Below are 62,583 nucleotides of genomic sequence, written 5' to 3'. Positions count from 1 at the left end.
GACATATAAATATGAAAACAGATTGCGGAGCAAGAGACGGACACTGCCAGCATGACACCGACCATGGGATTGCCTTTGCCGAAATGCCTGGGCAGACAAACCCCCAGTCACAGAGGGAGGCATGGAGGGCTCCTGGGAGCTGGCTCCCATGGGAAATGGGCAGCAGGCACTCAGAGGACGAGGGTGAGGAGCAAACCCTGCCTCCCCCTGTTCTGCTTCTAGTGCAGGTTCCCTGGTCTGAAAAATGGGGAGAACCTCCCCAAACACGCATGTCAGTGAATCCAGGAGGCTGCTGCCTGCCAGAAGAAGGGGAAGATGAACACAGACAGATGGGGATGGAGGCAGAGGCACTCACTGGTGGGACGGATGGATGGATGGACGGATGGGTGCACATGCCAGTGCAGTGATCCATGAACCAGAGACAATGGGAATGAAAGGGAGAGAGATTCAGACACAACCCGAAAGAAGAGCATCTCATCTCACAGAGAGCACCCCAGCACTGAGAAAGGAGCCCTATAAAATGCCGGCAGCTGGTTTGATCCATCAATTTTTCACTTTCCAAATTTGCTTACTCTGCCTCAGCTCAGAGATGGAGTGTCAGAAATCAGATGATCAAATGCAACCTAAAGGACAGACAAAACCCTTCCCATGTGACACAGGAGTTCACCCAGCAGAAGTCTTTCCATCTAGCACAAAGAGATACCCTCTCTCCCACAACCTTGAAAACCCAGAAAGAAAGGAATCCCAGAGACCCCAAAGTACAACAGAGTGCAGCTCTACACATCTGATCACTGCTTCAAGAGCTGCCGAGAGGAACCATCCCTGTGCCCAAGCAATACTGAAAACTCCTCCCGAGCGACCCTTCAAAGGTGATGCCCTCAGTCACGGCATGGCTCCGCAAGTCCTGAGTTTGCTCTGGTCCCCAGTGTGCTGCAGGGTGCTGCAGGCACCCTGTAACACCATACCAAGGCTTTGCAGCCAGGACACTGCTCATCACAGCCCAAAGCAGGACCTGCTGTCAGACCCTGCTCTTAATACTTCCACTGATGGAGATTCCACAGCCTTGCCATGTGATCTAGTCTAATCCTTGTATTAATTTATTTATTTTTAAACAGACATTTCTAAGATATAGCACTCGCTGAGTAACTATTTCTATCTGCAAGCAATCTAAATTTTTACCTTCATTGAAACACCGTATCTTTGCAAGGAACCTTGTTCCTGCCTACCCCCTTGATGACTTTCTCTTCATTCCACAACTTCTCCATCATTATAAATGGTCTATTACAGGGAAAAAAAAAGGAGCTGCAATGAGAGGACGGAAACCCTATCACTGCTTATGATGCTGTCTCTCGCATGAAAATGCTCAGCCTGGCTTGCAACTTGGAGATACCAAGGTCTCCCTCCCTGAATCCCTGCTGAAATACTGCATCAAAAAACAGGCACGAGCACATGGACTCAAAACCAACACAGTTTGCACAGGGCTGCATCCTGGCCCGCCAACCCTCTGCTCTCGCTGCACCCCTGGCACAACCTGCTCATCACCTCCTTCTGGCCACCAAGCCCAGATACGGGGTGCTCACTACAAAAACCCTGGCGGTTTGGCCTTTGGCCTGTGGGTTGGTGCAGGACTGAATTCTTTGGTTTGTACTGAAGTTATGTAAATGAAGGTGTAGTCATACTAAAAAGCTCCCCCAAATGATGCCAGGGAAGAATTCATTAAAAACACCCATATCCAGATGCACTTCCCCCCTGAACCCTAAATGCAGGGCAGAACCCCTCACTCATCCTTGCAGGCAGAGATGATCCCTTGCTCCAGGCACTGCTGCTGGGGAAAGGGGAGTTTGCAAGGAAAAAGTCTTGGGGAGGGTCTCAGCTGGCCCTGAACCAGAGGGGCGTAGAGGCACTTTACCCTACGGACTCCCCAGGGGTCCCAGGACATGTAAACATGTGTTGCTCCATGATTTTCCCTACAAAAGTGTGTTCTTTAAATCCCTTTGCCACCCCAACCATGGCAATGCTCTTGCTCTCACACACACACAAAAAGATTTATAAACCTGTCTTTTTTTTTTAAATTTTTTTTCTTTTTTTAAAAAGGACTCATCCAAAGATCTGGATAATAAATTATTTGCGTTTCCTAAGAAACTTTTTTTTCCTTTTTTTCTTTCTTGTTTGCCTGTTAAGCTGTCTGAAGCTTTTGCCAGAAGCAAGCCATTCGACTAGATTGTACTCATCTCTTCAATGCAGAAATGCTATTAAAGGAGGAGCAGGGGAACCCAAAGAAAGAAGGAGAAGGAAAACCCCCATCCCAATTCGAGAAGCCCTAATTCCTCCCCATGCCATGAGGAGAAGGAGGAAGAGGAGGAAGAGGAATGCTGCGTAACACTTGAATTCCTTGTAAACGCTAGGAATGGGTCTCTAAGGCTGACAGTGATGCGGGGAGGGAAGGAGAAGCGACAGCCTCAGCCCTTCCTCGCTCAGCTGCTGCCTGGGGATGGATGTGCCTCCCCCCGCTGTCAGGGAAGGGTCCCCCCCTCACCCCCTGTTTCATCCTCCCGGCCTGTCAGCCATGGGGAGCATCATCAGCAGTCTCCCTCTGTTGCCATGACCACCAGCATCTCACTCTTGCCCATCTCTTCTAAGGCACTGGCCAGGGTGTTGAGATCACCGTCATCTTGGTGCTTGGCTTCCCATAAGTCCAGGAGCACCCCCGTGGGGCTGGCTTTGGTGGCAAAGTAGTTCAGATACCTGCAAAGGAGAAACAAGAGAGAAAGTTCAGGTTGGTGCAGTGCCCTTCAGGGATGAAAGGAAGGAACACGCTGGAGCAGCAAACCTGTTTGCAAGATGAACCCTGATGGAAATGGCATAACGCAAATGCCAAAGCCCTCGAGAAACTATCTTCAATTTTTACACAGAGCTGGAATTCATGCAAAAGCAATGCAACCTTTGTTTTGCTGAAATTACCCTCCCTTCCTTTGGTGCTCAGAGTTGAACCCAGACAGGAACAGCACAAGCATGGTCCCAGATAAATTACACAAGAAACCCATGACAGTGGCACAGATTGATGCACGGATATAGATGGGTATAACTATGTACATTATATCTCTATTTATGGGCAGACCTATATAGCTGGACATAACCTAGCTGGATGCCTTCAGCAGGGAGGGAGGGCAGAGTGAAGTGCCTCTGCCTAGGGCACAGGAGGGAAAAGCAAAGCATGCAGAGACCCACCGGTCCATGGAGAGCTTTTGAGCTAGAAGTCTCCAGTCATTTCCCCTGGAGTTGGGAGCATCCAGGCTGTTGCAGATCTTCTGCCGGATGGAGAGGGGGATTTTGAAGGCATAGGGTCCCAGCTGGGTGGTGGTGGCGTTGGTACCACTGTGGTGGGAACGGAGGGTGTCAAAGGAGCTGGCATGCTGCAAGGCGAGGAACAGGGTGAGATGTTGCAGCACAGAGCGGCTCCTGAGCATGACCCTGTGCTGTCCCCCCACCTCCCCACCACTCACCTCTCCCAGCATGATGTGGAGCTGAAAGATCTGCCCTTCCCCTTCCACCTGCCGGACGCAGACCTTGCAAGTGAGCTCAGTGGAGGCCTGGCTGTACCTCTCCAGGGTGAAGGTGCAGTGCAGGGCTCGCTGGCTGCCGCTCCAGATGTGATAGAAAGGGATTTCCTGAGGACCACCAAAGCACAGGCTCAGTGAAGGCTCCAGGAGATCCCTTGGGAGATCCCACTCCCTCCAGCCACCCCACGGGGATAAGATGGGACAGAGGGACCCTACAAACAGCATCCCACCAGAAAAGACCTGAAAACCAGTCCCACTTCCTCCATCTCTGTGGGAGACAACTTTGGAGACAAGACCAGGGCACTCACAACACCACGGAGCCTGGCTGAGGATGGTGTCCCCAGTCTGGGACCCCAGCTGGCCTTGCCTCTGCCCCTTACCTGGTACTTGGCCAGCAGCTTGCTCCTCCATAGTGCATGGGGGATGTCATGGATGGAGAGACGCAAGTTGTGGTAGCTGTCCTTGAAGGGCAGGGACTTGGGCTCCTCCAGCAGGTACCCACCCAGTGTGCGCTCCAGCTCCAGCACCTCCTGCAGGCGATACGACAGGCAGAGTGAGACCATAGGAAAAGCAGGGGCTGCTCCTCTCTTCCCTCCATACCCAAAGCTAAGTATGCTCCTGACAAGAGGAGTCAGCAGCAGCAACAAGCCCAGACAGGAAAGCAGCCTTTGCCACCCTGACAGCTGCTCTCCAAGAACTTGCCAACTCATCTCACGTGCCAGCGCCACCTACAACTTGAAGTTTATAATGTGAGAATCAGTATATGCCTCTGTACTCCTCAGACAATGCAAAGGTCCAACACAAAGGTCAGGCACTCTTTGCAAGAGTGCCATCCTATTTGTTTTTAACACCATCCCACTATTATAGCAGCAGCTCTTAGCAAAAAAATGCAATCCAGGAGCCGAAGTGCTGCCTGCATCTCCACCTAGAGGCACTAAAGCAATCCTGACACCACAGAACAAGTCACAGGGAATTAAACAGCCACTGCACCAGTGGTCCATATAACTTAAGGATCAAAACGCAAGCTTCCCATTTTGCACTCGATGTTACCTATGTCACAAATACCTCCCAACTAGGTAAGAGACATGTCTCCATGCAGGAATAACAGGATCTATAGAAAAATGATGCAAATCACAGCAACATTTTCTGTGTGTGGGAGACAAAGCTCACCCAGCAGCAGCAAAACCTCTCGTGTAATCTCTGCAGAAAGGGAGCCCAGCATAGGAGCTAAGCAACACCCTCATTTTTTCCTTCGGAGAGGGTGAGGAAGGACAGGGAAAACAGTAAACATGCTTATTACTTCACTGTGGTCACTTTGCAGGCAGTTGCATCAGGTTGTCTGCTCCCTGGGGCCAGGCCATCCTGGGGCACCAGGCAGCATCTTGCCACCAGCACTAACAGCTTTGGGAAGGAGGGGCAGCCCGCACCAGCATCACAAGGTAAGGTTACCTTCAGAGCGTCTGGCGTGTCCTCTAAGCAGTAGACCTTGAGGCTGTACTCCAGGGAGGTGCAAACGGTGGGGGCAAAAATCGCCAGCTGAAGCCTTTTGATGGCTGACCTGGAGTAGGACTCTCCAACGAAGACATAGGTGCCAAGCTGGTCTAGCAAAACGTGGCAAGACTTGGCTTCCAGCTGGCAGTAGCAGGGAGTATTGAGGGTCTCTTCATCCAAGGTCACAACTTCCTGCAGGGAAAGATGGGAATTCAAAGATGGGGGTCAGCACATCATCCAGGGAGTTGTGTCCTGCAATGCTCATGGTCATTACTGACTACAGGGGCTGGCTTCCCACCTTACCTCCCAGTTTCCCTGGTGGGACTGCGTTTTCAGCTGGTAAATCCAATCTGAGGAGCCAACATCGGCACAGTGGGGAATGGTCAGGACAACAGGGCGACACAGGAGCAAGCCAGTGGGTCCACAGGTCACCGCTGGGCTCAGTACTGTCTGAGTGCCTTCAGAGGGCAGGCTGGGGAGGGGAAAGGGGATACTGATTGGAAAGAAAGCCTCACAGCAACCAACAAAAAGCAGAAGCATGGGTGGCAAGTTGTGACTTACAGGGCACTCTCTGCCTTGTTGAGGACCAGGTACATCTCATAGAACTTCCCCTGGGGGATGGCCCCATGGGGCACCAGCAGGCTCACCCCTAGCATGGAACACACAGGCATCAGTCACAAAACAAGGGAGAAACAACCAGGCAGAAACCACCCCTCTACCCCAGCTGGTGAGCACAAAGACAGAAATGAGATAGGGCAGCCCAGAGCGCCCCAGGAGAAACATCTCTAGATGTTCCTCAGCTGCACTGCTTATGCAGAGGAGCCAGGCCACTGTAGCAAGAAGGAAAACCACAGGTTGCGTCTTTTTGCAAGGAACGAGCCCTGGGTCAATGGCAAGGCCAGCCAGCAAAGTCCCAGGAGACTTTGACCTCCAGCCTGAGAAGCCTGGCTTGGGAATGGCTTGCTGCCTTCCTCCTCTGAGCCAGCTTTGGGATAGCAAAGGGTTGCTCGTGGCAGGTGAGTCTGCTGGGACAAGAACAACTCCTTGATCATTCAGCAGCCAAACATGCCCTACTCCCCAGCCTGGGGCTTACCAGTGCCCGGAATGGTGAGCCTTCCCCCCAAATAGCCAAACGTGCCACTGGCGCTGTTGCCATGCTCCCGAGGCAAGCTGAGGAGATGCTGGGAGCCCAGGGCTTTGCTCCGCATGTTCACAAAGTGGCTGTCCCTGGTGCTGTCCCCTGGGTAGGTGCCAGTGGTGGGGAGCCCTCCAAGCAGGTCTGTCCCCTCAAGGAGCCCTGGCGAGGAGGCGGCAGTGGAGGAGTTGTACACCTTGATCTTAAGGTTGGGGAGAGGGTCAAGCAGGGGGGAGTTGGTCATGGGGATCTTGTCTGAGGAGTCCTGCAGAGCATACATGGGGCCACGATACACCCCGGCGCTGGCAGTCAGGTCTGGCTGCATTGAGGGGTGCAGCAGCTGAGGGTTGTCTGTGGGAGGAGGAAACACAGATGGGATGAAGATAGCAGTGGAAACAAGAGGACATAAAAGCATTGCTTGACTGGAAGAGATGCCTCCATGCCCAGCAAGGGATAGAGTGCGCACAGGAGGTACAGTGGGTGAACTCCTGGCTACATCTGTCTGCTTTCCGAAGGGAACTGCTGAGCATCACGACTAAGTGAGAAACACTGTGTATCCTACGGTAAATATCTACCATATTTGCTTTGCAGATGCTTTTCCCTGGCTCCCACTATCAACACCTGACCACCTCCATGGAGTCCTCGGCCTTCAAATACCAGCATATTCCCTTAGAAACTTCGGGCTGGAGTCTGTTGAGGACCTGCCCCCTACTGTGATTTGCAGCATGACTTTCTTTCTACCTGGGCTTGAGCTGGTGAGCAGCACCTGCATGGAATGTAGCTCTTACCATGCCTGGAGGTCTTGAAGTTGACAGGGTGGAAGCCCCCAGTCAGAGCAGCTGACGAGTCTGTGATGTCTGTGTCAAAATCCCGGCATCTCCTTCGGTACACCACCACCCCCACAGCCATGAGGATCACAATGAAGACAAAAATGGCCACCACCAGCCCGGCATACAGGGCCACATCGCCTGTGGCCTCCAGCACTGGAAGAGATTAAAAAAATGGAGGTGAAAAAAGGAGCACCAGAAATGCACATCAAGACCCACCAGTGCTCCTCAACCCTGCCACTAACTCAAGATACAGGCACAAAGGGGAAGATGTGTACTGGGCCTGCCTGGAAAAGCTGTGGCAGGAGGATGGAGGGTGTTTCCTAAGAGCAGTCCAGAATTCAAGAGTGATGCCAGAGAATGAGATGGAGGTGAACCCCTCAGACCTTTGGAGGACACTTTGCCACAGCTCATGCAAACTTTACCGGAGCACCAAGAATCACAGAAACATTAGGTTTGTGCAGCTCATATTTGTGAAGCTATCAACTCTCATATCCCACACAGAGACAACCCTGAGGAGTAAATGCAATGCCTATCCAATGCATCTCATATATATGTACTTGAGCTATGCATCCAACTGGAATGATTGAGTGTCACTGTGTCTATAGAGACACCTCTCAGCTTTCCCACCTTCCCTTCCCCTGCCACAAGGCTCTTGATCTTTAAATGCCTGGCATAGCTTGAATACATTTGCTCAGAAAGAAGAGGGATGAAGAAGGAAGGCAGAGCATTGTAAAGCCTCCAGCACCAGGAGCTGAGCATGCGCAACCCACCCTTCTCTCCTTCTTCCCTCCATGTTTGCTCACTTCTCTTGGTTTCTATAAGTTTTGTGCTGGAGTGAAGCCCTGTCCTAAGCTTGATGATCTCAGACATGTTAGGACTATGCCACTTCTGGGAGGTGTCACCTTGTCCCTGAGTTCATCCATCTGGATGCAAGAAACAGGAACCCTGATGCACCCTGGGAGTCCCCCAACTCAAGGAAGGGAGTCCTCATAGTGGGGTGACAAAGCCCGGCATATCTCTGGTGGCAGGACACTGTCTGCATTGTAGTGCACCCAAGAACTGCAGGCAGCAAAAGGGCGATGGGAGCAGGAATGCAAAACGGGTCATATTTATAGCTTCAAGCAGAGCACATGATTCAATATACACAGAAGTTCTGGGGTGGCCTGGGTTGCTCCCTCTTCCCACCCTGTGCTTCCATAGCTGCTGAGGAGCCCTACAATGGATGCAACAGAATAAAGCCAAAGCAATGCCGCACAAAGAAACAAAATGGCCATGAAATGAGCACTTACGGTGGCTTTTGGGTTCGCTTAGAACTCTCTTATCTGTTAGGAAAAAAAAGTTAGAAAACAAAAGGTGAAGGTGGTGATGGTGTGATGGGGATGAGATGAAACAGAAGGCTGGGAGGGTAGAAGCCAGCCCAGGGGGCATGAGGAGCCTCAGCATAGTGGGGAAGAAGTAGAGAGCAGCATCATTCCATGGGGCATGGAGAAAGCCAAGCAGAAGTGTGGTGATGAGGATATCCTCAAGCCCAGCCAGCCCCTGGGATGCACGATCCCACTAACACGACTTTGGGCATTTCTGGCCACAGCAACATTAAAGGGGACAGTGGTGTCACACAGCAGCAGGTGGCAGCATCAGCTGCTCAGCTTTCAGTGTGCCCATTCAGCGCAGCAGCACCATTATCATCATTACTAAGTTTTTTCATAGCTGCTGCTGCAGAGCTCCTACCAAGCAACGACTCAGGTCAGATGTTTTAATGGTGGGGCTGAGAAACCCTCTTAGCTTGCCCCCACTGACCACAACCAGCCTTATTTCAGCAGAGACTCCAAACATAGAGCCATTTCAGAAGGCTTGGTGGGACATTTAGATCCCACAAAACTCCCCAAACCTTTCTTGCCACCAGGTGAGAACTAACTTTTGAAGGGGTGAGTGTGGTTAAAAACTTTGTTAAAGGCACAATTTAAAAACCAGGTGTCAGCAACGCTGCTGCCTGCTCCATCAACTTCAGGGCACAACCAACAACAACATGGCCAAGTGCCAGGGCAACACAGCCCCCAGTATCATCTACAGCACGGGTCCCTGCCCTCCTGCCCACATACTCACTCTGCAGGCAGAGCCCATCGGTGCAGTTTTTGGAGTCAAGCAGCACGCCGCTGCAGTCCTTGCCACCATTGCGGGGAGCCGGGGCAGCACACTCGCGGCTGCGCCAGTGGGTGCATTCAGTGCTGCACGCTGACCATTTGCTCCACTCCGTCCATGCACCGTCCACTGCAGGCCACAAAACACAGGCACGTCAATAAACCCCTTGGCATGGCTTCAGGGCTCATTCCCCAGAGCCAGAATGTCTCTGTTAGCAGAGAGGTGCCCATGCCCATCTCAGGGCTTCCAGAGACCTTCAGGGAGTATTATCCCAGCAAACCAAGCCCCACTGCTATCTTAGGAGATTAAGCTGTACCTCTATAGATATCTCCAGCTCTTTCAAGTCTCAGCAGACTGAAAGATGCTTTGGACTGGTCTCCTGAGCCCCTGTCTCCTTGAGGTGTGCTGGGAGCACAAGTGAACCGTGCAACTGGGCGGATGAGCAGTGTGGGCAAGCCAGTCTCTGAACCCGCCTTACCTGGGCAGAGGGTGGTGCAGGTGATTTTCTGGAAAGGCTGCCCATCACAGAAGGAGCCGCCATTCAGTGGCGCGGGGTTGGTGCACGTCCGGGTGCGCTTCTGCCAGCCCCGGCCACAGCGGTTGTTGCAAGGAGACCACTCGGACCAGGTGGACCAGCCACCATTCACTGCAAGAGGAGATGGACAGCATTAACACATCAACAGAGCCCTAGCCCATTTCAGCAGGGACTGGAGGTAAGCCTAGGGTTCACCAGGTCCTCTGTTCTTACGTCTTCCATCACACCTTGGAACACCTCACCCTCATGAAAAGTAAATCATGAGACTCTTTCTCATGTCACACACCCCATGTACAAGGTGCTCAAGCCTCTTTGGTCCCTTTTTCACTTTACATTTGGCCACAGCAGATCTTTGGTTCTGTAGCAAAGTTTAGCCAAATGCAGCTTTCCAGCTGGGTCTAACCCCTACCCACCTTCATACACAAACGAGAAGGCTTGGAAATACCTACATCTAATAAGCTCTCCTAATGGCCTGAGCAAGCTAGTAGAGGTTCCTGTTTTGCAGATATTGGATATTACCTAATTCAATGAAATGCCCTGGTGGGGTTCACTCCTTCCACTCCCAGAGAGTGCCTGTATTTCCCCTTGGCTTGGGGACATAGCTAGCAACAAAGGTCCCCTCCCCAAGAGCAAGGGCCAGTTACCGTAGACGATGACGGCAGCTGTGGTGCTACGGCGTTTGGCTACAATATTCTTGGCCATGCAGGTGTAATTAGCAGTGTCCAAGAGCCGAGCCTGTTTGATGATGAGGTTGTGATCAATGGTGATCAGGAAGTTGGTGTCCTGGGTGGGATCGATGACATCTTCATTCCTCAGCCACTCCACCTAGCAGTGCAAAGGAATGAATGGTTAACGATGGTGATTAAGCTGATGAAGAACTGAACACTCAGCCAGTAAAAGCTCATAATGAATTTTAGTGGAAATGCCCATCCCATGTGCTCACCACCACCAGGGTCTCCAAGAAACCTATGACATGACTGCTTAACTAGGCTGTTTGCGAAGGGCATGAGTCAATATCACTGAGCATGGGTGAAGGCATGAGCAAGGAGAAACATCAGGTAGGAGTGGCTGAATTCACGAGCCTTGATAGAGAGCAAAACCCCTCAGACCAGCCTATGACCTGCCCCAAAGCCCTCCCCATTCTCATTACCAAGACCACCAATATCCTCAGCACCACAGCCACTGATTGGCCAACCTTGCCTCTGACTGTATTGATTTCTCCCCAGAAGCTGGGCCAAACCCGGCCTAAGACACACTACTGCTGTTTTGGCCAAGGATGGAACATTGTGGCTACCACGAATGCACAGCAGCTGGGGGCTGATAGAGCTGTGGGAAGAAAAGCACCATCGCCATGCTAGGGAAAACCATCTGTACTGACTTTCCCAGCCCTTGGCTCTCGATTTTAACTGCTCCCCTTTAGACAAGTCATGGGGTGCCTCCTTGTTAGGTCTTCCCTCGAACGGGTTAACACCACATCAGGAAGCATGGGAGAGGTAGGTTGAGCAGGTGCTGAGGTTACATATATTATTAATGTCAGAATAACAGAGCCACTACCCAAAATAAACAATTTGCTGAATAATGAAAGCTGACGGACTCGGCACGAGGCCATCCATCATGGCAGCAAGCCATCTGCAAGGACATGCCCCTCTCTCCTTAGTATGGGAGAGGACACCCCCACTGGGCATTCCCTTGGGTTGCTGAGCTGCTCACCTCTGCCTGCGGCACCCCCTCGGGCGGGCGGCACTGCAGCAGGACCTCGTGCTCCAGTGGGACCTCCTTGCCCAGCGGCTCCTGGTCAAAGTTCTTCCGTAGGTCTGGGAGGGAAAGGAAAACCCAGGTATTACCAGCCCACCTCAGAAACCAGGCAACCTGCAAAACCTTTGTGGGGAAACAGCACTGCCTTGGCTCCAGGGGTCCACAAATAGGGGAATCCCTCTGGCATAGCACAGCTACAGCAAAACATGCCATCTAAGAAAGAATCTGAAGAAGTAACTTCTCCAGGACGAATTCAGGACAGCACATGGTGCTCAAGGACAATGCCTTTCCTCCTTCATGTGTTTGCAGGTTCATACCTCCCCTCCTGTCTTTTCTTTTTGGGCTAAATCTCAGCTTAACCACTGTTAATGAGCAACCCTCTCATTTCTTCAGTAGCAGGAGCATCACTAGATGGTGCTGCAATCCTCTACTACAGCACCCAGCCCTCTATGGCTGCAGCTCCTGCTTGTGCAGAGCAGTGAAACCTTGGTTCACCTCATCTGCTTGCCTCCCAGAAACACCAAACCCTTTCCTGGGGCTGAACAAACCAGCTTCCTCCATAGCCATCCCTGTACCTCCTTGATTTCCCTGTTAAATCCTTCAGCAGCATAGCTGATACACCAGCCACCGCCGTTTTGAACAACATATTGGATTATTAGCCCTCTAATAGCAAAATCTGTTTACGACTGGGAAAGCCTGACTGTTCTACTATAGCTTTGCCATCTCATTTGCTAAGAGAGCAAACTCAGCTGGGTAACAGCCTGATTAACTCGCCCTTAATCAGGCTGACACCCACAAACAGCAGCTTAAAGAAGTGACATATGACAGCAGGGACTCCAGAGACACAGAATCGCTGATTCAGGGAAAGTGTGCAAGGTGCTAACTGTTGGTTTATTAACAATAATAAAGCACTGGGAAGAGCTGAGCATGCTGACAGGAAATGCGCCATTAACCCAGGTAATGCCACAGCCTCTTACCTAGGCAGATAGGGACAATGCCTGCTCAGAAGCAAAGCTCAAGCTGGGATGGGGAGCTAAGACCAGGGCCATCCAGAATGGATGGGTCATCTCCAACTGATCAAAAAGCACTGCTTTCAACACAGAGCCAACATTTGGAGATGGCCAACCCCACCTAACTGCACCCACTGTGTCTTAGGGAAGCCAGGAATGAACGACCTGGCTGCTATTTCAGCTGCCAGAAGCAGCGCACACCTGGCTTGACACTATTGCTTTTTCAGCCTGGGATCCAGGGTCACACCTCAGGTTTTGCAAACAATTTCTAAATTCGTTGATTGTGCCCTCTGGAAACCTTTTGGATGCCCCAAAGTGGAAAAGAAGGTGGAAGAGGGACTCATTTAAACTAAATCAGTAGACTGTGAGCCGAAGCAGTGCAGGTAGGTAAATGCAGCTCTTGCAGAGGGATGGGGAGCACTGCTGGGAGCATTGTGTCTGAGCAAGCACTGTACGTACTGGGTACTTACATGCTATGCGGACATATGCCCTGCGGCTCTTCGTCGTGCCCGCGGAGCTCCAGGCCACACACTGGCACCAGTAATCTTCTAAGCCAAAGAGCTCCTCTACCTGCTGCCGGGAGACCTCGATCTGTACCTCCCGCACCAGCATCCCTAGAAGAGGACAGAGGGATGGCATCAACTTGGCAAGAGCACCCAGGAGGAGGTAAACTGAGACAGCATACAAGAGGGCTCAGAGGCTTACAGATGCAGAGAGCTGGAGGCATCTCAGAGGCATCTTGGTTTGGCACCTCTGTAAATCAGGGAGGATGCTCCCTCCCTTTGACTTCAAGCTGAAGCCAGGGCAATGGCTGATGTGGAGGAGTCTTCTTTTCTTTTTTTCCCCAGTATGGCTGGGCAGGACCAGAACCTTTTGACCATTTCAAGAGGCATCACCCTCCTCCGTCAGCCCTCTCCCCCAGCAATGACATCTCCATCCCTGCCTAGACCCTTTCCCACCCACTGGGGTTTGAAGGATGCCTCCTCTGAGGCTTTGCTGCAGGGAACCATCTTTTGTCAGCTGCCATTTAAACACAAATAGAAGAAGACAAATAAAAGATCTTAAGAAATAATCCAGTTATGATGGCATTTCATACCTACTGGCTCCAAACAGAGTTACACACCTCCATCAACCCCCAAACACCTCTGTGAAGTCTGCCAGGACACCCTGGCCATGGCAAAGATGCAATGTCAAAGGTGGCACCACCGTGTCCAGAACACAGTCCCCTGGACTGCAGGATGCTGAGGCTTGTCCAAAGCATCACCAAGGGCGGGAGGGACTCAGGGCTTGCTTTTCCTTATTTTAAGCAATACCTGCCCTTTTTTTTTTGCAGCTTCTATTTATAAAAATGCCTCAATTTCACAGCGATAGAGAGCCGCTTGCTCCCCAGCTGTTATGTTGTTAGCTTGTTCCCAGTGCTGTGAGGAGCAATTACTACCTCTCTGCCACCTTCCCACAGAAGAGTTGACAAATGTGCACCAAGGAAATACAATTTGCCTTGCCACTAATAAGGGGAGGGGAAGCGGAAGCGGAGGCATTTTGGGCCAAGCAGTTTTGGAAAACTTAGGGCTTTTAGAAGGACCCAGGACAGAGATGGTGCAAAACCATCTTGTCTCTCTGGAAAGCACGGGTGAGGTGGGTTGAGCAGCAGGTGGGGAGCATCCCGCAAATGCGCTGCTATCTCTGTAACCCCCAAAAGCAAAGATTACCAAATACTGTAGACCAAGCTTATGGCTCACAGAGTTGACTATTTAAGGGGCTTACAGGCATCCAAACACACCCGCTCTTACTGACTGTCCCTTCTCACCCAGCTGAATTATGTGACTTGGCCTATTTTTGCTTTCCTCCACATGAAACGCTTTGGATCAGACGCAGTCAGAGCATTACTAAGCCCAGCTCATTCAAGACACGTCATCTTAAAAGTTGCTTTTTTTTTCTTCTTTGCTTTTTTTTTCTTAAGGTGCCTTTTTCCAAGCTTTTAACCAAGGACACTTAAAAAGCCACGAACGCCTAACCATGCTAACCCGTCAGTTTGTGGCCAGCTCTCCCCCATGCCCTTTGTGGCAGCTCTCCCTATAAACAGCAGGCATTGCAAACAGAGATTTTTTTAGCACAGTAAGCCATTGTGGTTCCGGCTCCTTTTTTCTGAGGGTAGCTGCTGGGCAGATATGCCCACGCTGGCAGAGTTTACATGCACAGCATCACCGCCGTGCTGTCAGTTTGTTCACTGATAGCAGCAATACCATCTTTGAAGCCTGGGTGAAGAAGGTGTGCAATGTTTCCTCCCCAGATTGATGGCACACGTTCTGTATCTGCAGACTGGGATCTGAGAGGGAGGCATTGGCCCAAAGCAAATGAGTCCCCCACTAAAACAGGGTAAGCTCCTGCTGCGCAGACTTTCTGCTCCGTTACTGCTCTGTTTTCTCCAGCCTGTTTTACTCAAGAGTTGCATGAAGCAGGTTATTCAGAAAGGGGTATTCATTCAAGAGGTGGAGCAAATGGTGGGGCCAGAAATACAGTGCTTTTCCACATCACTGAACCATGAAATTCCCTGCTACAGGATGCTGGGATGATCCAGAGGAGAAATGAATCCTAACAGCATTTAGACAAATTAACAGAAGAGAATCCATCCAGGGCTGGACCACACTGCTAAGATATTGTCACCAGACCAGGAAGTCCCTTAATCATAGACATTAGAAAGCTGGGAGGTAACAGAGCAGGGCCCACCACTCCCTCCTTGTCCTGGTTCAGTGTTCTTCCTCTAAGCATCCACCATGGCCACATGCAGGGTGCGCGAACTTCTGGCTCAACCCAGTGTGGCCACATGTTATAAATAAATTAATAACCCCTCAGTGAAGGCTGCCCAGTCACTAATCTGCACTGGCTTTGCCTTAGAGCAGTGAGGGTTTCAAATCTGGCCTCCGCAAGAACTGGGAGGTGGAGATGGACTCTAAAACAGTGCTTCCAGTGCTCCCAACAGCCTCTGTAGAAGCAAGGGGAAAGTCTTCCCATGCATGTTTGACCATCCTCCAGACAGAGATCTTCTGGAGGAAAAACATTCCAGGAACAGATGAAGCAACATTAGGAAGAAAGACTCAAAAAGCCGCAGAGAAAAGAAACGATCTTCCCTTTCCAGAGCAGGTTCAGACTGGCTCATAGACAGCACTGGATGAAGAGCTGAGGAGATGCCAGGGAAGGGCAAGACTGTTAAAAAATCAAAGGGACAAGAGGAGATTCTATAAAAATACTTGTGTTTCAGGCTGACAAAATCTCTCCTAAGCTCAGCCTGCCTTCTGTGGCCAACACCACAGCAGTTCAAAAGGCTATGTTGGTTTAAAGCCCTCTAGAGATGAGGGATGCTGCATGTTCAACGATTTGCAGAGAAATGTGACTGTTTTCTTCCTCTTCCTGATCAGGCTACAGGTACCAAAACTGGTGCAGACAAGACAAGAGCTGAGCTAAAGCATCCCAATTTTGGCAGATCTGTTTTAGTACATGATATATGTAATCTCACATCTTGTTCACATGCCAAGACATTTCAAAGCATGGGGCAGGAAGATCTGTGGAGCCCAATCTCCTGCAATAAGAAACCTCTTAGAATGCCTAAACCACATTCTCACCCCTCCAACTTCAGACAGCCAGCAGCTGACTTGTCCTCTGAGGCAGGGAAGAACTCATCTGCCATTAAAAGGCATTTCAAATCCTACCTGAAAATATTCTCATTACCCATTAAACATCTAATCCCTTTGTGAACTTGAGCGAGCTGCCAGCCTTTGCTACCCCTCGTGGCAATGACTTCTACATGTTGATTAGGCATTTTGCAGGAAAGCATTTCCTTTTTTTTTATCCATTTTAAACCTGCTTCTTTCAAATTGCATTTAACAACCCCATGTCCTGCAAATGGATAAGCGTGCAAGCACACAGGCTGACTTCCTCAAGCTTCTATGAGGTATGGTGACCCATACCATCATCACGCCTTCATCAATGGTTGGGAAAGTGGCAGCTCCTCTACTAAAGTTCACTGATGATATAGAAAGAGAGACAAGCTGTGCACAGATCAAGGAAGTGGGAAACATACAAAAGCTACCTTATGAGATTGCAACCACCTGGGGAATGATAAACATGAATCACAGAAGGTCTCCTTGAAGGAGAAACATCTACAGGATGGATGTGCAAGACAGAAAAGGGCAGAAGTGCCTGGAAAGAAGAAAGTGGAAGGGCAGACAGGGGGATGCCAGGGTGGGTTTGCTCACCGGTGGCCTCGTCCAGGCTCTCCTTGGTGACGTGGTCGTTCTGGTTGACCCACTCCCCGTTGCACTTGAAGTAGATCTGGGTGGCGGGGTTGGCGCGGCAGACAAGCTCCACCGGCTTGTTCTTCACGATGTAGGCATCCTGCGGCTCCAGCAGAAAGTAAGGCAGGGTCTCCGCTGGGGGCGAGGGGAAGGAGTCAGGCAGCACATCGCTGTACTCCAGCCCTGTCAGGGGAGTGAGAGGGTCAGGAGGTGCCCTTAGTCCCATCCCAGCAGGGACTCAACTCCTGCCTATGTCGCTTCATCCCTCCCTCTCCTTCCCAGCTCCGCCATGTGTGCGGTGGTGTCACCAGCAGCCCTTGCTGAGGATGCTCAGAAAAGCTAAAGAGGGCTGGAGTCTCCCGAAAAAAGAGAAAAGCAATTCTCTGCTAGCTAGACCTGCTGCTGCTGTGGAGTGCATCCTGGTTTTGCCTGGTTACCAGCCCCTCCATCCATACCCCAAGACCAGGCTGACCCCAAAGCCTGGGTGATCTCACTAAAGGACACCCCAAGGCATAAAGGAAAACAAACCCAAGTCCAGGGAAGGTGACAAGGACACAAAGAGGCTCCAGAGGGGCTGGTGTCCCCCTTCCCAAGCCTCCCTCCCAAGGCCCTGGGGAACGCAAGGGCATGCTCCAAGTAAAATGCTGGCAGGGCTTGTGCTGGGAACGCAGACCACAACCTCAGCACAAATCTCGCACATCCCGCTCTTTGGTGGAGTTGTGTGTGAGATCTCAGCCCCCTGCCAACACTTGAATCTCAGCATCACACAACACAGGGGGCAGCAGCAGCCCCTGCCAGCGCAGACCCCAAGGACCAGCTATCTGCCCATCACAGGTAAGTGATTGCTTCAGCCCAGCCACCTCCAGAGAAATACAATCACCCAAAATGCAATTGGGATTCATACAATCCCACCCCAGAAAACAGACTGGGTCATTGCCCTGGTCATCTCCATCTTCCCGCTTGTTTGCTTTCAAAAACGATCTAAATGCAAAAATTACTAGAAAAAGAGGTTGTGTCTGCTTAGATCAGGCTAAGGAAAGCCTTGAAAAGGGGCAAGCACCTCAGTGCTTACCCAGGGATGTAATTCCTGAGGATCGGGAGCCTCAAGGTGGCTCACACCCCCAGCACTGGCTTTGAAAGATGCTGTGACCAACACTGAGGATCATCTGCAGCATCCAGCATAGGAATGTTTCCTGTTTCCAGTCAATTTGCCCATTAAGATCACACCCAGGATACATATACAGGACTGATAAAAAGCCACATACATGCACTGGGATGCTACTCCTTAACCTGTTGTTCCTGGGCATCCCGCTAGCAGTCAGGTCACATCATGAGGCTTTTCTTTACACCTAGTAGTGTTATGAGCTTTTCCGTCTCCTCCCTTTCCCGAGTGACAGCTGTGATCCTCAACTCCAGGCACTGCAGTACGCAGGAAAACAGCAAATATCCCCAGCCTCATGATAATATCTCCAGAGCTGGCAAGGAATAAAGGAGCCCACTCCCTTTGTCACCCTTGGCAAGAGCAGCGGTGCATGGTGAAAATCAGAATCCCAAGATGCAAGGAGAAGCAGCAAAAAAATAATCAGATGCATCAAGAAAAGAAGATGACCAAGCTGCCTCCCGAGCAAAAATCAGTCAGGGAAAAAAACACACGAGGTCAGTCGTTTAAAATGCATTTAGGAAAATTGACTTTCCATTTCTATTTAACACAGCACTAAGGGAGAGCGTTAGGACATTTGTCATAATCCATTAACTGCTCTTTTGGAAACAATGAATTAAACTCTGGGCTAATTTCTCTCTCTCTGGCTGTCTCTCCACCACCTCTCCACTGCCAGCCATTTTCTCCCCTATCTCATTTGCAGACCTGTAATTTTCCCAGCACCCCACCGCAGGCAGGGGGATGGGGGCATGAGGAGGTGCCAGCCCCCACCCCGAACGGTCCCACACTTCTATGCCCACATCAAGCCACCGGTCCTGCTCCCCTCTTCTGCTAAGCAACCTTTCATCTATATCACTGCGGCAAACATCACTTACTCTTTCTTTTTTTTCATTTACTATTCAATTTTGCACCCACTGAGTTGTTTTGTTGGTTTTTTGTTGTTTTTTCTAAAACTGCTTCGATGCCACAAATCTAAACTCCCTGGCAAAGGGGGCTGGCAGGAGACAATCCAACTGGCTTCGGAGGCAGCCAACAAAACTTCACTCATGCGCTCATCTGAAAACCTCTCTGAAGTGATGCTCTTTGCATCCCTGCAGCGCACAGGCTGCAAAGTTGGACCTGAGCTCTGCTGCCAGGAAAGGGCACAGGTAGCACGTGCTGTAAAGCATCCTTAGAAAACCTGCAATGCCTGCGGGGCTTGCTTGCCACCCATCCCCAGGGCAGGGTTGGCTCCTGGGCTCTGTTTTACAACTGTAAAGGCAGGTGGGTTTATAAAGCAGGCTTTCTATAAGGAATGTAAACACTTGAAGCCCATTAGTCTCTTGGCAGAGCAGTCACCCCCAACTCCCAGCCCTGCACTGGGTCAGGACCAGCCTCCCCTAGGCACTGCTGAGGGCAGTGGCAGAGATGATAACCACTCCAAAATATACTATCTTTGGCTGTGATGTGGGCCTGAGGTTCCCCATTAAGTTTTATTTCTTTATCTATGCCAGCAGTTTTTTATTTCTTTTCTTTCTTCCTTCCTGTTTTGTTGTTGTTGTTTTCTCCCCAAGCCAGGTGCAATACCCCAGGATGCAGGCGAGGAGACTCAATGTCACCAAAAAAGCCGATTTTCAGAAGGACCTTTCCCTATGGGGGTGACACCCTGAAGTGCACGTGTCACTCCTGAGCCAAAACCGCAGGCAAGGTGAGGTCTTCCTCCAGCAGCCAACACTAAAGACACATTTCTCCCACCCCACTGACACTTTGGTGATGCTAAACAAGACTTTAGGTCATCCAAGAAGATCTTGGAGCTGGGAGGGGATGAGTCACGGCCCGGTGAAAATCACAGTTTCGTGACTCACCCATCATCATCTGCAGCAGGATGGGTGGTGTTCTGGGCTGTGGTGGGAGCAACCTTGATCCCCCAGCACACTCGTGGTGTTTGAGGCTGAAATATCACCAGTGGTACTGCCAACCCCTGCAGTGATGGATCCCATCCAACCCCGTGCCTTGACAGGGGTCTTCCCAAATCCATGATGGCAGTTTCAATCAAGCTCAACGCTTTGGGTTTCTTCTCCAAAGGGGCACAGTGACTTTGGGGATGAGGGTGGTGGAATAGGATGATGTCCCCAGCCCTGGCTAGATTCACCATCTGCTTTTGGTGGCTACAAAATCTGTTCGGATTAAGGTTTGAACCAAAAGAAACCCCAAACCTTTAAAGCTAGGAGCATCCTGGCTGCTGGGAAAATTTCAATCCTGCAAACTCACAACAGCTGAGAGATCTTTTATTTCTGGCCAAGAGAAATCTGAGGCCAAAAAAGCAGCTCTTAACATGAGACAGGGAAATGGTGGTTTTTTTGTGTCAGACGTGTAACCAGGAGCATGCCACAGAGCCCCAGCCCCACAGCTCCCCCAGGCTCCTGCTCGCCCGTGAACGGGAGCAAAACAAGGGGGAGGCTGATTTCTCAATCCAGAAAACAGCCTTACGTGGCTGAAAAAAAGCATTCACAGCTGGGCAGGGTGTTTGGTTCCAGCACAATACAGTTGCTGGTATTTAAGCGCACTGGGGAAGAATTCAGGCAGAGAAACAACAGGGACTTTGGATGAAAAAAGGGAGGAGACCCATGCTGGGCATGTTTATCATAAGCCATCAACCCAGCCTTTCATCCGCCTTCCCAGTGCCTGGCCACCCGCTGCATGGGAAACATCTCACTCTGCTAATGCTCCAGGGGGACCCACAAAGAAACTCCACATACAGCTGGCGGGGGGAAAGCAGGCTGCTCACACCGTGTGGAGGAATGGCTACTGCTCCCACTGCCCTGACTGTCCAGCAGAAACTGCAAAATAAAGAACATAGAAGCACCTTCCCAGTGGTGCAACACCATCACCTCCATCTGGCCACTTCTGCTTTGCCCAACACTGCTCTGATCCCACCGAGATGACAGTTTCAGCCATTGACTGCAAGAGCAGCACATGCAAGAGAGACACTTTTGAATGCAGAGCCAGGGAAGGAGCCCTGCGCAGCCGGGATTTCCAGTACTGTAATCAGACAAGCAATAAAGCTCCCAGCAACGACAAACTAATAAATATTTGAGAGTGCGCTACACTGACTGTAATCATTGTCTCCCCAGCAGACGTCTACAGGGGGTTCCCATCTGCCAGCTTCCTCTTTCCCGCTGGAGGTGGGTGCCTGTTTCCCAGCTCCCTTTTGAGGGTTTTAGAAGTCCCAGGCTGTCACCATCCCACAGTCTCACACTGCCTGGGGCATGTGGCTGGGTGCTGAAGTGTAATGTGCTACAGGATGGGCTGGAGCACTGGTTTCAGCACTATATCTGTATCTGGAGGAGGAGAGACACACAGGGGGCAGCTCCAGGGCTCGAACCCATGGGACCAAACCCTGAAGCTCTGAGGATGAGTGTAGTAGGAGCAGTGAGACAGAAAAGGGAGGAGGTGAATAGGCACCGACAACTTCTTTCTGCTCCAGCCTCATTTCCCCCATCCCTCATCACACATTTTAATCTGATGGGGTTGATCTGGATTATCCACAGCATCTGTTCCCCAGAGAGTGACTTGCAGATGCTTGAAGCCAGCTTTTGCAACTTGGTTGAAGATCAATTACCCCAATCAATACCACCAGCCTGCGTGGGCAGCAGCACCAGAGCTGGGGTTGAGTATTGACACCCCCCCCCATCACCCCAAAAATGCAGCACAAGGGATGGCAAGCCCAGAAAGCTGTTGCCCTTGCAGCAATGGCCAAGTAAACCTCTGCAGGAAAGCGTTAAAATCCTCTCCTGGAACTGTTATCCCTCCAAATATTTGGAAGATTACAGGAGCATTAACAGCAGCTGAAGCCCTGTGCCCATCACTCATGTCCACGCATCCCTTCCGCACTGGGCAGGAAGGAATTTGATGTAAGGATTAAGCCAGGATGCAGGGTTTCTCCAGCACTAAATTTCAGTGGTGGTGGGCGCTTAACTCCTTCTGTCTTCATCTCCCCCCATTCATGCCTGTCTTAGGGTGAGCATTATTTCATGTGAAGGCCTGAGAGGCAACAGTTAAACCCATCCCTGCCTGCAGGGTGGGTAGAAATCCTCCTGTAGAAATTAAAAACAAATAGAAATGACAGCTTATCTCCAGCATTGGAGGAGGAGAGCCGCCTGCCTTCCCAATCCCCCGGTAGGGATGGGGACAGCTCAGGCTCCAGAGACCGAGCTGGCAGGGATACTTCAGCCACCGGCTTGGCTCAAGGAGGTGTCTGAAAGACTGAAAGCCCCCCCTCCTATTACCTCCAGGGAATATGTATGAACAGACTCATTTAAGGATTAGTGTTGTTGCTATTTAAGATCAAGCAAATTGCCATGCCAGAGCAGTAGCATGGCTCACTCCCATGCCAGAATGTCTGCCATACAGAGGAAATCCCCGCTGCAACTCTCAGAGGGATGCAAAGGCATCCCTGCTGAGCAGGCATCATCACATGGGATGTAATCTTCATCTCACCACATTTCAGTCAGTCTTGAGGCTCAGGGGAAGCTGGCATCACCAATTCAGGCCTGCCCCTCTCCCAAGGGCCTCCCATCACAGAGTGCCCTCCTCAGATAATTTCAGGCCCAGCAGTAGACCATAGCTCAGCTTTTCCTCCTAAAAAGCACCCTGAGCATTTTCTGTCCTCAAAACACCATTCTCTCTTCCCCAAGCATCCCCTACTCCTCCCTGCTCTGCTCCCCATCACACAAATTCAGCCTCCTGCACACCAGCATGGTCCCCTAACATGAAACCGGACTGCTGAGAAGATGCCAGCAGCTCATGGCATCTTCAAAGGCAAAGTCTCCATGAGGTCAAGCAATGCCAAGCAAAGCCACAGCCCACTCTGCCTCCTCTGGGGAGGCGTCCCATGGGAGGCAAGGTAGGATAAAAGGAGGATGACCTAAAATAAAAGGTGTCACTCAGGATGGGTTTGGAAGATTTGAAGATGCTTGTACTGAGTGAAGCTTCCTCCCCAGCTCTCTCCCCGCTACCTCGTTACACAGAGCCCACAAAATCTCATGCCTTATAAACCCTCTGAATTGTTTAAAACAGGCTCAGAAACATGCTGGGAAGAACCGAAAGTGAGATGCCAAGGATGTACCAGCCCCTCGGCACTGCTGTCCCGAGGGCTACAGCTTGCTGATGTAACCCCTGGCCTCATTAACTCAGCTTGGCGCTCATTAACCTCTCCCTCTGCAGAAGGACAGAGAGGACAGGATGGGACAGACACAAACTGCCTGCAGAGGCCAAGGAACTGACTACAGAGCCTTCATAGGTATGGAGGAGGAACACCGGTACCTGGCATCTCACCTCCACCTTGGAGCAAAGCCAAGGGATATCCAGCTATTAACACGCTCATGGTGTGCCCATCCCTGTGGCATCTGACACCTCCCACAAGCACATGCAATGGCAACTCAGCAAAGGCTGGACCACAAAACCACAGCATTCAACATGCTGATATGTTCAACCCTCACTAACAGCAGTGTTCTGTGGTCCGCGGAAGGTGTTGCTCCACCTCAGAGTTGTGTATTTATAGGGTCTTCCTCTCTGCCCCCTAGAGGAGTAGAACCCACCCCTTCTGCCAGCCGGGACAGCTCCTGCAATCCTGGCTGCATGGGCTGCAGTTGGGGAGCAAACACACACACCCCCCTCCCCCTACGTGGAGCAGCAGGACTCACTGGCAACACGGACAGACTGACATGCTGTTTCCAGAGCACCGCAGACTGCAAACCCACTTGTCCCCCTCTATGCAACGCAACAGAGCCTTTCCATTCTCACCAATCTTTTATTAATAACTAAATTTGGGAAGAACCACTTGACCTTTTCCCCAAAGCATCTCTGTCTGACAAACCAGCTTATTTTCCTCCATCAGCTGCCCTCTTCCAGGAGTTTTGCAGTCCCTATGCACACCCTTCCTGCAAAACCTGCCATCAAACCCTGGAGTAAATCTAGCTCCACGCAAGCCCTATCCCTCCACCCGCATCACCTCCATCTCCTCCCGGAGCCCACCCAGCCCGGGACAGACAGACACCAGGCCGGACAGACATTTCGCAGCGGCATCTCAGATGGGTTAGCAGTTCCCCCTCCCCCGCCCGGCGGCAGGCAAACACTATAATTAGGGAGCATTCCTCCCCAGCATGGGTAATGAGGGGGTGCACCAGGCCAGCCCTAATTACACCCTTGGAAAAAAAATAAGCAGATTCCTCTCCCAGCCAAATGAAAAGCCTGCAGCCGGCCTCCCTTGCTGTGCACCTTCATTAAGCCACGACTGAACGTGAAGCGGGGCGGGGAGAGCACAGGACAAAAAACAGAATGCAGCCTGTGCTGAGAAAAGGGTGGGAAGAAGAAGCCAGGCAGCACCAAGGATGTTTTTGCATGCAATGGCCTTATTGATCGAGAACCTGATTGAAAATCACATCACCTGACTGAAAATAAATCAATAAATAGAATCATCATCTCTTTAGCTAAACCCCAGGTTAGGCTTTTGCAAAGCAGCCTGAGAGGAGAACTAAAAGCAAGGGAAAACCCTTGCATGGGGTGTCCCACCACAGTGTCCCTGTGCATCCCAGTGACACTGCAAGCCATGGCTAAAAGTCCAGCCCAAATCTCAACCATCCCAGTCCCCCAAGAGGAAACACTCAGTCTCCAGCTGCAACTTCCCTTTCTGGGAGTTCAGAGGAGAGAAATTTATCTCGTTGACTATGCATTATGCTGGAGTATTTATGAAGCCACTACTCTTTTGTTTATCTTTATGATTATGATAATCAAAGGCGAAGCCTCCTGAGAAGTGTAAACAGCTGAGATCCCTTATGGTACAAACCCTCTTCATTTTTCATTATATAGATTTAGAACAGGGCACAGGCAGATTGGAGTAAATTGTTCCTTATTTCTAGTTTTAACAGGGCAGAGCTGCACGCCTCACACATCCCCGTAAATACCTACAGAAAGGAGAATGAATTAAGGAAGAAAAAAAAAAGAAAGAAAAAAGGAGGAGGAACTATGTAGCAAATCCCCGTTACACTCTATTGTGCTTACTTCTTTTGTGCTATTTTATACATTTCCTTCAGGGAAGCAGTTATGTTTGAAAAATATCTCCACATTTCATCTAACGCTGGTTCTTGTTATGGGCACAGACACTTTTCTTTGTGCTATTTTAATTCCATTGTCACGGTATTGTTGTATAGTTCATTCTGTTTACTGAGCTAGAGCATTATTTTTAATGGATATAATAATTATGTGAACTTATATTTATTTGCTTTGGCTTATAAAAGAAAAAAGCCAGCAGCGGATAATGCGGTAATACGCTGTTTATTCACATGTATGGCGTGTAGTGTGTTTCTGTTTAGAAAAGAATAACAATTTCAACCAGAAAAGAGAGAAGGGAAAAGAAAACAAGGAACAAACAGGGACTTGTTGCCCCAGTTAATGCCAGAAAGTCCGAGGAATTATTAATTATCATTCTAACTGTGGTAAATTAAGTGCGAGATGCAACCTCTCCCCAGGGGGAGGGGGAGGAAAGGGTCTCCTGTTCAAATGAGCAATGCAGTTTTAAAATGCTAACTCCGTGAGAAAGAAAGTTGCCGGTTTTGCAGACAGAAAGCCATTTCCCCTTCACCCAAATTACATACATATTTAAAAATGTAAATTCCCCAGCATTCCCCTTGAGAGTGCAATTTCCAAGTGGCTGGTTTGCAATGTTGGTTGTTTTTTTTACTTCCCTCAACATGCAAATCCGGAGGCGACTGCCTTGGCTTCAGGCATGAAAAGCAACTTTAAACTGGCAGCAAGCAGGGCTGTGAACCACTCCGTGCTCCTTGGGAAGAGAAGGATGCTCTGCTGCCCACCAGGCAAGCCACCTCCAAGCATCCCTCCCTGGACACGCACATCACATAAGGGCCATGAGCCGGAGGGGAGCAGGTTTCGCCTCTTAGCATCCAAATGCCAAACACTGAGCGGGCGACAACCTGACCATACCCTCTAAAAGTGTCTCATAAGGTTTGATAGTCCTGAGTGGCAAGATCCAGAGAAGGAGGACTGTGCATGTTCCACCCCAACAAAGCTGATGCAGAGAAGTGAAGGATGGCATAAGCCCAACAAGGTAAAGCAAGAAGTAAAGCAGCTGGTTGCAGAGAGGAGACATGCAGTGCAAAAGGAGAAAGTATTTTCCCTCGCCATCGTTTTGGTCTTTTTCTCACCCAGTCTCTTCCCAGGCAGCTCCTGCAAACCCTGGGAAGCTGAAGCTGGCTGTAAGGATGCTCCCCACCTCCTCCACCCAGCCTCTCTGCAGGCCCTTCGCCAGATGCTGCCCTACTTTCCCCAGTGCTTTTCCTACTCTTCTGCAGCTTGCCCTGTAGCAGGGCTGGGAGCATCACCCGTGCCAGGGCTGCCACCACCAGACTCACCAGCCAGGGTCATCTCCCACACCATGGGCATTCAAATTCAATGCAGGAAGGTGCTTGGTGCAATGCTGCACCGATTTTAAATCATTTTAATCATTGCATCATTTTTTAATCATTAAAAAAACAACAAAAGAAAAGGTCCATTTGATGCCCCAAATTTCCTATTAATTCAGCGGGGGGAGGAACATCACAAAAGCGGCTGATTAAAGTCCTTTTATTAAAGTCTTTAAAGTTGCCCTTAATCTTCCAGATTTGTTACTATGATAAGAAAAAAAGCCCAAAAAACAACAACAACCAATCACCACAAATGGAGGCTGAAAATATTTTGATTTTCATTGTCCTTTCTCTGCCCTTTTCTTCCCTTCTCATTTTACTGTGACAATAATGGACAAACAGAAGGAAAAAGAGGGGGAAGGGAAGAACAGGGATAGAAAAAGATTTACGAAAAAAATTAAATAATCCCTGCTGATGTTGAATATTAAGACTTTTCTCTCCCCCCTCTTTCAGCAATATCCCTTTTAAAGAATAAAAACCTCCAATCACCAAGACTAGTGTAGAGGATGACGCTTTCCCATCGCCTTGCCTCCGTTATACTTTAATCCCCACAGCCAAGTGCAGGTAGGTGAGCAGGCACTCGAGACCTCAGCTTGGCTCTCCATTGTAGCACGGAGAGCGGTCTCCGGCTGGTTGCAAAAGGATTTTAGCAACTACTTTCATTAGTTTTATTCCTTTCCCTCTAAACCCCAAAGCCAGCTGGGATCCTAGCACTTCACACCTGCTTTTACAGGACATTAAAACTGGAAGGGTCTGGGGAAGGGGGTTCTGATGGGTGCCTATTTTCAACACCTACCTTCACCTGGCACTGCTGGGCATTGCTGCCTCCCCACCCACACCAGGGGGAGAAACACCCCATGCTCCAGCAGAAGGAAACCCCTACAAAAACAAAGCCTTTTTCCTCATGTTCCCATTCCCATCAACAGTGAGGTGGGAAGCCTTCAGGAGCTTCCTAGTGTTGTTTGGCACCCTCCTCCCCTCCTGTGGTCCCTAGCATTTAAATACCATGGGACCCCAAGCCGCCACAGCCAGTTTCTTCCTTTCTCACCACTGGGAATTTCCACCTTTTCTTCTCTGGACATAACCCATGTTCTCACAGAGCTGAGTTTCTTTTTCCTCCCATTGTCCTCCAACACGCTCTGCCCCCTGGACCAAATCCCAGCTCTCAGGTAGACCAGCCTTTCCACGAGCATACTCTCCTCAGCACAGGTGCCAGAGTTGCCAGAGCTGGAAATGCCCCAGCTTTGGAGGGTCTGTGCCACCCTACATGGCAGCATCCCCACTGATGCTGCAATCTGTATGGACCTACATGCAGTGATATACTGATACACAAATCACACTCCCTCCCATGCCTCCCCCTCCCTCCTTTTTCACTTGTTGCTACAGGACTGCAAGGTATCAATAAAAATTGCCCTAAAAAAATAGGATGCTTGCTAACAAGGCACAACACTACCAAATTAAGTCTGGGACACTGAATCCCAATGCTGGATGCTGAATTAGGGTGACAAATGCACTGCGCATCTTCTACCTCAAAATTGGAGCGTAGCTAAAATGGATGTAGGACACCCAAGGCATAGCCTTAGCCAGGCTAGCCGTGACTCTTGCAGGGCTCAGAGGCACCTCCAAGGGATGTACAGCAGGAGGGACCAGAGATGATCCAGAAAGTTCTTAAGGGAGCAGGGGCAAAGGATCATGCACACTGAGCATCAAGCACACAGCACATGTTGAAAAGAGCACAGTGTACCCCAGTCCTGTCCTCTTCTCCTCTGTCCCCCAGCAGCTGCATTTCCATAAGCGATTTGCACTAATTGCTTTAAATACCACCATGCTGTGGGTAATCAGAGTCATTAAGTGACCTCTGCTCTGGGAGGGCAGGCAGGGCTGGTGCAGAGACCTGCACTCAGGGCCATGGGCCAGCATCCCCCTGAGCAGGGCATGCTCCCACATCCCCAGTGGCCCATAGTGATGGAGTTCAGCTCCAATTTGCTCTTCCCTAGAGCCCAGTCAGTAAATGGCCTCCCTCCTGCCCTGGAGTGGGGGAGTCTAGATGCTGCCCAATGCCTGTGCCGCAGCAGGGACGGATCCTGATGATGCCTGGCTGCTCCTGCCCTGGCTGGACTAGCTGCCTGCAAGCTCCCAGCAATGCCAAGGCACTGTGAGTTGGCCACCATGGCTGTCAGCGAGCCCAGGGCTGGTGGTGATCAGGTTGGGTTCAAACCAACCACGTACAAGCACCTAAAAACCCCCCAAATCCCCCCAAAATGGTATTTCTGAATGTAGAAAATAGGTATTGCTCCATCTCTGTCCTGATGTAGTGTGACAGGAGGGAAGGTGACAGCTGTCATCCCCCAGGGGACACAAGTCTTTAAGGCTAAGCACCAGTCACCTATGAGCCCTGCTTCCCCAGCATCCTCAAGGATGGCTTTAGCCTGCAGCCAGGGGGCTTAGCCTCAGAAAGCCCCTGCAGCCCTGTCCACCACCATGTGACACATTCAATCCTGGCCCGGCAGCCTCATCTACAGGTGAGGCTTAAACTGGGGCTTCCAACACATGCACTCGTCAAGGAGGTGGCAGACAGGGTTGAGGATCCTTCAGCACCTTCCCACATGTCTCTTCCTGCTCCTAGATAGACGAGTTTTCCTGGAAGCACGCCGAGCTCCTCCAGTTCAGCTGACTGGTGTCTACTGGAGCCCTCAACCAGGATTCCTCAGTGCCAGCAAGTAGCAATCATAAAATGTAGACCCATGCAGCAAATATAGCTGTTCTGGTTGAATTTAAAGCCAGGGTTTAGTCTCAAATCTAGTGCTAAGTATAAGCCAGAACCTGCCAAGAACATTCCTGCTTGCAGCTGAGATCAGAGGGGGATATTTAGGTCTGCTTCCTATAGTACAGGAATTGCACTGGGCAGTGCCAGGCTCTTGCAAGCACAGCTCAAGCTGGAAAAGAAAGAAAAAAAGAGAAAGAAAAAGAAACAAAACCAACCCACACACATCCAAACCCGAACAACCCTCTCTCAAGAAGACAGGGTTGCATTTGCCACCTGCAAGCGTGCAGGAGCATGCCAGGCTCCGCTGCAGCCTGGCCCCGCATGTGTGCAGGCATTGGGCTCCCTGCCACACGCTTGAAATAAAGGCTGGGAGGTGTAAAGAAACGGCTGTGCTTCCAGGAAAATGCACTGCAGCACAGCTTCTGCCTGTCCACGGGGACCCATTACACTAACAGTGTGTCCATTCAGCCTGATATATAAATTACTAATGTAAATTAATGGATAATTGAAGCCCTTTAGTCCTAAATATTTAAATTATTTAACAGGCAATTAAGAGAGAAGGAGAAAGAAAAGAGGAAAAGGGGCCTTAACCCCAACGGGCAGAAAAAAAAAAAACCGAAGCACGAAGAGACCAGAAAGAGCTGAACATACACATTTTAAAGGGATGCTGCCAGCTTTATTTTGTTTCCCCATGTTTGTTTGAGCCCAGCAGGTAGCATAGTGGATACCCGAGACCCAGGGGGACAGGTAGGAGAGCATCCACTGAAAAAGCCCACTAAGCAGCAGGACCAGTTCCGCTCCGGGTTCTTTCCAGGAGAGGAAAACTCTATGGCTGCCTTTGTAACAGCTATTGGTTATGGCAATTGCCGGGACTTCCAGACATGCCAGAACATACAACATTTTTAGGCAAGTTTTTTCCCTCCTCCCTACCCCTAAGCCGACAGTATTCCCTTATGTAATATCACTCCTGACACTTTTTAATTTTATTTTCTTTTTTAACCCCTGCCTCACCTGATCAAGTACAAACACCTTTAACCCAAGTGTTTTAACCCTTTTTTTCTTTAAAAGTGGTCTACATGGCTATTTCACTTTCTCTGCATTCCCCCTCCCCCATCCCTCTCCAAACAGTAAGGCATCCCTCTGCCTCAGTAAGGCAAAGTTCTGGCACAAGAGTAATCCATCAGGATGCTGGATACCATCAGTGCAATGAGTTTCCCATCCTCAGATGTGTACGGAAGAATCCTCCTAACAGTACAGCCCATGGCAAGGAGAAAGTTAGACTGAGAAACACAGTGCTTCCTCCTCCTGCCTCCATCCCTAACTGGCCAAGGATCTTCCCTCCGCTTCTCTGAGCGACAGAGGAGGTGATAAGGAAAAATGCCTGGCGCTGTGGCCTGTTGAGAAAAGACGTCACGTGGGAAAAAACATTTTTAACAAAAGCAGCGTGCGAGTTTGTGCGTGCCCGGAACAACACCGAGGGCAGGGAGAGGGATCAAGACAATAGTGAATAGACCTCAGATTATATCCTGAACTCACAGCCTCACGGGAACAGGGTTATAAAAACCCTCTTTATATTTTGTTTGTAGTCCAAAACAAACAAGTACATAAAAAGCTAAACACAGAGGAGCCAGACAGGAAGTGAGTAACATCTGGGAAACATCTGGCCCCGGCCCTTCTGCAAGCCCAGCCCCCGGCACAGCTCCAGGTACCTGCTCCTGCAGTTCCAAGGCAGAGGTACCCCAAACCCCTTCCCCTGCCCAAAAGGGCAGTTCTTGAGGAAAAATTGTGCCCATCAGTCAACTCGTCTCACCTGCTGAGCAATGCAGCTCCTGAGCTTTCCATCCCTCCCTGTGCTGGTTGAAATAAGTAAACCTCTCTGCTATTCCCACGTGAGTGCCCAGCAGTGAATGGGTATCTCAGCCCACTGCAGCAGTATGCACAGGCAGCACCTCTGCCAAAAGGAGGAAAGCCCCAAGACAATATCACCACTGAGCAGGACACCCTGATGCAGGACACTCCGTGCACTGCAGGATGCCTCTGTGCAGGGCTCTAAGCATTAGAGGACACCCCTTGGCAGGGCTTTGACATTAAAGGATGCTCTGGGCATTGCAAAACACCCTAGTACAGGGCCCTGAGCATTGCACGACAGAGACAAGCTGATCAGCTGGCACAGGGCACGCTTGCCCAGCACTGTGAGCTGCCCCACATCCTTCTCCTCAGGAGAGAGGAGGTCCTGCCCAGCAGACACAGGGACCAGAGGTATTTTCTTCTTTCTATCTCTCTTCTCCTGCTCTTACTCCTCCAAAAGCCCTGCAGAAAGAGCCACCTGGCACACTATCCCATGCGCAGACCCGGGAAGCCTGGGGAGGTTGCAGGGCCTGATGCTTGGGCAGGCTCCAGCCTGGCTGTGCAGGAGGAAAGCTGGCTCGGCAGGCTCACAGCCGAGTCCCTCTGCACAGAGGAACTCCCCCATGGCTGCCAGCCCAAGCTGCTATCCCTTGTCTTCCCTCTCCATCCACCCACAGAAAACGGGGTGCTCCAGGGGTGAGAAAAGACGGGGGCACATGGATGCAAGCAACCCCACAGAGCTATAGAGATATTAGATAGAAGGGGGTGTTGCAATGAAAGAGCAGCGATGCTCAGGACCGGTCTGGATCACAGCAGGAGTCACTTCCGTGATCTTGGCACATCCCCAGCTGCATGCACAGCTGGGAAATGCAGCAACCACAGAGCACCTCTGCTGCATCCTCCGCTGTTATACCAACTGTGTCAGGGCATGGGGCAAAGCACCAAACTTCTGATGTATCAGCTTGACGCAGCTGCTTGAAGAAAACCAGCTGCTCCTTGCAGGGGATGGCATCCCCCAGCTCACCAGATAAAACCAAAGCAAACCTCAGTTTCCCCAAAACAGCTCCTCTGCATTTCCCTATGCAAGCAGAGATGTACATTCCATTTGCTCTGGCAGAACCCATGATTAGCACCTCATGCTTTCCGCCAGGAAGGATTAAAGCTGGTCAAGCACTGGACCACATGGGCAAGGAAACAGCAGCTGGATGTGCAGCATCTGCTGCCCGCTGCTCATTTCTCATCGTGTACATGTGGGCAGTGGCATATAGGACTGTTGAGGGCCAACAGTCATAATGCTCATGGGGCTGGAAGGACAAGGACATTTCTTTTGGGGTGTTTTCTACTGGCAGCCTGCCTGAATTAGGAGCATCTCCCCTTGGAGAGCCAAGATGAGACACAGCAGACTTGAGGAGTGAAGGGAGACATTAGGGATGAGAATGGAGATGTCACAGAGATGAGCAGAGAGGAGGAAAGCATAAAATACCAGAGAAGGAAGGATAGTGGTTTGGGAAAACAAGAAAAGAACCAAGGCACTTTAAAGAAAAATTATCCATCAGGCTGGCAAGGTTAAAAAAGGCAAAAACACTGGGACATTGGGCGATACAGAAACCTAGCTAAAGAAGCCTCACCCAGAACACGCCACTAGAGAAAAGCATCCAATGTGTCAGGGATAGAAACATAGGATGCTGCATGCCCAATCCCATGTCACCTCATTCCCTGCAAAGGGCACAACTCCCAGATCCCAAGCACCACACACCCCAAGGCAGTGTAGCAGCAAGGGTGCTGCAAAAGGCCAGTCCTATTTTGCGCCTTGATTTCTGGTCATCTTTGCACCAGCTGATGCTTGTGCTATTATTGTCATCTTTAAAAATAGCTAAATTAAAAGGCTAGAGCAGCGAGCAGCCGCTCAGATGGGTTGGACACCATTGCAAGAGGTGGTGAGAACACCAGACAAATCCCCAGTGTGCAACATCACAGCTAAATTCGGCACAGCTAGCAAGCAGACCAGCTCCTGAAGACATCCGAACACATCTGGGCCTTTGGGGTAAGGAGGGTGATGCACAGGAACCCACCAGAGTCAGGCAGCCTGTTCCCACCATCATTCCCACGTGCCATTTCCCTGCTTTTTCTTTAAAATTCCCAGCCTCAATAAGGCTTTGGGGAGGAAATTAATGAAAAGCAAAGCTGATTACAAAGAACAATATAATGACTCAATCTGTTTCTTTTACCTCAATTGTATAAAGCTTTTACATTTATAAAGGTTTCTCTCAATACACAATGAAATGGCCTCCAAGGGAAGTGGTAACAGCCCTGGAGACTTCTGAGCAAGACTGGACAAAACACCACTAAAACAATCCCTAAGGAAGAGCCAGATGACCTAAATCTTTAATTTCTTGCCCTTTTCTTTCTCCTCCTGTTTCAGGCACCTTTTTTTTAGCTGCTGCTAATTAGATGTTAATGCGAGAGCAGTTGCATTTTCAGCACATAGTGCAACCAAGAGAAAAAATACCAGGGCCCTCAATGACAAACAGATCACAGGCATGGGCGTCCTTTTTCTCAGCATGGAAAATGTCTCTCCGGAAAAAAAACAGGCCGTAAAATATTGATACTCTTTCCACACCAGGATGTATTGCTTCTGCACCCACAGATGTGATGGGTCACAATGGTACCTGCTTCAGATCTCTTCCCTCTCCATTCCCACATCCAGCCCCTTCACCAGCGCACTGGATCTGCAAGGATGTTTTGTCTAGTTGCAATGCAGCCAGGGTGCAGAAAAACTACACCAGAACAACACACATCTCCAAACAACCTCCATTTAGATCAACCACCAGCCACAAGGCCAACCAACTCTCCTGGCTGCTCCTAAGTAGATCACCCCCTTGAAGAAGGCAACAGGACGCCACCTCCTCCTTCTATTCCTCCTCCTCTCTGCTGTTTGCTGGGCTGTTTACTTGAATCATCTCTAGCACCCACCTCAGCAAGCTGCAAGGAGCTGAGCCAAGCTGTTTGCATTAAAATCAATGAGGTGCTGCAGAGGCAGGAGTCTGTGCCCTTGCCTGAGGTGCCTGCCCCTGCCATGGGACAGTCAACAAGGGCCACTTCTCATCATTGTCAACGCAACTGTAAACCCAACCATGCTCAGAGATCCTTGGCAGAAACGCTCTATCAGGATGCTGTCCCCTTCACCCCACGCCCAGCTTTCCATTACCACAAGAGTTTATCTAATTTCAAATATTCTGTTGTCTTTTATCACCCTGCCAGACACTTTACAAGAGAAGTTGAAGTTCCACGGGCCCTGGTCAGCAGAGATGACTCTGACTCTGGACCAACGCACCAGCAGACAGAGTGAGTGCAGAGTTAGCTCTTCACTGGAGCACCATCATACCTAGAGGTGATACTTCAAGGTTCATGTGGAAGACCAAGGCACAGGTCAAGAATGGATGCGGAGGCTTAAACCTGTGGTGGTGGGATGTTACTCCCTTCAGTAGTACAGTCAGCCCCCCCCCCCCACCAGCTAGTGGTGTCCCTCTGAGCAGTGATCTCCCTTCAGCCCCATAGGGGACTCAGTGCCGATGCCTCAGTGGAGACTGGAATGAAACCCGCTGCTAGGCGACACATTTATGACCTTCCAACAGGGAGCCTGCTGACAGCTTAACGAGCTTTTTGTTTTTCAAGTAGTGGTTTTATATTTACGACCTGAAAGGGAAAGATGCAAGTAGGCAGACGATCATGAGGCTATCTGCTCCTTCTGCTCCTGACCTGCTGTCCAGCCCACAACCAAGCCATTCCAGGAAGCCATAAAAAACGATTGCATTTCAGCTTTTGCCCCCTTTCTCTCGCCCCGCTAAAAAAAAAAAAGCACTGGTTTTTGGTTTTGTTTTTTTTTTTGGTTGTAGTGGTCATTTCTTTTTAATGTTCACCCCAATGAAGAGCATCAAATATTAATGCATAAAGCTTCAGAAAGATCACACCGGAAAGCAGAGGCCCTATAGGTCATGGAGCATCCCAGTGGATGCAAGATCCCACCAGTTCATCCCAAGGCCTGGCTCTTTAATGCCTGGGAAGGAAGGAGGAGAAAGGAGAAGGCCAGAAGCTGAGCTTTACAAGCGGGAGAGATAATATTCCTGGGATATCAGCACAGAGTTACGCTTGGAGAAAAAAAAAAAACGTTAAGCAAAAAGAAAAACCAAACCCCACCGCCCCTCCCCAGGATGCTGCACTGTTATTTATAAGCTTAATAGTTAAAAGGGAGGGCAAAACTCGCCTGCTTTTTCTCTCCAGATCTCAGCATTAGCACAGCAGAAAAATGCCTTTGGGCTGTAAGAGCATTCCAGCCACCAGCAGGAAGATAAGCCTCTTCCTTCGCCTCCAGATTCCTTGGCAGAGAGGAGACACATGGGGTTTAATTGCACACAGAGATGCCACAGCTGGGACACAAACATGATAAGAGCTTTTGTTACGTTGTGGACTCATCCGACTGATAAATGCCTTGCCCTATTGCTCAAAATTCAGCATCTTTGCCAAGCCCAGCTTGAGAAGCTAGGGGAAACCTGCAAGGTCAAGACAGGCAATGCAAGGCACTGGTGAGGGCCATGCAATACTAGATGTGCAATACAACATCTGGCAGCAGAGCTATGTCCCATGTCAATGTTCCAGGCAACACAGTGCTTGCTGCACCATGGCATGTGATGTTGGACATGCGTGCCCTCCCTTCCAGAGCAGAAGAGTATCAGCGTGTGCTTTGTAGCGCCATTCTGGTGCCAGAACCTCACACAGTCATGGGCAGGAGGCAAAGCACTGTGCTGGGAGGCAATCTGTTGCTGAGCAAGGACGGAAAACAATGGACCAATCTGCTGAGCTTGGGACACCTTCTCCCTCATCCCTTTCCATCCTCACACAGGCCTTGTCTGCAAGTCCTCTCTGGCAGCCAGGAGGCCACAGGAGCCCCACGTGTGCATGCAAAAAAACTAGAAGCAATATTTAAAACATCCTTGCAGGTGGGATTAACAATTTCCTAAGTGCAGTGGTGATGCTAAGCGAGGTCGGGTGGGCTGCGGAGCGGATGGACAGCGGGGCAGGGCTGGCGGCAGCCCTCACTCCCCAGCAGTCCCCACTCCCCTTTCCTTCTTCATCTGCTGCCTGGGGCTCTGCCCCGGCGCCTGCTGATAATCAGGGAGCACATTTGAAACCCCGGCGCCAGACAGGATCCTTATCTCCTCCATAAGAGGAATGTGGGACGGGGGCAGCCCTTGCAACAGCTCCAGGAAAGGGGTAGAGGGGTGTGGGGGGGAACCCCCCCTCCCTTTGTGCCTTGCACACAAGAGGGGGAAGGGGCGGCAGGCATGGACACCCCCCTGCTCAGGAAGGTGACCACGAGCCGCCAGCAGTCGCTGCCGGGGCGGCCAGAGGGGTCGGAAGCACCCATTGCCTTGTGCAAGGGCCGTGTAATTATCCCGCGGTAATTGCTCTGCTTAATTTCGCCATAAAGTTAAGTCCTGTGTAAAGTAGGCCGGCTCCGAAAAAAGCCGAACGAGGAGCCAGGACCCGGCTGATCCCGATGGGAAAAGCCCAGGGCACGGGCCCAGGGGTCATGAGGCTACAGCCTGGTTTCCCCGCCCTGGCTGGCAGGCAGCACTCCCTTCCCTCCCACCCATAAACGGCACCCAAAATGACGCAGGGTGAGGGCTGCGAGCCATTCCACAATAAAGCCCAAGACCCTCCGGGCTCGGCTTGTGGACCCTCAGACACAGGAGCAGCCTTTGGGGTGTGAGAGAGAGGAGGACTGTGCCTCCGGAGCCTTCCTCCCCAGCGAGGAGGCGACAGTCTCTGCTCAGACGCCAGCACTACAGCTGCCCGGGGGCTGATCTCCATTATCAACAGGACTGACAGGATCTTCAAGCAGCCTAATAGCTGGGGGGAAGGAGAGGAGGCAAAAGCCAAGCTGCTGGCTTCCCTTCCACCTGCTGCCGGGCAGGACAGGAACCATGGCTCCAGCCCCACGCTCCCTGCTGGTACCAGGGCTGGATGCTCCAGCACTCAAAAAGAGCTTCAAGTGGTTATTTTCACAGTTAGGAACCCAGGCCTTTCCCCTCAGTGTCTGGGAAAGCATCACACCAGCACCCACGGTGAATCTGTACTCGCCACGTGGTACCGTAGCTGCCATGGACATCTGAGTCCTGGATCCGTGCCAGGGGCTCCATGGGCATCCACCCAAGAAGGATTCTGTCGATGCCATCAAAGCCCCAAGGGATTTGCATCCAATTTAAAGGGATATTTTAAAAAAAATATAATAAGGGGTTAATGAAGTTTAGAAGCTGCCGACACCAGCCATATGCCTCGAATATGCACAGTACACTTGGTGCCTAGGTAATGCAACTGCAGGTATCAGCTCGCCTAATTAGCTACCAGAAGAAAGTCTAATTTAAAACAAAGCTCTTATTTTATTTATTTGCTGACAGTAGCAGAGCAGTTCCCTCCAGCATGATGTGAAAGCAAACACACTGTCCTCAAAATAAACCGCCATGGGCTTTTTAATTTTATCCTTCAACAAGTGTTCCCTGGTTAGTCTTTGGGAAAGGGAAAAAAAAAGAAAAAAAGCCTCCAGGGGAGCGCCAACCTGCAGCTCCCATTAGCATTACAGAAGGCTTGCATTGCAAAGACAGCTTCCCACTTGTCACCTCCCTGCCACGGAAAAAAGCCAGCGCGCACACACACACCATCGGAGCTTCTCCGCTGTGCCAGAGAAGGCAGGGAAACTGCCTTTAATAAAACGTCCTTAAGAAAATGTGTCCTCCCCTCTCCACTGTCATTATTTGGGGTGATGAAACGAGCTCAGCGCATCCCGGCCCCCTCACTGCTATCACCCTGCAGATGCCCATGAGACAAGGCTGCTGCTTGCTAGAGGCACAAGTAGTGGCACAAGTTGGTGTCTGGCTCCAGGCCACTGTTGCGAGGTGTAGGTCGTCCATCCAAACTAAGAGACTGCTAACAGTCCTTATCCCTTCCCTGTCTCTTTTGGAAGAGAAATCCTAGAAGCAAGGAGTGAGTACAGGGCTACTGTGATTTTATACAGTATCTTTATTTATTGAAGTGCTTTAAATAGATATGGATTGACTCTCTCAGCTCTGGCTATTACAGCTTGAAAGGGGAGCTGCAGGCGGCTCTTTGATTAATGCACACAAGGCTGCTTCCATAGATGCTCAGAATCCCACCCCACGTGGTACCTCCTCCTGCCTACCGAACTACAACAGGAACCCCTGTACTGCCCTACGTGTAGGGACAGGAGGGTGGCACAATCCCCCACCATGTATGTTTTAGCTCAAGTACCATGAGTTTGGGCAGGGGTTGCTTCAGATGTGCAACATCTTCACTTTGCCCAAGCAAAGTTGCCCCAAATGGCCACTTTGATAATATTTTAACCCCCTCAGGCAACTCAGGATGAGCCACTCAGGCACATCCCAATGGGTGGTCCAGACAGTCTAATCACTGAGCAAATGACCCACCAACCCACACCCCACATGCAGGGGGTCCTGGGGAGGCTCCCCTCAATCCCAGCACTGCAACCACATCCCACCTGCAAGACGCAGAAGCAAGATAGGAAGGGGAGTGGCGAGACCCTTTTCTTGGGCATTACACTTCAACTTTTGCAGCTGTCAGAGGATGGTCAGAGGACATCACAAGCCTGTTCATACTGATACTTCAACATCTCTTCTCTTGCAAACACAACATCTTTGTCCCTCCACTGCTCCTCCTTTATGCTATTCACATAAAATCATCCTGCCTTTCCACCACCAACTCCCTCAATCATCTTCACATCCAAGATCGAGCTACCAGCTCCACAACTCACCGAGACAAACCCTTCATCCTTCCCCTGCCACCTTCCTCATACAGTCCAAGCTTACCCAAATAATCATGAGATTTATTCTTTCTTAACTGCATATTATGACACCCATCTATGAATTTACGAAAGCAGGGAGAAGCATTACAAGCCTTTATGGACAACGCTGGCTACAGCATGCATTTTTCTTTCCACTGATGAAAGTAATTCCGTTAAGTTAAGGAGTAAGTAAGAATCGCACCATTCTGAGGCAGCTGGGAAAGAGGAGGAAAATCTATTGCAGCGACCCTGAACAGGTGCTTCTCCAGGGCTTCAAGGCAGAAAACTTATCAGACACCACACTGATAACATACTCAGGCTGAACCATAAGTCTTCAGTGTATAAAAGGATTCCTAACTGCAAACTGAATGAGCAGGGTAAATAAGGTTAAAAACCCACGGAGGCCAAAGGCCGGGGGGTGGCAGCAAGTCTGGGTCTTGTCTGCAGGACAGGCAGCATTCCTGGTTCACTCTCCCAGGGGATACGCAGAAGGATGCTGATGCTGGGCACCCATCTCCTGCCACCAAGGCACTCAGTAAAAGTTTGTCTTCTGCATGTCTAAATCTGCAGAGAATTGGGAAAAATAAGCATCCATGACCACCATCAGGCTGGTGAAAGATTCCCCCCGAGCCAGCATGCTCAATCATTCCCAACAATGTATTTGTTCGTTACATCCCCTTTTGCTTCCTTCACTTTGTCCCAGTCCCAATATCCATCTTACACCACCTTTCCCCCCCTAGCCTCACTCCTTTTCTTCTCTGTAACTCCAAACCAACTCTTTGTCCCAAGCACAAAGAGCTGTGAGGTTTCTGCTGTGAGTTTCTCTCTCCACCGGTTTCCCATCCAGCTCTTTGGGAACACCTGGTCAAAGCCAGCCACTGTGTACCTGCTTTTGAAGAAACAACTCTGCCAGTTTCCTCTGAGCCCTGTGCAATGATGGAGTTTGCAACTCAGCCTCAAAGGGGTCCCCTTTTCCTCCTTAGCAATCACCTGCTCTCCCTTTACCTGTTAAATCCCGTGAGGATCCCAGGCTGGGGAAGCCAAGCTACACAAAAGAAGCTGGAAACAGAACCCTGTCCTATTTCCAGATCACCTTAGAAAGGCAAGAAGCAGAACATAATGCAGCTGTACAATAACCTGACCTGCAGGAATCATATCCAGAAGGGAGACTTTGCAGCTCCTGGCTGCCGTGCATGTCCTGCAGCTACCCACAGGTTGAGTTAGTTATTCTTGTTGAAGGAAAAATATAATCACATTTTTTAGTACTCTCAATGCATGGATAACAGGCTTATGGCATGAGCAAGTAGTGACCAGAGAGCTGCATTTGCAAGCCCCTCCTTCAACACCTCAGGCTCAGTCTTTGAAGTAAACCCCAGGCTCCAGCCAAACTGTTCCACAGTTCTAAGGGCGATGACCCCTCCACACTCAGCAACCCACCAGCTCCGCAGCACTCCAGTCCCTATTAATGTTGAAGACCATCACCTTTCCTAGACCTGCAAGTCTGTGTCTCATCCAAGGTCCACCCTCAGCACCATCACCACCAGCCTGCACCCGCAGCAGGGCACCTCATCCTGCCATCACCCAGCCGAAACCATTGCTCTCTCCCTCCGAGGCTGGTTTTCCAGGCAGAACAAGGATGAGAATTACTCAGGCAGCATGTGACATGACCACCAGAAAGAAGACACTGCATTACTGGAGCTAAAACTGGATCCTGGTTTCTATTGTCTATTCTTTTGTAGTGATGGGAAGAAAGAGCTGCTGCTCTGTAATCAGGCCTCTTCTGGCTGGTTCGCTGCTTTTAGGACCAACCAGGATAATGCAACATTGCTTTCATGTGGCAAGAGAAGCTTATAAACAATGCTATTACACTGATACACCGCTGAAATTAAAGCCCTGCTCTGAGTCTCAGTTGCTCCCAGAGGCAGCCTGCTTGCCTTGGACTTAATATCTTCTCCAAAAGTCTGTAATACATTGAATGGACTAAATTTCTTTCTAAATAAGCACTCATGAAATTTAATTACTCCAAAAATAATGCCTATTACCTATTTCTGAAAAGAATAGCAATTCCTTCCAGCTTCTGCTGACGTTCTTTTAGCAAACACTCTGCATTTCTTGTTTCACTTATCTGTATGTGCAAAATTACAGCAGAGCAGCTCCAGATCACAATTTGTCCAAAAACCTGAAAGTCTTTTCTTCACTGATTCTTCTTCATAGCTTTATTTTACATTTTGGTCCAAAACTACTGAGATATTCCCTCCCCCTAAAAAAACCAAACCAAACCAAACAAACCAACAACCAGATTCTGAGTTCACCCATACAGACAGATTGAGACTAAAACCTCCAGAGTGGATTAACTCAGCCAGAAATGATCTCAGCTGGGAAACATCACAAGGGGCAGTCACATTCTCAGCAGCTTCAACATAGAGGTTTGGGGTTTTGTTGTTTTGTTTTTTTTTTTTAAATTAAAAGGGATGCCATCTCTCTGCATCTGTGTTTTATCTGGAATGAACATCCTGGTACTGGAAAAAAACACACTTTGGCTTCCTTAACTCCAGTTTCTCATTTTCGTCACCTTCCTGAGCACCTCTTCATGGTTTCTCAAGCCTTCTTCCACACTGCAATATGACAGTGCCTCTGCAAATAACATGGTTTAAAACCTGGGGAATTCTGCAATAAGACAGGGACTCATTTCACCACCCAAGTGACCTGACTCCAGAGCAGCACTTCTCCAGGCTCAGCGCCTCTTGACCTAAAACATCTCCTGGGCTGCTTGGTTGGTATGAGCCAGGAGGCCATCCTGCCAGCGAAGCAAGGGCCAGGCTTATTACGGCACTTATCAAGGAAAAAATGCCGGCCAGACCGAACCCTGCAGAGACCCTCAGGACCTGCAGAAGCAGCTGGCACCATGCCTATGGGAAGATGCTTTTTTCTACCTCGTCTTTGCCCATGATACTCTAATTTCAGACAGGTCAGAGACTGCTGCTCCCCAAAAACATGAAAAGCCAAAGATGCAGAATACCCTTGACCCAAAAGTCTATGATAATCCAAACTCCTCCAACCTTTAGACCCCACAGTTACATAAATGTCTATATAACTCTTTTTTTTTTTTTTTTTTTTTTTTTATTCTACCCATGCTGGCAAAGCGAGCCCTGAGATATTGCCACATCCAACATGCCAAGTGATTTCTTCCTAAGCATGTGTGTAGGATACAAGAGAGCCCACACTCCCCTCCCCATCTCTCACTGGCTGACCCAAGTGTAGGATGCTCCCCTCCTTCTTCCCCTTCAGCCACTCAACCATCATTAGTGAAGGACCATTTCCTTCACAACAAATAAAGGTCATCTGCTGACAAGTGTCTTTTGCCATGACCTGAAGGCATCCTTCAGCACTTCTCTCACCTTGCCTGAGTTTTTATCTCAGTCCTTCATGTATTTCAAGGTACCCATCTCAGCTCAAACAACACACTCCCTTAAGCGATGGGAACAAAACCTGCTTTCCTATAGATCTGTAGCTCAAAATACTCACATCCATGTGGTGTTTGTGTTTCCCAATAGTAGGTGGCAAGTGTTATGCTGTTAGGTTTTTTTAGTGGCATATTAATAGATCCCTCTCACTGGCTGACCAGCTCGCCTAGGTAAAAACTTTTTTGCTAATTTCCTAATTGGGCAGGAGCTTAATTGCGAGACATCTACTTCTGACTCAAAGAGGAGGAGGGCCGCAGACACACAAACAGCATGCAGCAGTTTGTGCTCTCTTCTGCATGAGTCCAAAAAGCAAAACCAAAAGAAGTCTGGATTTTTTTAGGAAACCAAGCTAAAAAAAGTAATGTCCCCCAAACAAAAAACCAAAAAAGCCCAAATAAGCCAGACAGCTAAAAGATAAATCCATTGGTACTTTTGATGTCTTAGGCACAGGAGCTCCTCTTGGTGCATGGGCCAAGGAGATGCCGTGCCCCACGATCCCTTCCTGGGGAGGGGCAGGCCACGGCAATGCCTCTCTTCTCCGGCATCCCATATATAGCATGTTCCCCGCGGGCTGCGAGCAGATGGTTACCAAGCTGACAGGTTGCAAACAGCTCCAGTCAGGGAATCAGATATTGTCTCCATGCCTTTGGTTTTGGAAACAAAAGGTGTCTCCCAGCTGAAATCTGCTGTGGGACCTCGCTGCTCCCCCTACTTTCAGATTTCTTTTTGGAAACACTTGAATCCAGCTTGTATCGCTTAGGTTTGACGTCTATACAACACTCTTCGGCTGCTGGCACATAACTTTTCCACTCCAAGAAGGGAAAATGGATCTTTTCATCTGACTCTCCTCTCTATAGCTGGGAGAGCACAAGGACAGCATGGCACAGCATCGACCTTGCTTTTCCAGCAAATTGCAGGCACAGTCTTCCCTGCAAATATTTCTTCCCTTGCCTTCCTATCAAACTTGCAAATGCTATGAACTCAGGGCAGCTCGGAGAAGCTTCTTTCCAGCATCTCTGCTGTTTATTTACAAGACCTTAATGGCTTGGAAACCGTCCTGGACCCCAGCCCTAAATACACAGGACAGCAGTGACACCATATAGTGCTAAGGCAGGGACTCAAATCACCTTTTAGGGTCGGTTTGTTTAAACTGTCCTTCAGGAGGCCACACTGGATCCCCCCTCCCAACACCTACCAAGATGCAAAGCTCAACCAAACTGCAGGACTCCAGCTTCTTTTGCTTCCCTGCTGGTTTTAGCTCTGCAACTTGACCCTCACAGAAACATATGGTTTGCATTCTCCCCCCTATACTTTCCATAGACTCACACACGCTTTCCTTCCCCTGCTTCCCATAGGCACACAAATCCAAGCCCTTTCCTCTTTAAGCAAGAAATCGTGCGGGCAGCCCTCCCCATCACTCTGTAAGGGAAGGAGATGTGCAGCGGCAGACAGGGAGAGGCTGCAGTAAAACCCCTTGGCCAAAACCGCTAAGTGGGCTTTGCTATTTCATGCAGGGGTCATTAATGGCCTGGCTGGATCTGCTGTGTCCCCTTACAGCCAGTCCATAAATACTAATGAAAACAGAGCCAGTATGCCATTGAGATATGGAGACAGAAAGGGGGAAGCACAAGCATGTGCACAGCAAAAACCTGCTCTGCCTTCCCCAGTCATCCAGGACCACCAAAAATCTGCCCTGCTCAAGCCTCTGACCTCATTCCTCTCCACTAGCATGAGAAGAGGGAAAGAGCAACAAGCCTTTGGGATGCAGGGAGAGCACATGGGTACAGCAGCGCCAAGGCACTGCGGGGTGCCAGTGGTCAGAGGATGTTCAAAGGGCAGGCGACGGCTGTCAGCAGGATAGAGCAGCAACTTCATCTCCTCTTTTCCCCTCTGTGTGTGCAAAAATCATCTTTTATTTTCCTGTTAGGCAGTTTCCATCTAATTTTCTGCTTCATCCAGCAGCGGGGCTTTTCTTGCAAAGGGACAATGGCAGCCTAAGCCGGTTTGTGTTCAACTCAGAGGACGGATCCATTGGGGAAATGGTGAGAGGCATTTTTTACAGAGCATTACTTTGTCCAATCAACAAGCAAGGTATTGCCTTCCTCCAGCCCACATCACGGGATGAAGTTAAAAATTCACTAAGGCCCTCATACCTGTTTCTTTTTTCTAGTGTCCTTAAAGCACCGCACTCGAGAGGAGCCTTGCAGAGCCTGGGAAGGCTGTGGGATGGAGGGATGGATGGGTGCCCCTGGCCAAAACAGTACAGGCTGTGATAGAAACCAGAAGCCTTGCGGTCCACAAGCCCGACTGCCTTTGGAAAGCATACCGAGCATTGCTGGCGCGCCTGCGTACCCCACACCATTCTCTCGGCTGTGGCCACACCACAGCAAAAACCCCAAAGATCCTTTGAATTTATATATTTTCAGCAGCACAGGATGAGCAAACCCGACAGTTTCTTGAAGCCGAGCACAGCATGAATTCCTCTTTGCAGGTATTAGAAAACCACACATTAAGAAAAAAAAAATAAATCTATTTTTAACCCACTGTGTTTTTAGGATTGGCATTACTCAATGTTTCAGCTGGACAGATGAGGCCCTGCAGTAACCTGTGGCTTTCCCTACCACTTATTCCCCCAGAGCCTTCCTGATCAGCCGGGACCCCATCTGCAAAGCCGGCGCGTGGGTTTTTCCATACCCCAGCAGGACCAGCCCCAACACGCCCCAGACTCCGGGGGTTTTGTTTTAAACTACAAAGGAACCTACCCAATTCGCCCCAGTTTGCATAACCAGTTTATCCCAAGCATTTGTTTTAAAAACTCAACTCTTGTTAGTCACTGTTGAGCCCAAACAAAACCCAACCCTCTTCCCAGCTTTTGGATCTCGCTTTTCCAGCTTTGGGCAGAGCCAGCATTTTTATCTTGGTTTATAAATTTTAGAGTCTGAATACATGCCTCAATACAGTGTTTTGTACAGACATATAGAGCGTAGCTGAAGGACCCACTACAGGGGTTAACTGGGGCTTTAACTCCTGCAATGCAAAGCTGAGATCCTTGGGCTACAGCACCACAGGATTTTAACATACAAAGCCTCCACAGCCGTGCCTCCCTGCCTTACTTGCCTCACCCAAGTAAAGGAGTCATTCACTAGTAGCAAATCATTTAGCATAGACATGAAAAAAGAGGGACTGCAAAGGAGGAGAAAATAAGTTTTATAGCTCTTGGCAGCCCACACCCTGGCTTCATCAAACTCTGGACCCCGGTCACCCAAGCAGCTCCGTGCTCCACAGCTGTGCAGCCAAATCCCATCTCCTGAAACAAATCCCTTTAGAGCAGATGCCAGAGCACAGAAGGAGGCATTTACAAGGCTCTCATTGCAGAAAAGCAGCCAAAATGATGTGCATCAGACAACACATGTCCTCCAGGAAAATGTGTTTGCACAACTACGTCAAGCATCTCCTCCTAAAGACAAGAGGAGGACAAGAGGAACCACAGACTCAGGTGGAAATGGCAGGGGAGCCCAAATTGCCATCTCTTCTTCCTTCCAGTCCAAAGCATTAGCCTGCAGCCCCAGAGGTGCTGATGGAGCCAGGCATGTGCCTAGTAGTGACACTGTCACCAAGCACTTGTCCCCAACACAGATCGACCAGTGCAACTCAGAGGAGTCCCTACAGAGCCACATAGGGATGCCGCAGCCCCAGTGAGGAGCTCCTGAGCACTGGGAAAAGCTTGCTTCCAGCCTGATGAATACTTTCATCAATACTTGACCTGCTCTAGGAAGGTGTCCTCTGATCAGGTCGCAGAAAGCAGAAGAGACAAGGCACTTAAGCTTCTCCAAGATAGGCTGGAAGAGAAAATAAGCCTAGTCTCCAATGGAGAGACCCAGACCAGAGAGCAACTCATAATTTTTAATTGCTGTGTAATTGGGCTTAGGAACTGTGCTTTCAGTTTACGCACTTCTCTACATTTCACATTTGTCAGGAGGGAAAGAAAACCCTTCAAAATAATATTCCAGGGCAGGAACACAATACCACCATCCAGCAACTGTAAAAACAGCCAAGCCAGGCAGGGAAGCGAAGGTACTCACACCCTGAGCAGCATCCCCAGCCTGTTTGGGATAAACAGGGGTGGAGGGAGGCTGCTGGGATCCCACACCTGGACAGGGGCCATCCGAAACAAGGCAATGGCCCCAGGCCAGACCACAGCAGACAGCATGGCCACATTGCAAGACCCACCCTCATGACCAGCAATAATTACTAGCTTCACTTACAGGCCCTGCAAAGCCTTCAGAGATGCCCCTCCAGGTGAGGGTGGGGATGCCTGTTTGGCTCCATGGATGAAAAGCAAGCAGCAGACCGCATTTATTTTTTTTCTTTTGGTTGTTTTAAATAGCAACCACTTTCTGGCTGCTGGAAAACACCCTCCTTCTGTTCTTCAAGCCAGATAGAAGAGATAGAGGCAATAACACAGCCAGGTGACAGTGTAGGATGGCGAGGTCTCATGGGGCATAACAAGCATGTGGAGATCAGCTCCCACTCACAGACCGTGCAAGAGGGGGGATGAGGTACACCCCCCAAAGATGTCAGAAAGGCAGAGGAAATCAACTCAGTGGAAGAAGCTCTGTTCACCCATCTACATAAAACTCTTTGAAGCACTGTTCCTCCACTCCAATTGCTCTTGGTTCTCCAGCTAGCGGTCAGCATCATCTGAAGGAAGAACTACAACTTCCCAGCACATTGTCCACCAGGAAACTGGACAGTCAATGAAGCAAGGTCTGCTAAGAACCTTCCTGGTGCCTTCAGCCACAGCTGGGTATGCCCGTGAGTTCCGCTGGTCACGAAAAAGCCCAAAACCTCACAGCCTAGAAAGCATTGATGCTCACTGACAGCAATCTCAGACAGGAGGCTGCAACACCACATCCCAGGCGTGTCCCTTCTTCCATTTAAATCTGTTCCGAGGAGTTTCTGGGCTCTCTAACCTCCTACCTAAGAAAAACTCCCATGCTATACAATGCACTGCAACACTTTTAATAGCCTCCTGCCTCCGTGAGCCATGGAGCCTGGGTTTGTTTTACAATGTCTTGTCCCTCCAGCCTGCCACTGCCCGAGGAGATGCAGGTACACCAAGGAGTCCACTCAGAGCTGTACAGCCCATACTGCTCCTGGTTCAAATCATGCAGGAGGACATGGAGAGACATTTAAATGCTGCCAAACAAGGAGGAAGCATAGCAAGAAGGGGGCAATCAGGAATAATTTTCAGGCTAGTGGCAGGTCTCAGTGGGGAAAGTTGCTCCGCAAAACAGAAGACTCACAAACCAACAGGAGAACAAAGTCAGGGTAGAGAATAATCATACTCTCATCCCAGCCAAGCTGTCATCTCCCTGCCCAGTGCAAGCCTCCCCCTTGCAGGGCTCCTGTCGTTCAATAGCTAGCACATCAGTCTTCATACAATTTCAACAAGGAGGGATGCCTGGCAGGGAGAAGCATCATCATGCCTTACAAGAGTGTTCCCCTGCACCATCCTGCACTCAAACCCTCTCACACACATTATACCTGCACCTGACAGATTTGGTTCAATGTATTAAGGTGGGCTGCATCCCATAACTAGGGTAAGCCCCAAAGCATACAAAGTAATTCTGCACCTGCGTGTACTGACATCAATACCAAGAGCTTTTCTCCACCTCTATGGAAGTTTTGTGGGGTCCACCTCCCACCCCCACTTCTTTCTAGCATCCTGTGCTACCCACCTGTACAAATATACCAGTCAAGGATGCTGCCCACAGCATCACTCCTGAAGAGCCCCAAAGCCTGCCTGGGCACCAGGCACCTGCACTCAGAACTCCTCGCCTCTCCTCCTGCAGTGGCCTCTGCTCGAAAGGCAGATGGATCTAATACGCATTAGACGTCTCAAAATGAGATTTTCCACGCTCTTTCAAAGGGAAACAATCCCTCAGCTTTCACACTCAGTGTAGCCTTGTGAAGGAGGGGAGCCGGGGGGCAGCAAAGGTTACTCATGGGACTTTTATGGAAACCACACTGCCAAGACCCCCTGGAAGCGTGAGAGATGCCGGGATCTGACTTTGGTGTCTGATTTGATGAGGGATTTATACCTATTAGGAGGACAGCCCATGCTCGCATCCCCTTCATATTCAGGCAGGGAAAGGATTGCTCATGAGGCAAACAAGCCCTTTTCCTCCTACTGGATCTTATGCGAATAAATAGGAGAGAGAAGCAAGGACAGCTGTGCTATGTCTGTGTATTACATATGTGTATTAGAGACTGCTGCTGATGAGACTTGTGGGGCAAAGGGATGGAGATGGAGAAGGAGACCCCCAAAGATGCGCTGCAAATCTATATAGATCTTCTTCTTTACCTGAAAGGACCCATTTTCCCAGAGAAAGGGACATCACAGTCCCTATAGGCAGAGAAAAGCTTCAGAGTTTGAGGCTAGAGTTCTACTCAGTTTGCTTCTTGTATAACTGGATATATTACTCTTTAAAAAGTGTCTCAACTTGTGTCCTCTATCTCCCAGGGTAAAAAAAAAAAAAATAACCCAAACAAATAAACAAAAAAATCTGCAAAAAAAACCAGAACTGCCTTTAAATTAAAAAACAAGCAAAGCCAAAGGGGAAAGAATAGCTCAGAACGTTTGCTTTTTACTTCCTGGGGGTCTATGCCAGCTCCATCCATCCATCCAGAGCCCTGAGTGGCAGGCAATAGCATACACCTCCCCATACTTATTTCACCTGCACAAATCCAGCTCCAGGAGGAAGCAGTGTCTTATGGTCATAGTGCAGTTCAGGGACTCCTGTGTCACTGCCACTCCTGCCCGCAGCCTGCCATCCCCATGCATGTGCAAAAGGCTGCTCTGCAGCCACCCCCTTGCAGGCTTGGAACCTGCTAATACCTCCTCTGCAGAGGAAAGAGTAATGCCAGCAACGTATTAGATGGAAGGGGGTTATTTCCCAGCACCTAAACCGTTGAGTGCTTGGCCATCAGTCCCCTCTACAGTGGGGCTGAGGGCTGAAGCAGGAGGAGGGAACACACAGCAGCCTCCATGGATACTCCAGGCAGGCAAGGGACCTGGCAGAGACCTCTGAACTGAGGAAAGGTGGGAAGCAGAGCCCACACCAAAGATGAAAACACTTTATTCTTCTTAAGCTACAAGACATCCTGCCTGCTGCTGAGCATTGTGGCAGCATGTGGCTTGCTTTGCTTGTATGCTTATCCTCTTCCTCACCTGAACTTCTCCATGGAGCCCAACATTGAGAAACCTAGGGAGCCAAGCTTGTCATCATAGTCCCTTTACCAGATCTACCCCAAGGTACGCTCCCAACAAACAAAAGTCTGGGTTAAGGCCTACAGCTTCCAACATCCACCCAGTTACCCCAGGTAGCAGTGCCTGGCTCCTCAGATTGGGGGTGAGGACCAGGAGCCACCACCCCAGGTGTTCCACTACAAACCTAACCCAGATGTAACACACCCATGTGGGTCTGGGGGGGCCCACTGCAATGGGGATCAGCCCTCCCAATAACTGAGCCAAGCAGCAGGTCTGGGAGAAGCCACCAAAGGCAGCAGGGGGCTGAGGAGAGCTGAGTGGGGAGGGACCAGCAGGAGATTAAAGGCAGTGTGCAGGACACGCTGGAGCAAGCCCCGTGCTAAATAATTCCTGTTTCCCTTCCCTTTCCTCGTTTTCCAGCGTGGCTCTGCCCATCCTTTCCCAGCCTGGCTCCTGTTCGATCTCAGTGCTTGCTCTTGCCTTTCTCTCACCTCCAAGCAGCCAAAGCAACTCAGAGGTGCTCTGCTATGGTCCGCCAAGCTGCCCCAGCCCCATCAGAAAAGGAAAAAAAAAAAAAAGCAGCGGCCCCTACGTGAAGAAGCAAATAGCAAAGGGAAAGGGGAAAAAATCCCCTAAAAATCCAAGCTCAGCAAACATGTGGCTGCTACCAGCCCAGCCCAGCGGTTTGGGAGGAGAGGAGCTGCAGAACGGGCTCTGGAGGAGGAGAGGCAGCTCTTCAATCCGCCGAGGAGCAGGTCCGGGGCTGCCAGCCCAGCGCATTCCTGCGCCGTGAGTCAGGCCTCCGAAAAACCAGGAGGCTTCAAAAATAATACTCTGTGCAGCCGGGATGCTTCGCTTGCCTTCTGGCTCCCCGGGCTCCCCCTGCAGCCCCTGGTTTTAGTGCTTTGCCACCCCAAAGGGGCCAAAACCGATTTAAACTAAAACCCAGCTGGGACCCTCAAGAACATCGTGACCCTCCATGCTGGGACCCAGCGTGAAGCTAAAAGAAAACCCACACTCCCAAGCTGCCTCAACAGTAAAAAGTGTCAGCCAAGCCTGCAGGGCTGCGGGGACAGCGAGACAGAGATTTAGGGAGTGTTAGGGAGGGTGCTGCATTCAGCTAAGGGCCTCTAGGCTCCCACCAAGACAGGTCCCTCAGAGGGCGGGAGAGAAACCAGGCATCAGAGCAGCTTTATGGGGCTTTCTGCCTCTCCCAAGTATTTCTCTCTGTATTTCCCAGCCCCAGTGCAACCCCACTGCAGGTCATGCAGGATTGTTTCCAGTGCCCCAGCCTGTTGTGAGGAGCCACATCACTCAAAAGCTACCAGTTCAGCACTCCTGGTGCACCACAAAGGCTCTGTATCGGGAGGAAAGCATCTCGCATAACATTTCCCTCAGGTCCTCAGCTCTGGCAGAGCCAGGGAAGGATCACCCCAGGAAGAACGAGTCTTCATGCCACCAGACACAGATGCACACTATACTCTTTCCCTCCCAACCAGCATCCAAAGGGCCAGGGCTATGTCAGCTCGGTACTACCGCGCTCTGACTCACAAGCAGGGGTGGCTTGCACAATACTACTGATTACAGCAAATTACAGCTCTACGTATTAAAGTAAAATAAGATCAGAGCAGTGGGCCTTTAAATGCAACAGTGGAGCTGATGGCAGCCAGTGAGCAGCTCAGGCATCCCTTGCACCCGTATTAATCTCCCCACTTCCCAAGGCAAGACATGCGGGTGGGATAGCAGGAAAGAGCAGAGGGAATGGGCTGGTGATTTATGCTTTCCCAACCTCCCCCTCGCTCCAGCAAATGTTTTCACTCACATTAGCATTGCTAAAGCTGGGAGGATATAAGTGAATAGGAAACAGCAGGAACCTGTGGCTTTATGGCACCAACATCTGCTGTAATGAACTCCTCGCAGACTTCATACAGCCCCTTCCGTCTTCACCTCGCAGCCCAGCGCTTCCTGCCGCCTCTCTGGCACCAGCCTGCAAGCCTGGCTTTTCCCAAGCACAGCCTAGTTCATGGATTCTCCCGATAACCTACAGGGCTGGTAGGCTGATCGCTGCAGCCCCAAACACGCTGGGAGGAAGAAAACCACAGGGCTGAGGACTTGAAAGCACTGCTGCTAGAATGGAAGCAAAACGAAATTCCTTGCATCATCTTGGCTCACTTAACTGATCCAAAATATAAATTTATTATTATTATTCCTGTACAGCTAGGACAGGGACAGAAAGGGATCCAGTGTACATAGCATCAAAAGGACCCACGGGACCTTATACAGGACAGGAGACAAAGGACACAGCTGGACACTCCAAGCTGCTTACTGGGTCAGTAGTGGTGCACTTCTGATTTCTAAACAGAGAAAATACAGTCTGGATTTCTCCCCTACCCTCCAACTACCACTTCCAAGAGATTTTGCCTCCTTTAAAGTAGTATTTTTGCATTTCTCTCTGTTTTTTTGGTTTTTTAGTTGTTGTTTTATTATTTCACTCTGCCACTATCATGCATAGAGAGCACCCTCTCCTAAGACAGAGGGCTCCAAACCCAAGAAGCTGAAGGAGAAGGAGACAAAAAGCCAGAGCAGATTCTTACACACACACCGCTGTCCTCAAGTGAGCAAGCCTCCACCTCCTGCAAGGGCAGGCTTTGCTGATGAGCAACAGGTCTCAGAGCACGTCTCTCCCCCTGTTATCTGCTCACGATGACAGTAGCGGGCAGGCAGCCTCCTGCCACTGATGTGCAGGAGCCCAAGACCCATGCCAGTGGGGGACAGCACTACCAATATCTCACTCCCTCCCTCCCCAGCTGCTTCCCTGATACAGGTGGTACAGCGGAGGGATAGAACAGTACTTCACCAGGATGGCAGTGTCACAGTACCTGCAAACGCCCTTGTCAGCTAGGTCCCCCACCATCATAACACTTTGATTTCAGCAGCCTTTCTGCAACCTCTGTGCAGTCAGCTTTGTGGGGAAAGGCTCTCAAGCAAGCTCAAAAATCCTTGCACCAAGTTGTTTTGCTATGGAGGGTAGCACACACAAGCAAAATGAAACATGGTGAGCAGCCTGGCAGGCAAAGTTCTAGAACTGGGAGACAGGGATGTGGGTGGGAGCTGGGGTTCCCCCCAGAGCACAGCACCTGCCCTGGGGATGAGTGGGATGACTGCTTCTGGGTTTCAAACCTCAATCCAAAACAACGCTTCTCCCCGCGCCCCTCATTGCGAAACTCAACACAAACAATATGTACCATCTCTGTTATTAAAAGAGAAAACTATTTTCTGGGTGATGCCTCCCTCTCCCTCCTTAAAACCAGGCAAGGATGGGGAAGGAGCGGCATTATCACCAGGGCTGAGCACCCATCTCTGCTCTCTCCTCTGCATCATCACATGCAATCTCTATGCAACACTCCTGGAGAAGCACTAATTATAGCTCTAAAGCTAAAAACTTTATATATGCTTACATACGCCAGATTAGCAGTGTGCCTTCAGAAAGCTCCCCAGACTCAAACTGATCCAGCTTGGTCAGGTTTAACTTGTTTTTATTTCTTCACTCCCTCCATCCTGCCAGTTTTAATTCAACCCCTGCATGAACTTGGTGCATGCAAAAATAAAGAGCATGGCATGGGACACAGCAGTCACGGGGGTCCTGCACCACCAACCCAGCTGACATGCCTCCCCACCTCCAGCATCCCCAGCAGCTCCAGGCTGCCTTGGCCACTGCCAGACCCTGGCCCACAGCAGCCTGGCTAGTCCAGCCTTCCCAATCCCCTGCCACGTACAGCATCCCATGCCATGCTGAGCCTCTGTCCCCTTGCTGCTCACGCCTCTACAACACGGCATTGCTCTGGCCAAGCCGCACACCAGTTGCCAGCTCTTGAACCTCTTCCTTTACAGCAAGTGAGAGTTCCTTCTGGCTGAAGGATGCAGCTGCAGCAACGTCCAGGCCACTGAGTAACTCAGTAGTGCCATTTCTGTTTTCCATTTGCCGAAAAACATTAGATCTTTGTGCGGTGGAGGAGGAAAAAAAATATTAATCTAATTAAATTCCTTCCCCAAAATTCCTCATCACCTTAATTGCGCTTCAGAAAAGAAGGCTTGGTTCATTTTCCTAGAAAATCAGCTTGTCAGGAGACGCTTTTAACTACTAACAAGACCAATCTGTGCTGCGCGCAGCTTCGCAACGTATCCTCAACCCCTTGCCAGAAGCTGCGGGAAGTGAGCAATCGGCTGTCCTTCAGAGTTCCCACGGGGATGATGACCTTGCCCATCACCGAAGCCCCAACAGTTACAGCTACGGTTTCTTCCCACCTCTAAAAGCCATCAAACTTTATAGGGCTCCACTTCTGAACTCTATACTTAAGGACATCTTTTTATACCTGGAGGATAAACACCAGCACCTTTGGTTTGCCACCGCCGGAGGATGACAAAGGACAAAGTCGTGAGATGCAGAGGTTGCTCATGAGTTGGAGGGTGGGTGGGAAATAGAGCAGAAAGGCTGAGTTTGATCACAAGAGTCCCAACGAGAGAGGGCAGCAGGAGAGACGTGCCTCTGTTTATTGTCTGTGGCAGGGATTACCAACGGAAGGGCTGGATTTAAGTGCATCTCAATCACAAGATTGGGTTGCGCACAGGAAACTTTGAAGAGCCATAGGAAAAGACCACTTAGCTGCCCGGCCATCAATAGCTCTGTTTATAAAAGGGCACATAAAAAAAAAAATATATCCAGACGAAATAATTACTTATTTGGCTCGCCGGGGGATCACAGCCGGCGACACTGCAAACAGGGCTGCGTTTGTTTTGCTTTTCCCAAGAAAATAATAATAATAATCATAATCATAATAAAAAGCAAGCGGCACGGCGGGGCGGGCCGGGAGCGGAGCTGCCAGCCAGCATCCCCCGGAGCATCCCCCGGCGCAGAGGGTGGCTGAGCTCCCTCCGCTCAAACCTGCGCTCCCCTGCACATCCCTCAACCTTTAGATTAAAGAAAACAGAATAAATGAAATAAATGTCCCCAGGCTGGATTCCCGCTCCCGAACTACCCCTATTAAGGGGTAACCCGCACTGAACCTTTTTCTGGGACGCTGCCCACCGCCTCTACCCCTCCTCAATAAACTTCTGCTGCTCCTCGGTCCTCCTTACCTGCGGCGGCCAGCGCCCGGCGGAGAAGCAGCAGAACGAGAAGCGCGGCGGGGCTGCGGGGGCCGGGCGGCGGCATGGCGGCGGGGCCGGGAGCCGAGCCGAACAGAGCGAAGCGGAGCGGCGGTGCCTGCCCGCCCGCCTCGCCACACTGCCGGGCTGCCCGGCGCCGAGCGGGGCGGAGCGGGGCGGGCGCGGATCGGCGGGGCGGGGCAGGATGGGGGAGGCAGAGCCCCCCCTTCCCGATGCCTGCGATGAGCTGCTGCCGGCCTCAGCCACCCCCGTCGTCATCACCACCACCTCCTGCCCCCGTCCAGTGCAGCCTGAGACGGGGGGCGCAAAGCTAAGCAAGGAGAGGAAATGCGAGGCAGGGATGAAAAACCACATTAATCAGCCTGCGGAGCTCTGCAGTGGGGACGTGCGGGCACAAGAGGGAGCCCCGCAACGCGCTCTGCTCCCCGTGCCTCAGCGGGACTCCGGCCCCCGAAACCGGCGTGGTGTTTACTGCTGTGCCCGCCGAGGGGAAGAAGCACGCCGACAAAAACACTTCAGCGCATGAAGCAATGTGTCTAACGATGCTGCTAACGATGTGAGTGATGTAGGATCATGTAATGGGGTATTACCTTCCCTCCCAAGAACCGGCATTGAAGCCCAGGCTGTAGAATATACCCGTAGGAGCATAAAAAAACTCAGACACACATACAGACAAAAATAATAAAAAGATGTAATCCACCCACTGGGGAAGTTATCCTGTATCTACTCATCAATAGCTGTACACCTTTCTTCTTGCAAAGAACGGAAAACGAAGTTACAAGTTTGCAAGCTGCGAGCGGTGGGACTGCAGTTTTCCTGATGAGCAAGTCTCTCCTCAGGCTGGATTTAAACCCCACTTTGCCTCCCTGCTTGCTTTAGGGGAGCAAAAGGGCTCAGCTGCACCCTTTTGAAACAATCCCAAGTTCAGCAAAGTTGCACCACACCACAGCGCTGCTTCTCCTACAGCAGCAGCCACACAAGCAGGGCTGCAAAGTGTTGGGCGACAGCATGAACTGATCCCTTTCACTAAGGGAGAAGGAGCTACCACTGCTGCCTATAAATGGTTAAAATAGCATGGGAACTGCTAACTACTTTTAATTGCTGGCAGCTGCTCAGTTCCTCCGGGGTAGGGCAGTGGGGGCGAAGAAACCCTGGCAGGCAGGCAGTAATTACAGCCTGTGTCTCACCACCAGCCTGGTGGAACCGGGGCTGTGGGTTTGGCAGTCTCTCTCCAGGCCCAACGTGCTGCTACAGCCATGGGTTTGCTTCTTGGCCTGAGCTCAGTTGTTGCCTTCAGAGGGATAGTGCAAACTCTGATGACATGGAGAAGCTGGGGTATGGCTTCTGCTGTTGCACTGGGGTGTTGCACGCACACCATGACGTTCTGACTGGGGATGCAGGAACACCAGGGGTGGCCTTTGCACTTGGGATGGGGCTTCTGGGCATCACACAAAAATGAAAATCCACCTTTGGAAACCTTCTAGAGCCATAATAAGCTCTCCCCGCTGCCCAGATGCCTTCTTCCAGCTTTCCCACCCCTCCCTCGGCCAGTCCTGTGAGTATCCCAGCAGACCACAAACAAGGGATACTCATGCTATGCTTCTTGGGCCACCTGCACATTGCCAGCAACACAGCTGCCTTGCACGCTACTTCAAGCATCCCACACTCGGCTGCACTTCAGCCTGTATTTACAGAGCAGTGGGACGTGCCGGAAAAGGCTTAAGAGAGAAAAAAAATCTCATTTCCAGTTGCTGTCAAGGGAGTGATGCTGTAAGAGAAGAATGTAGCTGGGCAGCAAGGGCCAGGGATGCGCCTAATGCAAACCCAGTGGTGCCAGAGTCAAAAGGGGCTAGGGATGAGAGATCTGGGGAGATAAACCAGAAGAAAAAGGCTATTTTCCAATCAGATCAGGCCACAGGCTGGGCTTGTGCGGTTCATGGCAGCATAACACAAGCGTGCAACCACACTTAGCTCTGACGCCACATGCAGCCCTGAAACCCAGGCACTTGCACCAGAGCCCTTTGACCATCTGTGCAAGAGAGGACTCTGTGCCTGGGTGGGTGTTTATTCTTTCATTAAGTAACACCAATAACACTTGGGCAAGTGTGTAAAGCACTTGGAGGGGCTCTGAAAGATGGCTTGGAACCAGTGCAGGTCTTGGTATTGGTATTAGGGAGTGGAGGAAGCCATTGGGCTCTCAGAGTGCATGCTTTTGGTAGCATAGTGTGCCTTTTGCATGGGGATTTTTGTAGAAATGAGTGAGACTATGTGGGTTAAATCAAGTGGCATTTAAGTCATTGTCTGGTATTCAAAATATGAATTAAAGCAATGCAAATTAATGATTAGGCTACCACTATTTCTCAATTTTAGAAACATATGACATGACAAACTATCATTAAGGCAAAGGGCTGTTTTTCCTCCCAGGTGTTTACATATTACCCCTCGTTTTCCTCTAATGGCCTGTCGTGAACATGTCAATCAAAAGCCTAGCTCAGCGGGACCGCTCCCAGCAGCCGACTGGGAGGTGAGATGAGTTAGACAGGACTCAGCCACCCAGCCGCAGCCCTAACTGGCAGGGCGATGGGGTCAGATGAAGCTCTGACCTCTCTGGTGCGTGTCTTGGGTTGGACATTCCGGTCTCTGGCACAGTGGGGAGGAGGGTGCATTAAAGCGTTAAAAAAGACGGCAATCAGATGAATAATAAAGAGACAAAACTCCCAAAGCATAATCAGGAGGTGAGACAAAGACTTGCTTGTTCAGACTTTGAGGTCATGGCGCCCTTCAGCTGTGATCACATTGTCATGGGAGGGGTGGGTATGTTTCCAACCCAGACTTTAGAATGGACCTTAGGTGGGCTGAAATGTCCTCTAGAAGTGCCTTTTTCTTTCAGATGGTGACTATGCTTCACACTAAATATCTCAGTTATCTGGCATAAGTGCTTTGTTGCACTGAGATGTTAAGACATCTTTATGGTATAAAGAATTTTCTACTGGAGGGAATAGATGATTCTTAGGGTTTTTTTTAAAGAACATTTTCTTTAAAGCCCCCACATGCTATTTGCTGCTATTTGGCTGGAATGGCTGCAGGCAGCTAAGCATGGAGGGAGCTTATCTATTTGGGGGTTCATAGGTCTTCAAGTCCATTTGCATAACATTATCCATAACTATGCTATTGAGCCAAACCGTCCCACCAGCCTAATTAGGCATTAGTAAGAAGAGAGCATCTGAAGACATACACATAGGGAAGAAAAGGGGATATGCAGCAAAGCTGCAGATAACATGGTATCAAGACACTGGGAAGGGCTTCCCCAGCAAAGTCACTGCTATACAGAGCTTTGTTTTCCCTGGGATGCTCCAGCCTGAACACTCTGGCATTTGCTCCCCACTGGCTCACCTGCAGCAGCAGGGACCAAATGCGGAAAATTGCATGCTTTCAGCTCAGGGAAAGCAGCCGCCGCTGAAATCTGCCGGTCCTACTGCTGCAGGAGGCTCGGCCGTCTTCTGCCATATCTCCTCTCACTCCGCAAATAGCCACTTCCCTCCTCCAGGAATCCAGCTGGGCTGAAATCTCCCTGCTTTTTTAAAGGAGAGATTTTTCAAGGGGCCGTGTTGTTACCACAAGAGCCCCAGCACGAAGTAAACACTGAGTTTATTGGTGGTTTGCTTTTTTCCGTCCCTGCTGCTGACAATTTCCTCACCTGTGTGCTTTGGGTGCACTGAAGGAGGCTGCGGAAATTGCTGCTGACAGACCTGCTGCAAGGATGCTCTTTACTGCCACGGAGAAGTCCCAGCTGCTGCATGTAAAGGATGGAGAAATTGCTTCTTGCCATAACATGAGGAGAGCCAGGGCAGAAAAAGGTCTGGAGGAGGAGAGGGCAGGTTTTCCTGTAAAACAGGCAGACCAGTGTGTTTTGCTGGGTAGGCTGTTGCTGGTGGGCACCTCAATGGAGCCAGCCTGTCCGCTCGGTTCAACACTGGCCAGCCTCCCTGCTAATTTTACTCTGTGCACAGCTCCATGGGGATGCTTGGAGGCAGCGATGTACTTGGTGCTTGATGCATCATCAAAATCTGGCTTTTACAGATATGTCCAGCAGCTCCCATGGTCTCTGAGGGTGAAATACCCAGCACTGACCCTTCCCTCCTTCTGCTTTGTAGGCTGTCCCACCCTATGCTTAGAAAGGCATTCTGTGGTCCTCAGGTTACCTCTTCAGCTTAGGCCAGGGGTTGAAGGCAAGGGACTGTCTTCCTTTGCCTCATCTCCAAACAGGGTGGCTATATGCTGCATATCCCATGCTTGGGGGCTGGCAGGGACTCATGAAGGGGCTGAACAAGGCACAGCAGAAGATGCAGTAACTTCAAGGAAGCAGAGGATTTAGAAGACCAACTGGACTATCAAGACATGATTGCATGCCCAGTGCATGCTTGGAGGGGGACACCCTTGCCAGAGAAATGACCAGAGAGGGCAGAACATCCCCAAGATGAAGACCAAGACCATGAAGCACCATATAGGTCTCCCAAAACCCTTGAGCCCATAGGATGCCTAGTGTGATGGTCCCACACAAGACACATGGCACAAGGTGGGATCTCTGAGCCCCTGCCCTGCCTCCCTCACAAATTGTGTTCAGGGGTGAGAGGTGGAGAGGAGAGGCAGGATGTCCATGGAGGAGCTGAGGAGGGAGGAGGTGTTTGTGGTTCAGTGGCTCCCAAGTCCTTTCTGCTTTGCAGAGCTTTACAAGTGACACTGGCGTGTGATTCAATTAGGGAAAGCGCTTCACTTTCTCCTGACTCCAGAGCCTCTTCGCATTCAGCTTGAGATGAAATCCTGCTCAGCAGGGGGAGAGGCTGACCCCCCCTCTTCCCATCCCCCAACTCGGACCCTCTCTTCTCCATCCTGGGTAATGCTTCATGCATTTCTGTCCCATGGATGTAGATAGAGGTGGGAGCCACTCCCCTGGAGCCAGGAAAGCCCGGTTAGGAGATCAGTAATTCCCAAGATGGCCATAACCTCTGTTATGAACCCTTCTGGTAGTGAAGGGCTGAGCTGGATGCCTGGGGAAGGGTCCACATGTGCACATATGGACCGAACGGGCAGGAGCGAGCACCCCAAACCAACAGAAAATGCTCTGGGGTTTTTAATCAATTTCGCTCCAGAGGGAGCCTGTTGACATCTGGACCAGAGTCAAGCAGTGCCCCCTGAGCATCTCTCCCACACCTATAAAAGAAGAGAGCAGGAGAGAAGTGGAAATCAACACAGCTATGAAGCAAAGCAGAGACTTTTCCAGCTCCATACTCCACTTGATGCCAGGCTGGGCTGTCAGGGGAGTCGGAAATTGCCAGGAGATCTGAATGAGGGAAAAGCGAATGAAAAGCTGCAATGGGCCACTATAAAAGCACCAGTGCTGTGGAGCAGGTGCAGAGACAATGATAATTCCCCATTTCTCCCAAAAGAGGAACTAGGAGTGTCCAAATTGAATTATCGGGCAGCAGATTTAAGGACAAACAAAAGACAGTGCTTTTTCCATGCCACCCGTGATTAAATTATGGAACTCATTGCCATAGGATGCTATGGATACCTACAGCCTAAATGGGCCCCCAAAAGCATTTAGGCAAACTCAAGGGGCACACAGGTCTGTCAAGGTCTGTTAAACATGATGGAGCAGCCACCTTAGGGAGCCCCTAAACCCAGGACTGCCAGGAGCATGCCTCAGAGAAGGGGCTCAGCAAACCTGCCATCCCTTGACAGGGATGCTAGACCAGCACAGCCTGGAAGATAAACGAATAATGTCTCATCACCTAAATAAACTGTTACCCAAGTCCTCTTTAGAGCAAGGGAGAGGTTATTTGACTTCAGAAGTGCCCAGGCTGATGATACAACGTAGACAGAGAGGGATGTGGGGGACAGCAAGGTTTATGTCCGTGTCCCAGTGCAGGGTGGCACTGATCCATGGGCATTGCAAAGCTGCATTGAAGTGGCATGAGCAGCCCTGTAGAGCAAAGCAGCAGAGAATAAAGTGTCTGTCCATCCTTCATTGGGACCAACCCATAGCTCTCCTTCATGGATGAACTGAGCTAGGCTCAGAAACCACGGAGTGGCTCCTTCTGCTGCCTCCCCCTTCTCCAAAGTAGATGTGGGGGTGATTAATGACCACTTCAGCGAGGTACCAAATCCCCTGTCCCCACCAAACTGCTGGCAAGTCGCTCTGTGGAGAAAGAGCAGCAGGGGAGCACAAGCCATGGCAAACTTTTGGATGAGGCTATGCTCAAGCCAAGCACTGGAGCTAATTGTGCAGCTTCCTGCGAAGAGTCCTCACCCTTCGTGTAAGAAAGATGAGTGCCCAGGCTGATGAAGTATGCCACAGTCCCCATTAATCCTTCTTCTATGGTATTAGTTGGCTAGTTTCCTGCATCTGTGCGCACACAGTGATGTTGGAAAGGCATCCTTGCGTTTACAGAATTGGTTGGCTGGCTTTATCTTCCATCTTCAACACAAATATTATGCAGCTGACTCTACTGAACAGACTAAGCAGAGTTTTCTGTCTCCTGCATGGAAAAGCAATGTCCAGTGCTATGGAGGGGGAAGAGACTGGTGTTTGCAGTGATGGGCTGGCATGCTGCTCTTCTTCCTGCTTTGGGGTGAACATCCCTGTACCTGGTTTTAAAGGAACCCACCTCATTTCCTTCTACAGACCAGTGTTACCGATTCCCAAACCCTAGTAACTGTTGCGAATCCAACAAAAGTCAAGCAGGAAAACCTCTGGTATTGGGGAGAATCCCCGCAGACTTCTTCAGGATCCCTTGCCAGGGATTTTTGTTTGCAGCTGCCCTCACGGGTGACTCAGTAAGTTATGGTGGGCAGAGCCCTGCTGTTTCTGCAGCTTCAGGCAGAGATGCTCTTGCTCAGAAGGAATGGGAGAAAAACATTCCCTGGTCCCTGCAAAGACACCACGTGCCAGATCTGCCTGCTGTAAACATGGCATCAGCTCCTCGCTCTCCACCCAGCGTGTCAGCTCAATAATTTATCGTCCAGGAGATGCAATAACCATCCATAATTCACAAGCAATAATGTTCTACAAGCTGAAACCGGCTGTTTGGCTCCCTGGACCATGCACCATCTTCCTGGGCCTGCCTTGTGCCCAAGGTCTCATTTCTTGCCAAAAGACATGAAGGCAGCAGCCACCTCCAGGACACGACCATGAGGGGCATCCTGGAAGTGACAGGTTTTGGAGCAGTGTCCATCTGTCCCTGCTCTTCTGTTTTCCAAGGGATTCCTCACCTGTTGGTGAAAAAAATTATGAAGAACTCCTGTTTTTTGGTCTGAAAGCCTGATAAAAAATACAGGTTATGGGACTCTGTGTTAGCAAAGCAATAGGTGGAGGTGCTTGGGAGGAGCAAGACGAGGTTCATCCCTGATACAGAGACTTGGCATCCACCAGCGGCTCATTGTAGCAGTGCTTGGTGTTCGTTGGTGACCCCTCCAGCGGGGAAGGGATTTCTGTTGGCAAGGGAACCCTGTGCCATGAGGGTGTTCAGGTCCCAGGGATGCCACAGAGCAAAACGTACAGCAGCATCTTAACATCCAAGGCTGATAAACAGCTCAAAACAAGATTCAAGCGATGATTTGGGGTGTGGAGTGAGTAAGGGAGTGGCAGAAGGGGCTTGGGAATTTGCAGCAATGGGTTAGGCCCCAAGAGATAACACAGAAGCATCATGGTGTCAGCCTCTGAGACACAGGGAAGTGAAGCATCTTCAGGGAGAAGTCTGAAACGTGAGCCACTGAGTTCTCAGATTAGAAAAACACCTCTTGCTCTGCAAACTCTGTTAGTCA

General features: G+C 50.3%; 1 protein-coding gene across 1 annotated transcript; it reads right to left on the bottom strand.

The window, feature by feature from the left end:
* Positions 1–2,579: 2,579 nt before the first annotated feature.
* Positions 2,580–54,805, bottom strand: UNC5B (unc-5 netrin receptor B; the record flags this gene model as incomplete). The annotated part of the gene is made up of 17 exons (XM_080620870.1): positions 2,580–2,745; positions 3,229–3,413; positions 3,504–3,668; positions 3,941–4,090; positions 5,010–5,243; positions 5,355–5,523; positions 5,613–5,700; positions 6,145–6,537; positions 6,975–7,169; positions 8,306–8,338; positions 9,120–9,284; positions 9,634–9,801; positions 10,335–10,515; positions 11,401–11,504; positions 12,926–13,069; positions 16,709–16,930; positions 54,730–54,805. 17 exons carry the CDS (start codon positions 54,803–54,805, stop codon positions 2,580–2,582), a joined length of 2,838 nt encoding a protein of 945 aa, XP_080476996.1.
* Positions 54,806–62,583: the final 7,778 nt, after the last annotated feature.

Source organism: Psittacula echo (assembly GCF_963264785.1).
Source record: "Psittacula echo genome assembly, chromosome: 6".
Classification (NCBI taxonomy): Eukaryota; Metazoa; Chordata; class Aves; order Psittaciformes; family Psittacidae; genus Psittacula; species Psittacula echo.
The sequence above is the reverse complement of the archived record's forward strand: the minus strand, read 5'-3'. Positions and strand labels throughout refer to the sequence as shown.